Source organism: Cornus florida, unplaced genomic scaffold (genome assembly GCF_030987335.1).
Source record: "Cornus florida cultivar Cherokee Brave unplaced genomic scaffold, ASM3098733v1 CherokeeBrave_3.0.0_Hap2_Chr09, whole genome shotgun sequence".
NCBI lineage: Eukaryota > Viridiplantae > Streptophyta > Magnoliopsida > Cornales > Cornaceae > Cornus > Cornus florida.
The window spans coordinates 84,461,518-84,533,606 of NW_026775579.1; the positions used below are offsets into that span (position 1 = coordinate 84,461,518).

Sequence of the window (72,089 nt, forward strand, 5' to 3'; positions counted from 1 at the left end):
ATTCTAAAATCAATTTTTTTTTGGGTAAAGTATAATCACATCTTATGAGGTTTGGTAAAAGACTACCCAGAGGAAACTTATCTCTTTTTTGAATAAAAACACCCCTTGAAAGTTCAAAAATGAAAAATTGACCAAATTACTCTTTAACCATTCAGAAAACTTTTTTATTTTACCATTTAATAAATTGGACCAATCTACCCTCATAAACAATTTATGCATAAACAAAAAGTTAAAAATAAAATAATAATAAAAAAAAAAAAAAAAAAAAAGCCACCTTCTTAGTTCTTCCCCCACTCTCTCGGCGTTCACTGCCCCGCTGCAGCGCCCCACAACCACCCTCTTCCCCGCTCTCTCTCCCTCTCTCTCTCTCTCTATATACACACACACACACACGACGTTCATTGCGCCGCCACCACCACCCATCTTCCCCTCTCTCCACACACACACACACACATATATATATAGACGACATTCACTCTGCCACCACCACCACCACCCAACTTCCCCTACACCACCACCACCCATTTTCCCTCCACCACCACCAATCTAAAACTACCGATGGTGTACGAAGATGAGATCGAATCGCGAATCGATCGTGGCAAAATCCCACTGTGAGGGGCTGAATGGAGACGCATCCGACGTGATGCTCGAAGTCATCGAAGGCGTTGATGATGTGGTTGGACTGGGCTTAGGCAACTGGGCAGGTGGCCAGATTTACAAGTGCTGTGGACGATGAGCATGGCAGAGGCGCGATCGATGAGTTCGACGAGATCGAAGTGGAGGAAGTAGATGCAAATTGGAGATTTCTTGGTGGGGTGAGAGGCATCGATGAGGTTAATGATGGTGGGGACGTTTCGAGAGGCTTTAGTGAACTGAACGACAAGGTCCAAGCAACGGCGAGCTCTACAACGGAGACCGAACTCCAGTGAAGCACCCGTCAACACACGATGATGATCTGAACATGGATCGAAGCATGATTGTGTTGGTTCTTCAATCTCTTCCCTCTCATATTTGCCGGAGATGATGGGTAAGCTTATGGGTCGCGAGAACTGTTCGTGCTTCATGTTCATCGGTCTGAACTAGGCTTTGCCAGACTTGGGGCTCGCTGGACAGAACTGGGTCATGTAGTTGGTGGAATAGGCAGCGGGCAAGGTAACGGAGACGGAACTGATGGCGGTTCGTTACGGCGTGACTGGCGCAGCGGTGGGCGACAGGCTCGACTGCGGCGGCTCAGATGGTGGAGAGCTGAGAATTGTGTGTGTGAGAGAAAGAGGACTAATTTATTGTAAAATCCAAAAGGTCACCTCATTGGCCAATTTTGTTTTTAATTGATGTTTGATTGTACATGGCCCACGGATCTTCATGTAAAGTTCTAGTTGATGATATAATAATACTCGAACTTTGTGGGTAACCCACCTGTGCACTTATTTTTTTTTGTCATCATAATTGATGAGTGTAAATAATAACAATATTATTATTATTTTTGATGGGTAGAGTAAATACACATTCTTACTTATATTATATTAATTTTTTTTTTTTATGAACATGAATGTATAAAAACATATGCTTATAAGTATTTCTTGTCATGAACATCATTGAATTGAATGAAAAAGTATTGTTGTTATCATTACGGAGTGCATCCAAGCATAAATATGGTCACTTCTTTAATTTTGCTCTCGCTCTAGAATTTTAACAATTTGAACTGAAAAATTGTAATTTGATCGGAGTTGTTTTGACAACAAAATTAGTCAAATTACAAATTTATATTTTACAATTAACGTATTGCAACTTCTTTTGGGCTTCTCTCTTGTCGGCCTATTTTTGGGCTTTGTTTCACAGTCCAATGGACAGTTTGGCCGAAATGCCGCCATGTAATTATTCATTTATATATATATATATATATTTAGTTACTTAAATATTCAAAAAAAATAATAATAAAAAAATAATAATTTTCATTCTATAATTTAATGGTTATTGACCACATATCCGTACACATATCCTTACGGATTGCCTTTATATAGATAACAGACATGGTGCAAAACTTGCTTGGTCACCGACCGAGGGAACAAAAAAAAAAAAAATATTCCATGTATGAATACCTGTTTAACAAATATTCATGTGACTCATATGGGGTGGGGTCCACATTTAAGTAGTGGCACGTGCATGGGATTACATACATACCAACGCTAAAGCTTCGTTTCGACAACTTTTATATAATATATATATATCCAGTGTATTCCTTTTCAACGCCACTCACATGTCCTTTTGGAAACTTTTATTGTTGATTCACTTATTCTGTTATATATGTATGTATGAATCATGTATGGGCACGTACCAACTACTAAGTGCTATTGTTGATATGCAGATTAAAGTTCAAATAAACCTTAATAAGCACATACTAGTAAATAAAGGATTAATTTAAAATTCTAGACCTTATACAAAGTCTGATGATACTTGGATCAATAATTCAACTTAAAATGATAAGTTTAAGTTGTAGTTTGATAATTCAATTCAACGCTTAATTCTGATTTATTCAATTAAATGCATTTTCATAATGCAATTTGAATATCATTAAAAACGGTAAGTGATAAGTGCCACTTAAAATGAAGTAAATTTTAAGAAATTTAATCATCACTTATCACATTTATTTTTTATTTACCACTTAAAAATCTCAGCACATAAAATTCTACTCATACAATTTTCATTACTTATTTTTATCAAACAACCGCTAACATAATCTTAATTTGAGAGTCATACTACAAATAATAGATTCACAATAACTCGTTATTATTATCAAAATTGTTTATGAATCAATACTGTATAATTGAAAACCTTATAGTATAGATAATCGAGTGAGAAATACGTAAATGGGGATAGATGCAACAACTCTTATACCATTCCTATTGTATTGTGGAAACAACCAAGAAGGAAAAAACCAAAAAAAATCTCCAATAATTTTATATAATCTTATGTTATATACCACATAACATTAACACATGTACTAGCTAATAGACCAAGGATTGTTCAGAAATTGGAAGATCAAATAGATCAAGTATTGTGCAAAAATTGAAAAGCAACATGGGAGGTTGAATCTCATACTACCCTTGGCCAAACATCCCCCAAACTCGCACCAACTTGCTCTTACACTGACTTGAACCCTCATATTTTACTTGAAAGGTAGATATGAGATATTTGGCACTTCTATCAGATTTGAGAAAGAGACAGAGAGAACACTAGTAGGGTTGTAATATTGCACAAATAATTCATACTGTAAGTCTAATATAGTTCAATTGTTCTACCTTAGGCCTGCTAGTTTACAGAATCTGCATGGAGCTGTCACCAACTCAATCAAGTTCATGATTAAACTGAAAACGACACGTTTCAAACAAGGAAGTGGCCAGAAAAATGGGGATAGAAGGGTCAATGCTCAACAGAGTCTGTCTATCTGGTATGAGGATCAAAGGTTCCTGAGAGCTAAAAGCCTAAGAGAGAATAATGTGACAAGGAAGAAGAGCAATTGGGGCAGGTGAAGTACTAATGAACATGCCAAAAGCAAGCAAAAGATCAACAGTGTATCAGGCTTTGCAATGGAAAGAAACATGAGCTCTCAAACTATAATACCAGAAGCACTGTGTGTGTGTGTGAGAGAGAGACAATTTGAAACCTGCATATTTGGTCAGTATATAGCAATCAATCAAAAACACAAATACTCCGTATATAATTTCGGTTTTTAATTTTCATAAAATTTTTCTCAATCCATCGATCAAGCTGTAAACGGTAAACTGTCAGATCTAAACAAACACTAAACAGTAAAGGTGGGAGGAAAAAAGACCGATCGAAAACCTAAAAATGCAAGAAATAAACATAACATCCATCACGCACTCCTCTCTCTATACTCCTTACTCTCTTCTTCCTTCACTCCCCTGCAACCAGACTTTGTGGTGGAAGAAGAACATGTCAAAAGCAAGCAAAAGATCACCAGTGTATCATGGCTTTGCAATGGAAAGAAACACAAATACTTGTTGCCAAAATCTAATCACAGACATGAGCTCTCAAACTATAATACCAGAAGCAATTGGCGTAACAGAGTATTTAATTTCCTATTCGATTCACACCTTAGTGGTGTAATCGCCATCATATAGTAAAACCATACTCTCCACATATTCCAAACCTGCATTTTGGTCAGTATATATCAATCAATCAAAAAAACCCAATCATAATTTTTTTTTTTGTATTTTGATAAAATTTTCTCAATCCATCGATCAAACAGTAAGTAGTAACCTGTCAGATCTAAACAAACACTAAAAATGCAAAAAAGACCAATCGAAACCCTAAAAATGCAAGAAATGAACATAAAATCCATCACACACTCCTCTATACTCCTTACTCATCCTTCAGTCCGCTGCAACCGGACTTAATGGTGGGAGGAAATGAAAGGCCCTTCGCGGCCCTGTCCCAGAGCTTCTTGCAAGCATCCTCGCCATGCTTGTTGGCGAAGTCCATGGTGTACATATAGTACATATGCAGAGCCCTAACCTCGAACTTCTTCTCGGATTTTCCCCTCGTCACCGTTTCATACATCTCTCTCGCCGCCGAGAGGACCTGCATTCAGGCATCAAACTTATCTTTCCAGCCGTCGCATTTCTTCTCGTTCTCGGATTCCATCCTCACTCTCTCTCTCTCTCTCTCTCTCTCTCTGTCTTTGCGAACAAGAAAAAGCCTCAGTCTCTGTGTACCAATTCTAGCTGTCCTATCGGTTAATATACGCGTCTAAGGAAAGTGGAGGAAATTCCATCCACAAATGGGGGTTAATCCGTCTCAATTTACACATGAGCCCTTGTGGTTTTTTTTCTTTTTTTTTTTTTAACCATAAGTAAACATTTAGGTAACATAATATTTAATATAGGTAACATATTATTATATTATAGCAATAAGAGGGAAAACTACATTTAAGTAGAGTTAGGGGTTCTAAATTACATAGTGGTCTATTTTTAAAGTCTAGTTTTCACTTTGATCGAATTAGGAAAAATAATTACACTTAGATTAATTATTATTATTATTTAAGTCTAAAATGTCCTTAAACTCTTATTCTAAAATACTAATATGTCCTTCCAAAATAATATAATCTCTTCACTCAATTAATTGATTTAGAATATAATTCTGGCTTTCTTGCTAGGAGGAAAGGAGGGAAAATTCTATTCTTTTTTTGATGTCTAGCATCATAATTTGTAATAATTTATCTAGTGTGTCTATTGGCTTTTTGGCCTTCAGCATAATATACTGTAGATTAACCTTGATCTTCCACTTGTTGAACAACGCTCTTGTTTCTATGAATCCGTTTTCCCTAATGGAGAGGATCAGCCCCAATACTCGTCTTCCTCCTCTCTCTTCCTCCTCTCTCTTCCTCTCACAAGTTGAATTGCGGTCTGGTCGAGGTTGAGTTTTTTCAACTCTTTATTAAAATAGTTCCAAAATCTGATATATACTTTTTCCAAATTCCCCGTCCCGTGCATGAAACTTTCTATCATGTGGAATCTATCCAGTTTTTTGTCAATTACAGTATGCCTTAAGACTCCTTTCAATGCCGGTTTCAATTTCAGCTTTGATTTGGTTCTTAAGGGGTGTAGTATCAAGCACTGCACGTTCCTTCAGATCAGGGGCACTATGAGAGGATATGAGAGGATGATGCTTGGGCCTAAAATTCCCAGCAAACTCATTAATGAATTATTTGATTTGAGAAAAATATTTTAATATTTTGAAATGAAAGCTTAGAGGGCATTTTGGACATAAATAATAATTTTCAATGTATGCATAATTATTTTGCCTAATTCGATCAAAGTGAAAACTAGACTTTAAAAATAGACTAGTTTGTAATTTAGAACCCCTAACTCTACTTAAGTGTAGTTTTCCTAAAATTAATTTATTGAACCTTTTTTTTTTAGTTGCATGGCCATCCTAAGAGTGACAATAAGTCCATATATATATGTTGATGCCTGGAATATGTTATCGATACCAGAATTATATATATACACGCAATTGAAGAACTGCAGGAAAATAAACATCACCACAAAAAAGGAGATGGATGAATAGACGTGCAATGTGAGTATACTTAAAAGAGAATTAAAAACATATAACTATGAGTGAAGACATTGAAATTTTTTTTACATATATACATTGAATTTTTTTTCCCTTTCTGAAAGGTGGTCTAGCTCCAATTCTTACACATATATAAACCCCCCACTTCCATCCCATTTTCATACATGGCTTTCCCTTCATTTGTCAAACACAACCACTACCACAACCTTTTGCATTCTGTAATCCCATCAAATCTCTCTCACATTCACCATGGTGGATTGCCACATTCTCCTTGGTGGATTGCCACATTCTTCTCCTAACTTTTCCGTCGCAAAGTGCCATCAATCCGTCAAGAACCTCGTACAAATGGGTGTTAAGGTCACCATTATCATTAGTCTCTCTGCTCACTGTCGCATGACCAAATCCAACAGCACAATCCCAAATGGCTTATCCTTATCTGCCTTCTCCGGTGGCTATGATGACGGGTTCAAAGAAGGGGACAACCACGAACACTTCCTGTCTCAGTTCAAAATTCGCAGTTCCAATGCCATGGCGGAACTCAACAAGGCTGGTGATGAAGGCGGCTACACAGTAACTTGTTTGGTCCACACTATGGCTCAACCATGGGTTCCTGAAGTTGCTCATGCCCATCACATCCCATCCGCACTTCTATGGACTCAACCAGCCACAGTTTTTGATAACTTCCACTATTACCTCAATGGCTATGGTGATGCCATTAGAAAAATTGTCAATGACCCTTCAAGCTCCATTCAGTTGCCGTGGTTGCCATTGCTCCCTAGCCGCGACCTTCCATCCTTTCTACTCCCTCCACACAGACAAATACGGCATTCCTGACAATGAAAGAACAGTTAGACTTGCTTAGTACCAAAACCAACCCAAAAATACTCGTAAGCACTTTGATGCAATGGGATACTCCCTCTGTCCAAAACGATTTTATAAACGTCTAGACGCATAAAATCGTTTATTCTATACTTAAGTCCAAAACAAAAATTACAAAATAAAAATCACACATTGGAGCAGTGCTATATGGCACCCAAACATAATGGTCTACGTTAATAATCTTGCCCAAATCAATGATAACTCAACTCTATTTTCAGATTATTTCTGTGGTCAGGTTTTGAGCAAAAAAAAAAAAAAAAAAAAAAAAAAAAGTGGAGCAAACGTAGCTAAATCTACAGGCAGTTTGGGCTATAGTACATATCAGGCATACTTAGACATCTATGGGCTCCATTCTGTAACGACACACAGAGCTTATAAGTTAAGTGTGAAAGAACATACCTGTTTAAAAAGAACAACCTGTAGGGCATGAAAATAGGTCAGCAAAGCTCATGGAGTTGGAGAAAGCTGCTTCAACTGAGGCAATTAGCAAGGCCATTAGTCAAATTCAGAGTTGGTGATGATACAAGTTGCTACTTTTGGACTGACAGTTGGCTACCAAATGGAGCTTTACAGTAGAGTCCTCCCAGCCACACTACACAATACACGAGTTTGAACTAATGCCAAGGTCAACATGTTCATTTTAGGTTTGGAATGGACATTTCCTCTCGTCTCACCCAACTATTCCCTGAGCAACCATCATTTCCACCCCAGTGTTATTTTCAAAGGCCCAATGCACACTAAGGCGCTAGAGGTCCTACGGTAAGAAAAAAGAAAATCTTAGAACTGTGTCACAGCAGCTTCTTCATGTATATATTTGTTTATAAAAGATTTAGCAACCAAACACATTACGGAACAAATAGAGATCTATGCAAATGATTTCACATTACAATAAATCCCAATAGTAATGCAACCGAGTAAAATTAAAACAAGCAGAAATTTTTGGGAGTGATTTATGAGAATGAAAAATAATGATCATAGGCTCACATTCGGGCCATCTGCCAATAATATAACCATGAAGGAAAATTAGACCTTGATACCTCCTGAACATATATAATCTTCCTTACTTCATGAACCATGTCATTAGAAATGTGGTTAGCGAATCTAGAATACACTGTCAAACGACTCAAACCCTACAAGGCACCCACTGAGAATCCTTACTAGGATTTCGAAAAACCAAGTCGGTATGTGTCCCCCTCTTCAAAATAATGATTTTATTTACTTCAAGCCTTCATGTATATAGAACTTAATTGAGTTCTTGCATGGACCATCTCTCTTATAACATAAGATGCTGACGTTGATCTATCGGATTCCAGTGACTGGAGAGTTAATAAACTTGCAAGGCAAACTGATAGCCAATAATAAGGCACAATGGACTCCTGAATCTAGCTAATCAGATTCTATAATACCAGCTCCTTAATGATGTTATGATGTTATGTATGTATCCACTTAACTCTGCTATCTTTTAACACCCCCTCCCCAGTAAATTAGAAAAATAAAACGCACATCCATGATCTCTTTCAACTAAGTAGATTTCAGAAAAAGGGAAAAAGAAAATAAATAAATAAAATCATTCATATAAACATCTAGCCACAACAATAATAGCTCTCAATCAATCATTATTAACTAACCCTGCACTAGCATCATTAGCATCCTGAACAATCAAGCAATCCACGGGGTGACAGCAATTGATCATGTTAATTAGCAGACATTAAACTTCAAAAAAAAGTTTAACAAGTCCACATACTTTATCAAACAATAATGTGAAGCAGACCTAGGGCTTGGCATGGTAAGGGAGGATGAGCCCTAATAACATTGGGACAGCGGAAGCCTGCATGATCAAGTTTCAAACTAAAACAAAACTCTCTTTCCACTTCAAAATACATCAACAACAACAACAACAACAAAACAGCTAAATTTGGATAGGATTAGGGTCCACCACTGTCAATTTGGGAATTAAGGGAAAAACACACACACAAACACAAAATAAAAAAGCAAATAAATACAAATAATGCATTAGCAGATAAAAAGGAAAATGGAGAAATAAAAAACGAATTCCAAAAAATATAAAATACGAATGGCAAAATCAACCCATAAAATAAGAACAGATGCCAAAACAAGCATTGAAGCTTTTGAATTGAAACATAGAAGGAACAAACCCTTCCCCAAAACGCAAACAGAACCACTTGATTAAATAAGCCAAAGCAACCACTAGAGACGTCAATGCAAATTATCTTGAAAAGCTGCATTTCTTCCTCTCCATCCGTCAAATACCACTGGAGATGTCACAACCAAGCCATATCCCATCTTATTTTTGCTGATGACCTCCTCATTTTTTCTCATCCTAACATTGTTTCAGTGCAAGTTATTAAGCAAGCCTTTGATCTCTTCTCATTGCTTTCAGGTATCTCCATCAACCATTCAAAGAGCAATATTTTCCTCTCTGGAGTAAACACACAACTGGAAACTTCAATTCTTGCCACTCTTGGGATACAAAAAGGTTCTCTCCCCATTAGGTACTTTGGTGTTCCTCTCATTTCCACAAGGCTCAAGTCAACTGACTGCAAGGTCCTAATTGAAAAAGTCACAGGAAGAATCTCCAGTTGGACAAGTAGATTCCTATCCTATGCAGGTAGAGTGCAACTTATCAAATCTGTTCTTTGCTCCATGGTCAACTTCTGGGCAACAAAATTCATCCTACCTAACAGCAACTTGGAAGAAATTAGCTGCATTCTGAGGAAGTTCCTTTGGAGACGACAGAATCTTAAAAAAAGAGGAGCAAGAGTTACTTGGAACAATGTTTGTAGACCTGTCTCTGCTGGTGGTCTTGGCATTCCCCATCTACAAACTTGGAACAAAGCTGCAGTTATGAAAGAACTCTGGTTTATGCTCAACCCAAACTGCTCCTCCCTTTGGGTTCAATGGTCAAGATCACATTTGGTTAGGGATAAATGTATTTGGACACTGAAGACCCCTCAACCAAGTTCATGGAATTGGCGAAAGCTTTTGCAACTTAGATTTGCCATTAAACCCTTTGTCAAAATGAAAATTGGGAATGGTGTCAACAACAATTTCTGGTTTGACAATTGGTGTTCTCTTGGCCCCCTTCAGTGTCTAGTCACACAAGAACAACTTTTGAGCACTTCTGTTGATCCTAATGCTAAGGTCAATTCTTTCATAGTTAGCCCTTTTTCCAACCCCTAATGTCCCCTGGTATCCCCTTACCTGGTTCAAGCATGGAATCCCAAAGCACAATTTTATCCTCTGGTGTGCTATTCTGCATAAATTGCCAACGTATGAATGCAAACCAGTGGCACATTGGCACACCCCTAATCTATGTAGCCTCTGCTCATCCCACCCAGAATCGCATGACCACATCTTTTTTAGATGTTTTTTCTCCAATCCCTTGCGGAAATTTCTTCAAGCATGTTGTGCGTTTTAGACTCAGCCTCCATCATGGAGTAATCTTGTCACTTGGGCAATGCTAATTTGGGTGGATAGCAGTGATCTAAGAAGCATTGTCAAGAAAAATTTGCCTTGCTGCTTTAGTATATCACATTTGGATGGAGAGAAATCGAAGATACTTCAGAGGAGGGTCTCTCTCTGCGAATGCTCTAGTCAATAGGGTTCTTGTTGATGTCAGACAGAAATTGTCTTGCTTCTCCGTGAAAGACTACCCCAGTGCCAGACGCATTGTGGTTGAATGGGAGCTTCCTGGTGCTTTCATCCGTCCCCCTCCCATGCCTCCAGATTAACAGAGCTGTCCTCTTCTGTCGGTGCTTCTTCACCATTTGAGGTCTTACTGTTCACCAGAATATGCTCTGTAATTCAGTTACAATTCCAATGGTTGGGCCAATTGGGTCTTAGAGTTTTGGCTATTGGCTTTACTTTGCAAACCTTTTGCAAGTCGTTGGGCCAATTAGCCTATTACCTTTCTACTTTAGCCCATAATGGGTTCTTATTTTAATATTATTCTAATCTTACCATTCAATAAAAAAAAAGGAACTGGTAATTTATACCAATCTAACATAAAAATAAATCTCAAAAGTAATGCAAATGAGTAAAATTAAAACAAGCAGAATTTTATGAGTGAAAAATAATGAGCATGGACTCACATTCAGCATCTGGAATTTATATAATCATGAAGGAAAATTAGACCTTGATACCTTCTGAACATATGATCTCAATGTATCTTCCTTACATCATGAACCATGCCATTAGAATTGTGGTTAGCGAATCCAATATACAATGTCAAACCCTAAAGAGTATCCACTAAAAACCCTAACTATATGTTTTCAAAAAAACAACTTGGTGTGTGTCCCCTTCTTCAAGCTTTGACAATTTCCCAAGCATATTCCACCTAAATGCATAGAACAGAAAGCAAAGTGAAAGGAGGTTAAGTGAATGACAACATATCAGATAGAATCTCAGGAGTTCAATACCAAAATATTAAATTTCATCCAAGCAGTAGTTAGTTTGAGGTATGCAACCAGACAGAATTTTTATACTTAAGGCATTATCAGTAACTCAGTCGCATAGTCCTGACAATGCATTTTCGTAATTAAAAAAGAAAAGAAAAAAGAGAGGCTATAATTGAATGACATTTAAGCCACCCTTAACCCCACCCCCACCCCCCCCCCCCCCCCCCCCCCCCCCCCAAAAAAAAAAAAAAAAACACCAAACACACACACAACACCCTAAAATAGATAAATGGCCTAACATCTAGCATTAAGATGGATTTTCTTGATGTTTTCTCGTGTTACCAAATGATGGTTTGGGTACTTATGAAATACTTAAAACAAGGAAGAAAAATAATTAAATCGATTTAGTTTATAATCTAACAACATAAAAGAATAAGTAAAAGAGCTCCTCGTGAACTGCCCTAACAAAACCGCACAAAGTATAACTGTCAGCTACTAGTTGAATTTAATCCCAGGCAACTGCCATGCCAGGGCTGCAAAATTGAGCTGATTTGTTCACCAACAGTTCAGGCTCAGTCATCCTAAGGTTCACCTCGAGTTCATTCATTAAGTAGCTGAACCAAACACGAGGCTATACTATAGGTTTGTTTATTAAATGAAATGATGGTGGGGTTCGCTTAGGATGACTCTTGAAAATGTGATTAATTAGGTTTTTGTGTTATTTTCAAAAGTTTTATACCCATTGATTGATAGAGGATATATAACAAGAAATAAAAAATAAAAAATAAAAAATAGAGTAATTTGATGCTTGTAATGTATGTTATCAAAATAAAAGGGAAAGAGAAGGAGAAATACATGCAACAATGACCTAAATATAGTGTCTTACATATACAACACTACTTCAAGCTTCCATGTGTGTATATGTAACTTATTGAGTTCCAACTGATCTCAATCTCCTAACATCTGGACACAAAAATAGCTCATAATGACAATAATATAAGGAAAATATATAAATCAACTCCATCACACATCAATATTATTTCAGAGTTCAGAAAATAAGAGAACAAGAAGAAGTTTGGCTTTTAAGCATGGCAATATATTCCTGCTTGGACCATCTCTCTTATAACGTAAGATACTGACATTGTTTTATCGGACTGCAGTGACCAGAGAGTTAATAAACTTGCAACTTGCAAGGCAAACTGGTAGCCAATGATAAGGCGCAATGGACTCCTGAATGTAACACAATGCATGAGATTCTATAATACCAGCTCCAATTTCTTCTTTCACAATCCTTAATGATGTTAATGGTATGTATCCACTTGGACAAACAATGTGAAAAAACTTTTGAGAGTAGACCAAAATTCTATTGTACCGGGAAAAATGCAATAACAAGCGCTAGTAATGGAAAGACATTAATATGCAACAATTTGTATCAGACAAGCACTAGCCTTTTTCGAGCAAATCCTTTTCCAAGATCTGGAGGCTAAGTCAACCATTCATGTCAAGGAAGGTGTTCCCTTTCATTATAAATTATAATCACCATTCAACCCAACAACATTTTCGTATTGGTCATGCCCAAAGTTAGTTTTACCCTGATTGTCAAGCTACCTACTGTAACCCTCGTCCTTTATCCGGGCTTGGGACCGGCTGTTAAAAGAGCGATCGGCAGAGTTAATCACCGTGCAGCCCAATTAAGATAAAAAATAAAAATAAAGAACAAGAATTTTTTGTTGCAGCTCTTATTAGTGAGCAAGAAAAGTGGTACCCAATCCCCACCTTCCCCAAAAGTTTGAAATCATCAAGCAATTGATTTCTTTACACAAGTAAACAATTGGTGGTGATTAGCAACTACAACATAAAATATGATGATACATCAAACCTAAGCACCCATAGATCTTCGAAGGGATCAGATAGAAAAAAGAACAACATTCTCTTCCCACTTCAAAATACAAGAAAAAAATACGGGACACAGAAGGAAAGATGACCTGATAAAACACAATGTCATGTGAGAAAACAGCACTAATTAATTAATTGTTAGACATTGGGAAACATTGTTTTGACTGATTGGAAATGTGTTTGCAGCACAAAAATGTTTCTCTTAGTTTTAGTATCTAATTTTGGCCACTTCATAATACTACCACATAATGATGTTGCGTGCAACCCAATTGGAATAGTATTAGTGTCCACCATTCTGGATTTGGGAAATACTCTGAGCCAATTAAGGGATAAACCCATACAATTATACAAATAATCACGCACAAATACACTAATAAAAGGGATGGAAAAACAAAATGGATAGATAAATAAATAAATAATCAAAATACCATTTTTTTCGGTAAAGAAAGAAAAATCAAAATACAAATGAGAAAAGCAACCCATAAATAAGAGCGAGAAAACCCAGATAAGAACAAGAAGCATTCATAATGTCGTCATATACATAAACAGCAGTTATAGAGACAGAAATATAGAAAGAAACAGAGCTTACCTTACCAGAGTAATCGGTGAAGCTTCATACGGTTTTGGTTAGGTCAGGTCGTTATTTACACACACAAACACACACACTTGGATACATGGGTATGATTCGAAGTTGATGGCAGAAAGCCAAACGACGAATTAGGAGGAGTTGAAGAGAAAGCAGTCCATCGTAAGCTTGTGGTGCGTCTCAATATGACAGCCTGACGCGTGGAAAGATGCAGGGGTATGGTGGGAAAGTAACGAAGTACAAGGGTATTTTAGTAAAAACAGATGGTGGGTTCTAGGGGCAAAAAGGTCAAGAAAAAATTTTGGACCATTTCTCGATTTCCATGGTTTCAGTTTTATCGGATGTCCCCGAAGGGACACGTGTTACTTGCAACTTTCTCATATATTAACTTTAAAGACTTTGCTTCCAAAACCAACGTGGGACTATATCGATATGCACAATAGTCACATCAAGCCACTCCAAGCCACTCCAAGCCACTTTAGCTTACACCGCTGCACGTGTTGGTACAAGCATTCCACACTTGGATCTCTTAATTTACAATTCTAATGGAAGGCCTAAAGTCAAGATGGCGTACAGACACATAAAACTAAGTCAAAAAAGACATACAAATCTTGAAACAAAGTAAATAAATAAAGAACAGGCTTCAGATTTAAAGAGGAAATAGAGCCCAACGCTCTGCAAACGGAACCACCACGGGAAAAAGCAGCAAATCGGAGAGACTGAAAGGTCTAGCCATCAGCACGACAACCACTCCAAAGTTACAATCACAAAACGCTCCAACACATAAAACCCCGCACAAGATCCAATCAAGGAGAAAATGATCAAACTTAAGCGGGGAAAAATCCAAAACCTACCTAAATTAGAGGTCTAACCGGAAAGGAACAACAGATCTGCAATTGGTATTCATTAGTGCTTACCTCTCTTGATTTAAATAGAGCTCAGAGGTTTAAAACATTAATATTTATTTGAGCTTATTTTTTCTCATATGAAGTTATAGGAAAAAAAGAATAACAAATAAATTTTTTGCAGAAATTTAAAAACTCTAGATTCACATAGAATTTAACTTGTAATTAGTGGAGACATATTTTTTTAATATTATTCCATATAACTAGAAACCAATTTGACCACTTTGCTCGCAAACAAGTTGTCTTAACCCTAAAAAAAAAACCAAATTAGTTGGAAACAACTCCCTAAAAGTTCACAATTTAAAACAAATATCACTAATTATGTGTTTAAATTAAAAATTTTAAAAATTAAACTAATAATGATTATTAGATTCTTTTGATTCATTGGTCACAAATACAATCTTACCTTATGTAAGATGTATCTTTGTATAATTCAAATTATCTCGTGTCATTGTATCATGTGCCACATGTTGTGTCATTACATCATTTATGCAACAATTTACATTACTTATGTAATAACTAGTAAAATAACATTAAATTTTTTTATGTATTTGTTGCACTATGATATAGTGTGTTACATTAGCGATATACACACGACACAAGTTTCTACACAAGAGAAGTGAACATTTATGAACGGAAAAACAAAATATTTTAATAAAATATATAATGAAAATTCATTATATATGAATCTATTTAACCTTTAGATTAATAAAATGAAATCCCATTATTTTATATGAGTGAAATTCAAGTCTACAGATCAACTCATACGAGGCTTTATAATCATACTAAAAAAAGTTTTTTGTCGACTTTGCGTACCATCCATCCTTTCACTCAACCAAATTTCATTGTTTTAGCTACTTAACCCCACTAATTAAACCTTTTTTTTATTTTTTTATTTTTTTTTTATAGTAATAGGATTCATAAAAATAGATGAATTCTTATATATGTGACCATATACAATTAATTAAACGGTTTCATTCCCATGGGGCATCCTAATGCTCGGTAATAATTAGTAGTAATATGTTTCCACTCTACTAAAATTGAAATATTACACAAATGGAAACTGTGTGACATATCACAAAGATATACCTGAAGGGACATGAATCCAGTTGCATAATATGCAAATTAATATTGTCTAATCCAGATGCTTATCTTGTTTATGGGAATCCAAGGAGGGAAACCCTGGACGCAAACTTAAAATTCAACATTATTTTCATAAAGGCTTTGTTTGATTGGATGTAAAATATTTTTCAGGAAAATAATTTTTTATTTGCTAGTGTTTGGTTATCGTAAAATATTTACGAAGAAAAAATAAAATAAAATTTAACAGAAATAATTTATTCATTAATTTTCGATAAGTTATTTTACATGTCTCGCCCGATGGACTCGATCTCAACCTCAACTTCAACGTAGACTATTGTCAAACACCAACAAAGCAAAAATTAAAGAATATTTTACCTCAAAAAGAAAATATTTACGTCGAACCAAACGGAACCAAAGTGAGAAATTTCACACTTAGGAAGTACCAAAGTCCGCATATTAATCTTAAACAAATTGGTAATTTTCACCGATCTAATATTTTTATATTTATATATTTTTTTAGCAAAGTAAACATTCAAATTTTCATTTATAGCAAAAAAAAAATTGGGTTACAATCTATGGCGGCAAACGGCATATGGTATAACCATCGAGCCGCCCGAGTGCATTGCATTTGCTTTTTCCAAAACACCCTCGTAATTCTTCAGTATCCCACACTACCCCTCATTTCTTCCACGTGTCGTTTCATTTGCTTGAGTCTCACCAGAAGCTTATCGTGGACCTCCCTCTGAAACTCCAACTTTTACCCTTTCATGTCGGCCTTCTCCAATCAATTTGTACAGAGTCTCTCACAATTTCACTCTCTTTCTCTCTCTATAAATACAACTTTATCGACGTATATATATATATATATATTATACAGGAGAGTAGATGGAGAGAGTGAGGAGAATGAAGTCCGACTCTGACATGATCACCCTCATCCAACACCCCCATTAACTCCGCCGTCACCTTCCTACCTACGACGTCCACCGTCCTTTCATCAACGAATTCCTCATCGCCAACGTACATTTAACACTTTTCACATTCATACGCTCAGCTTACTGCAATTAACCCTAATTTTTCACCTAATTGATGAAATTAATTAGTGTTCGGTTGTAGCTTTTCCGACGACAAGATTCAAATTCGCGGTGATCCAGACCACCAACGAGGCCAGCTTAAAGCGGCTCGACACTAGCATCCCTATCGAAGATCACGGTACAGAACACTTGGGTTTCTCTTTTGTATTATTAATGCAATTTATGATAAAAGATTGATCATTTTCCATTTGGAATATGCAAATGAAAGTTAACAAATTGTCTGTTTTCTAAATGTATTATTAGCGTCCGCGCACTGCTTGATAAATGTCTCAGCCAAAAATTGCAACTGTTTTCAATATGTTCATCAAAACACAAGAAATAGGAAGGAAAAGTGCTACAAATTATTTTGAAACAAAAAGAGTAAAGTTTGGCGGGCTTTTTTACACTATTAAAAAGCACATCACACTTTGTAGAAGCATCAAAATATACAAATTGCAAAGTCACAAAGCTGATTTGTTAACATTTGTTTCTGCTGTATTCTGTAGTTTTTACTACAATACGTATACATACGTTTATTTACAAATATGTGCATATACATGAATAACCACACATATGTACATATATATTCTATTTATTCTATTCTTGAACACAAGCCAGGCACTTGTGGAAAATACACCTTTTCTGAAAACCATGAAATATAGAACCCAACAAGTTTTCAAACACTACAAAATCATTACAACATTGGTCCTCGAGGAACTAGAGGAGGTAGAGTCTTGTCCTTATTCACCTTTCCAGGAAGACAATGGGGGTTTGTTTATTCGCCTTTCCACGAGGACATTTCTAATATTTCCAAGTCTTCACAAAGAAAAAGTTAAATAGATAATTTCACAATTACACGTCATTTATGACACCTACAATTATTTTACATGTTAATTTATTACGTAGTATCACTGGAGTCGTTAGCTTAGATGATATGTCTCTTCTTAAATAATAACTATTGGAGTTAACCAAATTATAAGTGGAGTAATAATTTACAAGGGAGCTAGAGCCAAACAAGAAATTGGCACAAGCTAACCAAGCCGAAAGACAAACAAAGAGAAACCCATTACAGCCAGCCCAAAACTAGGCAGCCCAGCCCATATAACAAGACAGTATCAAATAGCCATTGCTAACACGTTGTCTATTTTCCAAGTGTGTTATGAATATCCATGCACTATTTGATGAATGATGTCTCAGCCAAAAATGCAACTGTTTTCAATATGTTCATGAAAACGCAAGAAATAGGAAGGAAAAATATTAGAAGTGTCTTAACATTTTAATGAAATATTAATCTCTCAAATTGTGATTTACTGATATTTATTTCACATTTTAGTGCTTTTTATAATTAGGGCTTTGTATATGCATTTTTTAATGAGAATACAGAAAATGGTCTCTGCTTATGTTAGTTAGCCTTGCAATTCTGTGTTAGGTGTCCCCTTCTGGGGAGATGGTATTCAAAACTCCAAGTTCATTCAGCTATAGAAGATTGCTACCGGTTCTTATGGATATTGCAAAAGAGAATTCTTGTAAGTCCTTTTGAATTTTTTATCTACCTCTTAATATTTTTTAACAAATTGAATATTATTGTGCTGATGAAAGTAACTTAACGCTAGTTGTTACTATAATGTATGTTTTTTCCTTCTTAGATGGTTCAAAAAATGTGAAATCTCTTTGAAGGTTTTCTTGCGAAGTTAGTAATTGAAATGATGATGGAAAGACAGAAGATATTGTCTTCAAAAGTGGATGATTGCATTTCTGGTAAGTAGAAGGATCTTGGTCAATATTGTGATGATGGAAAGACAAAAGATAGTGGCAAAATTAAGAAATTTTGTAGGGAATCGCCTTGCAAAGTTCGGGATTCAAATGTTACAATTCCTAATATAATTCAAACTAAAGGGAATGTTATATTGCATGAGGTGGAGCAAAGAAGTTGGGAGGATGGTGAGAATTCAAATGGAGTTGAATTGACAGAAGAACAAATTTAGATGACGCCACCAGATGCTGATATCTTCTTTAAACTTGAGGTGAATGATAACTTGGAAGACACACAGGAAAATTATTTGCAAACATAGGATGGCCGTTAATTTAGCGAAGCCAGCGAATGAGAGAGTCAGCATAAACTGTTTGTGTTGATCAGAGTCTGCATGCAGATGTTTATAGGAGGAATTACTCTACTTTGAAAAGTCAATTGGTGAGTAGATCAATCATCAAATCTTTCACGTGAAGCATACCATGAGATCAATTTATTTTCCATTAATTTTGGAAATGTTCCTTTCACATTCTATGAGAAGACTGAACATTATCTAGTACTAAAGTAAGTTGGCCATGTAAGTCTGTTCTAGGCTCTTAATCCTTGTTCAAGACTGAAGGTATTCAAATCTCCAGCCTCATTCAGCTACAGAAGATTGCTTCCATTTCTGATGGATATCACAAAAGACGATTCTTGTAGTTCTTTTGATATTCCTTATCTATGTTCCAGTTCCTTAATTTATTGTATTTAAGAACTGTTGATTACTCCCTGGATGGGCACCCAAAATGTTCAGAAGCTAACCTTTACTAAGTTCTTTCTTGTAGGTTCCTCGAAAGGTAGTCAATGCCCAAAAGTTGAAATTGTTGAGGAAAAGCCAAACCTATGTCAAGAAACCCCCATAGATGCATGTAAAATAGACAGTTTTTCCATGGGGAATCAAACCTGTGATAAGGGGCCAAATCTGTCACCTGCCATGTTGGCTCCCACTGTAAGTTCATCTATTAATGAGCTAAACTTATTTGCTAAAAGGACTACTGAGACGCAGAGTTCTGATTTTCAGATGGAACGGATATTGCAAGTTGAACAGGTTAAATCAGATGCACCCGAGAAATTGGAGCCTAACCATGATAAAGTGAGTTCGATTCATGAAAACAACAGCAACAACTATGTCGTTATGCTCTCCTTTCAGTCCTGTAACTTTGCCATGAGATGGTGTATCAGAAGCCTTTCATTGTTTATCAATTATTACTATAGAAAGTGCCAAAGTATCACAGGCAGATTTTTCTAAAGATGCAATGCCAATTGAAGCAGTCAGATTGGATCAAAATTCTTCCTGAGCATTTGTTCCTTCCGGAGTTCTGGTGAATTGTCCTCGAAGGGGGATTCTTAAGAGGAATCCACATGGATGCAGAGGGCTCTGCAACTGTCTGAACTGTGCTTCGTTTCATCTCCATGCTGACAGAGCATTTGAGTTCTCCAGAAATCAGATGCAAGATACTGAAGATGTAGTTTTGGAGTTGATTAAGGAATTATCATACCTTCGGAATATTTTGGAGAAATCTGATATTGATGGCAATGATCATATTGTACACGTCAATCAGGTTAGTAATGAATGAACTGAATTTGCATTTTTTAGTATTTATTGCTCTAGCTGTTATATTTGTATGATGTAATTATTACTATTGCCTGTTCACCCTCTGCAAACTCAATTTGATATTTATGTACATCTGTTGCTTTATGTTCTGCAATTTAGGAATTTACTTTATCTCATGACATGCTACTGACAAACTTTGATATGTATTGTGAAATAAGAATTAGAAATGTTAGTTAAGGAGTGGGCGATTTTATGGTTTTCTGATGATAATGTTCTCATGTGTTTTTGTTCTTTCCATCCTTGAGATACTTGTCAGAATCTACAGCCATCTTGTTCCAATTATTCTATATTTTCAATAGTGATTGGAATATGTCCTTCAAGCATGCATAACTTCTGTATATCTCAGATGATGTACATATTTGCATTAGTTATATTATGCAGCTTAATTTTTCAAACAGGCACTACAAACATATTGTAATCTGAATTCTACAATTGTAAAACTTTTTGAAGAAAATGTGCTGTATTATAGTGGCAGATGAATTACTGAATGTAAAAGAACTAAAAGATGTCTTGATGGCAAGACAAGTTAGTTGAATGCTATGGTTGTCGCTAAATTTGGCTAATAGGCGCACATCACTGTGGTGAGCCTAGGCCTTCAAGTTCATAAGTTGGGACTCACACACACTGCCTCCACTGAGGTTCGAACCTCTGACCTTCCTTTGGGAAGTAGGACCCTTGTACCGCTAGGCCACAGGCCTGTTGGTTTTTTTTTTCTTTTTGGCGAAGAACAACGAAATAATGTGCTAAATTAAAACTAATATTAACCTCCTGGAATGGCAAAAGTTCATCTTATCTTTGTAGGGGAAAAATTATCTTTTCTAATTGATCTGATTTTCACAAATGTTCATCCCGTGTTCAAGACAAAAATAAATATATTGATAAAGAAGCACAGTAAAAGTAATTTATTTATTTTATTTTATTTCATTTCATTTTTTTATTTGTTATTTTGAACTTCAGTCAAAAGAAGCTTGCATTAAAGCTTCCGAAGTAGAACAATTGGCAAAAGGTCGGCTCAGTGAAATGAATAGCGATCTGACTGTACACTGCTGACGCATGGTAAGTTATATTACATACTCTATGCCATAGCAAGTTTTGTGAGCATAGATTTGTTCTTTACATTTTAAGTTTTTCCCGGAGGCATTTAATATTATAATCCTACAAAAAGTATATACTACAATGTTCATATTATCTCCTAACAGTGTTTGCAGCGGTCAAAGGTCAGGTTTGCCGATTCTATTGAAGAAATAATCATTCCAAAAGTGGATTTTCAAACCAGATAGTCTCAAAGAATGATAAGAAGATAGCAGTTAAAGGTAGTTATTGATGATTATAGTAAATATGTAAATCTTCATGTTGTGTGTGGATTTAGATCTTCCTGACTGGTTCGAGATAAAAATCTGTTTTGGTTGCAGGGTGAGTTGCAGTATTGAAATATGCTTCGAAATGAGACTTACCACACACGTAGCAGCACATATGAATTATGAAGCTGCATTTATATCCTACTGAGAACAGTTGTAGCGGGAAATAACAAGATTTTAGACAGCTATCCATTGTTATTGAAGGATATGATAGTCCAAAACTAGGATGAGGGAAAATAATTTTTACAATGCCAGCCATATTTATCAGTTTTTATGGAATTGTTTATTTGTGTGAATATTTATGTTTTCATGGTGATTATATGTGGAATTCCTGCATCTGTTGAATCTGCTCTACTTTTTTTAACATGAATTCATAATTAAAGACATTGAATATATTCACAATATTGAGCATTTGAAAGAGAAAATACACGTGATTTGAAATAGTTTGCAGGAGGTATGGTTGCAGTGCAGCACCAAATTGCTTTCATTCTTTTTTTGCCCTTAGAGAGTAAACTTTGCTAGGAAACCTAACTGATGAAGATTGAGTTCGTCTGCGTCCTGATTTTTCTTCAGGTGAGAGCTGTTGTGAATACTTGTTTCTTCATAAACTTTTTTCCTCTTTAAATCAATGATCCAAATTTCACCATTGGCGTCATCATCAAGATCTTGACCATCATGGATTCTTTTTAATATTATTTTTAGGAGTGCAATCGCTCGCTCCTCCTGCTCTTCCAACTTCTTTTCCTTTTCCCTTTCATTTTCTCTTTCCTTTTCATAGTGATCTAAAAGCCTAGGGTCCGGGTCCAAGTTCCATCTTGCGCCTGATTGTATTAGGGTGGCTGAAATTTTAGGGTTTTTCACTAACACCATCACAGCAAAACACTTGCTGCAGTTGAAGGAGAACCAATATGTTTTGGCATTGTCGTCAAACACCGCTTCTTTGTGGGAATTCAACTTGGTGCCTCTATTGATGTAGTTGCCGCAGGTCCTGCAACGAATGCTAGTGGGCATCGTCATCGTCGCTGGTGAAGAATCTAATTCCATGTAGTACTTGTCCAAGCCCATTCTCTCTCCCAACATGATTCGATTTGTTGCGACAATGAACTAGGGTTGCAATGGAACAGAGGTACAATCAATCAAATATAAAGAAAAGAATAGAGTTGTGCGATGAAACAGAGGCGCAATCAAACAAATATAAAGAATTGAGTTGTTGGGAAGGAATTAGGATTCAAAATCCTTGCGAGCTCTGATACTTGTCTAACAAGAATTCCTTTTGTTCCAAAACTTAACTAACAATAAATTAATTACCATATATATAAAATACCCAAACATAATTATAATGGTAATTTGAGACTGACCTACTAAATAAGGGATAATTAAAAGACTAAACTACCCATCTACTAATATTTCCGGAATTTCTTTCTCCACTATTGCATTTAGTTGAAATACTTGATTAAGGCTATGGTTGTCACAAAAAATTGGCCTGCAGTGAGTGGGGGCCAATGCTTATTTATTTTTATTTATTTTTTTTTTATATTTTATTTTTTGCATTCTTGATCTATGGTAATCCTAACCAGAACATCGGGTTTAAGACGGATGAAAAAGTTCGTCTTATATTTGATCTGCATAAAAAGTTCATCTTATGTTTAACACAAGTTCAGGTGGAATGTTATTTTTAGTATGATTTTCTTAGGCTGATTGTAGAGACTACCGTAAGGAACCAATAAAATATGGTGGTTTTTGGGAATATAGGGTTGAAAAAAAGGGTAGCTCAAATGCAGTTTTTACAGAATGGCCAAAGTGGATTTTTTATACACAGAAATTATTACCTGAACGCAGACCAAAAATGATTAATCAACACATAAGCAAGTGTGTAAGTTTTATGTCTACTTTATTCCACTTTTTTGCTTACATGTCAATTGATGATTAGCCGGAACCATTACCCTCTGCAAGCTCAAGTTGATATTTATGTACATTTGTTGCTTTATGTTCTGCAGTTGAGGCATTTGCTTTATCTCATGACATGCTACTGACAACTTTTGATATGTATTGTGAAATAAGAAATAGAAATGTTGGTTAAGGAGAGAGCGATTTTATGGTTTTCTGGTGATAACATTCTCTTGTGTTTCTGTTCTTTCAATCCTTGAGACACTTGTAAGAATCTACAGCCATCTTGTTCCAATTATTCTTATATTTTCAATAGTGATTGGAATATACCCTTCAAACTTGCATAACTTCTGTATATCTCAGATGATGTACATATTTGCATTATTTATATTATGCAGCTTAGTTTTTCAGTCAGGCACTGCAAACATATTGTATCTGAATCCTACAATAGTAAAAAAATTTGAAGAAAATGTGCTGTATTGTAGTGGCAGATGAATTACTGAATGTAAAAGAACTATGTTGATATACGTGCCACGACGTCTGTTTGAGTGGCACCATCTTTGAAAATAAGCACACCTAGCAGTACTTATCTGGCGTGCTCCTAAAAGGACTAAGTACCCTCGAGCTACTCGTCCTATAACTGAACTCACTGGCCGAGGAAGGGGTCGCTACCCTTCCTCTCATGTGGACGAGCCCTGCTCCAGTCGGATGGGCCCTCCTCCCTTCTTTTCAGAGGTTGCTTCCTGCAGGCGTAACCTCGGGCATTTTTCTCTCGAACTCCCTTTAACTGTAAGGACCTCGAGACGCCGAGTTAGGTTAACTCATATTTATGAAGCTGATCTTTTTACTGAGCTCCCCTCTGATAGCTCACATTTATGAAGCTGACTTTTCTATTGAGCTCCCTCATTTAGCTCACATTTATGAAACTGAGATCCCTTCCGTTAATTTGTGATAAACCGGATTTTTAGAATTTTAATTTATATTTACTTCATGATTTTTATGTTGTCAAGATTTTGTATTTATTTAAATTGGAGATTTGCCCAATTGAGATTTGAGATTTAATGAGTTGATTTGATTATATATGATTTATATATATATATTTGCTTCAGATGGGCAGGTGGTGCCGAAGAGAGTAAGATAAATGGGATTTGTATTTAGTTTGTGCATTTGAATATATATATCTATATTTATATGGTGAATCAGTTTGTGGAATAGAGAGAGAAAAAATTATGAAGTTGTAATAGTTGGCGCAGGTCCCACTTGATTAGTGAGTAATGGTTTGGATTAGTTTTATATGTGTGTGTGTGTATATATATATATAATTTGATGGGGAAGCTTGTTGCCTACCGAAGTTGAAGGAAAAAGGAAATGGAAATGTGTACGCAGGGCCCACAAGGAATGATAATAAAGGCCTTTTGGTTTTGTGCATAGAGAATGTATTATATATATATATATATATTTTATGTAATGAGATGATGGAGAAGGAAAGATGGCAGGTCGGCGAAAGTGGTAAAAAAGAGAGAAAGGGTGTTGCAGCCGAGAAAATAAAGAAAAGATTGGAAAGGTCTGGGCGGGACCCACTTGGGTTTTTGTGCAAAAAGTCTTTTTGAATTTGGTTCCTTCACGTGATTGTCTGATGGAGTGTAAATGAGTTGAAAAGAATTGAAAAGATAATGTAAGCAATGGGCTTCACGTGGGTCTATTGGTTGGTTTCTATGCGAAGTGGGTGGATTTGCCTTTATGTATGGTGCATTGTCTTGTGAATTTAGTAAGCAAATAGAATAGAGAAAAATTAAAGAGTGAGAGCATAGATGGATAGTGAGGTCTGAGAGTTCACAAAGGGCCGAGATTGAGGAAAGACAGAAAGGTCCGAGAGTCTGCAGAGGAGGTATTGGAGCTTGGAGCTTTGATGATCCAGTGGGGAATTAATCTTTTTCAGTGTAGGGTTCTCTATATCTTGAATGGCATGGGGTGGTTTTGATTAAATTTTTTTATTAAATGTTTTGATTAAATGCATATTTATTTTGTTTATATACTGATCATATAAATATGTATGTTTTGTGAAGCTATTTTGTTAAATCTTCATGAAATTCTTGTTATGATTTTTCTTGCTGGGACTTTTTGTCTTATCACCCTTCAGTTTCAGGTACCGAAGATGAACATGGATTGCTAGATTTGGGCTTAGGTTGAAGAGTTGGCGTTGCCGGATTTAATTTATTTTATTGGAGATTTTTTTTTTTTTTTTTTTTTTTTTTTTTGTTTTGTATATTTGAGGAAATTGACTTTGTATAAAAGAGGGTATTTTTTTATGATCCTGGGTGTATTTTGATGTATTTGAGTTGAATGAATTGAGAATTTTATTGGAATTTTCGGGTCATGACATAACTCACATTTACAAAACTAGCTCTCTGGGGAGCTCCCTTCGATTAACCCATTCTTCATAAAGCTGACCACTTTATCGAGTTCTGTAATACCCTTAATTTCAAAAGGATAGTCCTGGTATTTAATTTATTATTTGTGTGGCATTTTTAATTGTTTAAGTGCATATTTATTTGTTTAATGGTTTAATTACTTGTTATTTTAATTAATTGGATTTTAATTATTTAATTGATTTAATTGTAATTGTGAATTTTGAATTAATTGTATTAATTAAATTCTTGGATTTAAACTGTTTCATTATGTTTAATAATTATGTAATTATTTTTATTTAATTAGCTCTTTACCTGGTTAATCGTGTATTTAAATTTCATTACTTGATGTGTTGTTTTAATTGAATTTAAATTTAAATATTTTAAGTATTAACGTGATAGGATTATTTGGTAACACGCATAGTTATAAATTAGGTTTTGCTCTATGGGCCGAGTAAGTCAGTTTAGGGTTTGATTGAACGTAGGATTAGTTTGGCCTATAAATATATGTATAAGGTTCTGCCAAGGGTTTTAGAACCCTACTCATGACGGTGGAGGCAGACGGAGAACAGAGGAGGATTTCAGTGAGGATTGCCGGAAACCTTATGATAACGGCGTTAAGATTTTGAACCAAAGTCTTACAGGCAAGTTCTAACCTCAACTCTTTCCCTTTTACTCGTGTTCTTTGCATGCCTAAGCAGTTTCAGGAATCATTGAACGTAAGAATTAATTGATTATGCATGCTTAAAACTTATTAAAACAGTATGTGTTGAAACGATTTGTAAACTGTTAGTCTTTGTGTTCGACTGTGTACGTACTTGGTTTAAATTGCTGTTAATCAATGCGTAAAGGAGTTGGATAAATCTTTTCTGGTTAAGTTTGAACCTAATTAAAACCATTAGAGGCTGTAACAGAGAGGGACGGAATCAATGGAATTCACCGGAGACGAAACAGATGAGGAAACAGGTGAGAGCCGGCTCTCAATTTAAGAGAGTAGGCTCTCCTTCACAAAAAGGTGGCTCCATGGAAGCATGGAGCTGGCTCTAAAGGCCTTGGAGGCGACTCCAACTTGTTTGGAGGTGGCTCCCTTTTTGAGGGAGCAGGCTTCTTCGTGGTTTTTCCAGTTTTTTGTTCTCTACGAGACTTGGACTGTCATGGTTGGATTTTTAAAGTCCGAGGTTGAAATAAGAGTTGATTTAGGGGTATTCAGTAATGTCTAAACCCTTATTAAAGTCTCAGAAGGCATGGTAATTCATAATATATCATAGGAAGCTAATATAGAAAACAGTAGGAAACTCTACAGAAAGTTTGATTGTTGGCTTAGATGCAAATGGTTCAAGTTGCTCATTTTTAAATTAGCAATGACTTAGGGAATTTATGGTTTAAATCATGTCGCAGTGTTATAAAAATAAGCATGCTAAATATGATAATTCTCTGTTATGTTTAATGGGAACTTAATTGCTAACTATACAGTATTGTATCTTATCAACTTACTGGATATCGTGGAATAGTTTTAAGTGAGCATGTTAATTCTAATATTGCTATTATTGTGCTCATAGTGGATTACAGGATGGATTATACCTATTCTCTGTATTTTAAACTTATTGGAGAATCATGTATCGGTAGTACAGAATAAGCATGTCAAATACATATTCCTGTTATACTTGTGATGGATTCTTGTTATTTTTGTTATGGACTAGTTGGTATTTACTTTTGTTCTTAGTATTATCAACCGCTGGATGGTATGGAATGTATGCACCGGTATGGGACGGTGACATACTAGGTTTGGATTAGCTTGAAACGCTAAGTCCTATCTATATTGGAATAAGGGAACAGATTATATAAATAAAATCCTACTTATATTTAAGTCAAAGAAGCTGCACAAGCTGAATAACTAATTGGACTACTTGCTAGTTTTGTTAAGTCAAAGAAGTTGCACAAGCTGAATGACTAACTGGACTTACTTTGGATGGAGAGGACGGACTTTAAATATATGTTATGGTATTACGATCTGAGCTTGAGCCTCAGAGTCGTCGGTTAGAAAGCGTATATGCAGTAGGATGCGTAGCTAGATATGAGAGGTTGAGTTATACCCTGTTAGGTCTAGGTACTCATGCCCATCTTTGGGTGCGTTTTCGCATATTGCCTTCTATGCAGGTTGAGACCCTCTCCATACTCCAGTGAGAGTCCTGTAGTGTGGATATACTTATGTACGGACTATTAGCTATTGTTGAATTGTTTAGAATGTATATGCGTATCGAGTCTCTGCTTGGATTGTAGTAGAATAGAACTTGTTCGTGGGCCTGACCCACTTCTATTTTTCAAGTACTCATCAATTCCAGACTTAGACTTGATCGTGCTGAGCAGAGACTACTACTCACTCTTCCGACGACGTAGGAAATCTCTCCATAGCTTAATTCTGGATGTTCTTTCAATTATTTGCATTTCAGTTGGTTTTTTATTAGGGGTCCACTAAAGATGGATTTTCGAGTTGTTTAAACTGTTGGAGGTTTTGGAAAGGATTTGGATTTTATTAATATTTAATATTTGTGTTCGTTTTAATATTAATTGTTTGATATTCCCTAGGGTTTGGGCCTGGGCCTGATCAATCCGTGTCTCGGATCCGAGGGGTATCACAAGTTTCATTTGTTTTACCTTATTTACAAAAATTGACTTCTTTACGAACTTCTTTCAATAAGTTCATTTCTTCATAAAGTTGAGTTCTCTAGCAAGCTCATCTTCATAAGGATAATTTATTAAGAACATTCTTCTTAGTCATCGCGCCCTCTACAAGACTCCTTTCTCTAGAGAGCTTCCCTTGATGAGCTCATTTTCATAAGGTTAATTTAGAGCGTTTCTTTCGATCAGCTCGCCCTTTGTGTAAATCTCCTCACTTTTATATGACTTGCTTTTGTAAAACGCCCATCTCTGACGAGCTCTCCTCGAGAAAGTTCATCTCCTTAAATTTAACTTCCTTGGCAAATTCATTTCTGTTAGATAAACTTGTCCCTCTAATGAGCTCTTGTGATACCCCTCGGATCCAAGACACGGGTTGATTAGGCTCAAGCCCGAACCCAAGGGATTATCAAACAATTAATATTTAAAACGAACACGGAATACAAAATGAAATAAGAAATAAATAAAAGCTGAATGAATTCTAAAAAATAAAATCCTTTAATCATAAAATACTTAAAATCTGAAACCTCCAACAATTTAACAACTTAGGAATCCATCCATTGGACCCCTAATACTAAAATCCAAATTGAAAAATAAATAGCTAAAAAAATCCAAAGTTAAACCATGGAGAGAAGTCTTACGTCGTCGGAAGAGTGAGTAGTAATCTCTGCTCAGCACGATCAGGTCTAAGTCTGGAACTGGCGAATACCTGAAAAATAGAAGTGGGTCAGGCCCACGAACAAGTTATATCCTACTACAATCCAAGCAGAGACTCGATACGCATATACATTCTAACCAACTCAACAATAGCTATATAATCCGTATATATATATCCACACTATAGGACACTGAACTATGATGAGGGTCTCAACCTGAGTAGAAGGCAACATGCAAGAAGCACCTGAGTGGGCATGACTACCTAAGCCTAACAGGGTATACCTCAACCAACATAGCCAGCTACGTATCTTATTACATATACGCTCCCTAACTGTCGACTCTGAGACTCAAGCTCATATCGCGGTACCATAAAAATATATTTAAAGTCCTATCCTATCCATCCATAAGAAATTCAGTTAGTCATTCAGCTTGTGCAGCTTCTTTGACTTAAGTATAAGTAGGATTTATTTTAGAATCCATTCCCTTATTCCGTATAGGTAGGATTTAGTATTTTGAAACTAATCCAAACCTAGGCATGCCACCGTCCCCTACCGGTGCATGTAATCCAATATCCAGTTGACAATTCAAATATATAAGTAAATACCAACTATTCCATAAGTCCACAATTGATAATATTATGTTAAATATAGGCATCAATTGTACCATATTAAGCATGATAAAATCTTATAATTTAACAGGCTTATACATATTACTTTCCAAGATCCAATAATTGACTATATAAAACATACATGTAAACCAATTTATTCCAAGTAAGCACAACAGAGTATATAACTTCACAGGCTTAGTTTTCAAGACACTGGAACCTAAATAATTACAGAACCATCAATGAGAATTGCTATACTAAGATTAAGCAATTTCAAATCCTTTCCTCTCAGAAACAGTAAACTAATTTATTAAAATTACTTACTGTTCAAGTATAGTCATCAAGACAAATAGAAACCTGTACATTTTCATACTTATATGAGATTACTGAAACATATTAACTGTAATCCATCACTGAGAATTGTTGTACTAAAATTTAGCAATTTAAACTCCTTTACATCCATGAACCGTAGTCTAGCTTATTTTAAATTTGTCTACGGTTTAAGCAAAACACCCATTTGGTTTAATTTTTCATTAGCCTATTCACTGAAGTTTTAATAAAGCTTAGAACCTCTCCCAACATAGCTTATACTGAACCTGTTACCTTCAAGAATTAAGACCCCAAGCAACAGAATCGCTGGAACACAAAAGAAAACTAAAAAGAAAACGAAAAAAAAAAAATGGATGGAGCAGGCTCCAAAAAAAAGTGGAGCAGCCTCCACAAGTGTGTGGAGCCACCTCCAAGTGCCTTAGAGCCTGCTCCACCCTTGTGGGGAGCCGCCTCTTTCCCCCTCTCTTCCTATCTGCTTGTTTCTTTCAACTGTGTCCTCTCCGGCGACATCCAGTTCATTCGTCCTAAATTGCTAAGGCTGCTACTAGTTTAAGTTATGTCCCAGTGTGATCCAGAAACAGTTTTATGCTTTAGTCATTTATCAGCAACAATCGAAACAAGAATTATGCAACAAGAAGTTAGAATAAGCAGTTTATCATTCAATAACATGCACTGTTCTAAGTAAATCAATCATGCGAACCAGAGTAATATTAAGGCTTCCCAGACTGTTATAAACTAATTCAACTCTTTATACACCAGTTTACATGACTTAGATTATGAGCTTCATAGGAAAGAATGTAAAACGAATAATACAAAACTCACGACCAGGTTCAGTTTAAAAACATCAAAGACATGAAAACCAGTTTAATTTTAATTCTTAATTATCCTTGGAGTTGCATTAGACATGCAAAGAACACGAGCCAAAGGAATAGAGTTAGGATTAGAACTAGCTTGTAAGACTTTGGTTCAAAATCTTAATGCCGTCGTCCTAAGGTTTCCGGCAATCCTTACTGAAATCCTCCTCTGTTCTCCCTCTGCCTCCACAGTCGTGAGTAGGGTTCTAAAATCCTTAGCAGAACCTTATACGTATATTTATAGGCCAAACTAATCCTAGGTTCAATTAAACCCTAAACTAACTTACTCGGCCCATAGAGCAAAACTTAATTTATAATTATGCGTGCTACCAATTAATCCAGTCACATTAAATAATTAAAAAAATTAAATTTAAATTCAATTAAAACAATGCATCAAGTAATGAAATTTAAATACACAATTGACTAGTTAAAGCACTAATTAAATAAAATAATTACATAATTATTTAAACACAATGAAACAGTTTAAATCCAAGAATTTAATTAATACAATTAATTCAAAATTCACAAATACAATTAAGTCAATTAAATAATTAAAACCCAATTAATTAAAATAACAAGCAATTAAACTATTAAACAAATAAATATGCACTTAATCAATAATTAAAATACTAGGACTATCCTTTTGAAATTAGGGGTATTACAGCTTTCCTTGAGGAGTTCATTTCCATACTTATTTAAAGAGTTCATTTAGCTTACCTTTGTAAACTCATCTATTTTATAAGCTTTCCTCGATGAGCTCATTCTTATACTCTCGTAAGGAACTTAGTTAGTTCACTTATATCTTTAAAGAATTCCCTTCTTTACCTCAGTCTTTTGCTCGAGCTCCTTCCTCGCAGCTTTGAGCTCTCTCCTCGCGATCTCGAGCAGGGGGCAAAATGTTGATATACGTGCCACGACGTCTGCTTGAGTGGCACCATCTCTAAAAATAAGCATACATGGCCAGTACTTATCTAGCGTGCTCCTGAAAGTATTATCGAGCTACTCGTCCTATAACTAAACTCACTGGCCGAGGAAGAGGTTACTACCCTTCCTCTTCTATAGACGCGCCCCGCTCCATTCGGATGGGCCCCTTCTCCCCTCTTTTCCGAGGTTGCTTCCTGCAGGCGTAACCTCGGGTATTTTTTTCTCTCGAGCTCCCTTTAACTGTAAGGACCTCGAGACACAAAGCTAGGATAGAGCCTGCAGGGCTGAGAAGGCAGAACCCCGAGAAAGGCTCTTTCCTTATCTTCAGTTGCGAGAATCTGAGTATCAGTGGTTAGGTGGCTGAGTTCCAAGGAATCGCCTCACTTCGATGTCTACACAAGGGGGAGAGAATGTTTAACACCCAATAGCTGAGCTCGAGTAATAAACCACATAATAATCTAAATGTATATCTCACATAATTACTATTGGATAAAGAAAGAGCTACCATCATAGCCAAAGGTCCTTACCTAGGTAAAACGACCATTGGATAAAGAGGAAGTTAGCTCTCATGACCAACGGTCCTTACCCAAATGAAGTAGTATAAATAGGGCTTAACCCTCAACATTTAAGGGGGCTAAAAATACATATCTACACCACCTTAACTATAACTATAAGTAATGGTCTCCTAGTACTCGCGCTACCATGGGTGTTAAGCAAATCTGCCTTCTCTCTCTTAATCTCCTTTATGGAGAATCCCTTGTGCTGGCTTGGAGCTCCACTCAGTCTCTGATCTCAGCATCCCCGACAGACGTGGAATGATTTCCTCATCCTATTCACGAACTACCATCAACAAACTAAAAAATGTCTTAATGGCTACACAAGTTAATATAAAATTAAAGATACTTATTTCATCCGAATTTTCTTTCGACAATGTTGCATTTAGTTGAATGCTATGGTTGTCCCTAAATTTGGCTAGACAGGTTAATATAAAATTAAAGATACTGAACAGGTGTAGCGGGAAATAACAAGATTTTAGACAGCTATCCAATGTTGTTGAAGGATATGATAAGTCCAAAACTAGGAGGAGGGAAAATAATTTTTACAATGCCAGCCATATTTACCAATTTTTATAGAATTGTTTGTTTGTGTGAATATTTATGTATTCATGGTGATTGTTTGTGAAATTTCTGCATCTGTTGAATCTGCTCTACTTTTTAAACATGCATTCATAATTTAAGACATTGAACATATTCATAGTATTGAGCATTTGAAAGAGAAAATATTAGCGAGACACGTGATTTGAAATAGTTTGCAGGATGTATGATCATTGATAAATTTGTGTAATTATAGCTAAAAGAATAATGACTCAAACGAAAAGAAGAAAAAAATCATCATAATTACATGACCAGACGTTTCAATTACATGCATGACTAGACGTTGCAGTGCAGCACCAAACTAAACTAATCGTCTTCATTGTTTTCATCTTTTCTTGCCCTTAAAGAGTAAACCTTGCTAGGAAACCTAACTGATGAAGATCGAGTTCGTCTTCGTCTTGGTTTTTCTTCAGGATAAGAGTTGTTGTGAATACTTGTTTATTCAGAAACCTTTTTCCTCTTTAAACAAATGATCCCAGTTTCACCATTGGCATCATCGTCAAGATCTTGACCATCATGGATTCTTTTTTGGGCATAATTTCATAATACTTCAAATATCATAATCTCAGCAGAGCAGTTGCTGCAGTTGAAGGAGAACCTAGCCCATATGTTTTGATACGGTCGTCAAACACCACTTCTTTGCGGGAATTCAACTTAGTGTCTCTGTTGATGCAGTTGTCGCAGGTCCTGCAACGAACGCTAAAGGGCATCGTCATCGTCATCAATGAAGAATCTAATTCCGGCTGTGACAATGAAGCTATGTCTAGGGTTACGATAAACAGAGGCGCAATCAATCAAATATAAAGAATTGAGTTATTGGGAAAGAATTAGGATTCAAAATCCTTGGGAGCTCTAATATTTGTCTAACAAGAAATCCTTTTGTTCCGAAACTTAACTAACAAGAAATTATCATATATATAAAATACCCAAACCTGACTATAATGGGAATTTGAGACTGACCTACTAAATAAGGGATAATTAAAAGACTAAACTACCCATTTACAAATATTTCCTACACAACCGAATTTCTTTCTCCACTATTGCATTTAGTTGAAATACTAGATTAATGCTATGTTTGTCACAAAAAATTAGCCTGCAGTGAGTGGGGGGGGGGGGGGGGGGGGGGGGCGGGTTACAAAAATCGTTTCGACACTTAATATACTTTTAATGCAACAGGCTCACACATCAACCACAAGTACTCAGTGATTTTACAAGGAAAATATTTCTCAACTAGAGATAAAAACCCATGGTTGTTGGCCACAACCAATATAAGCTCCATTAGTTGCTAGAGATAAAAACCCATGGTTGTTGGCCACAACCAATATAAGCTCCGTTAGTTGTAATGCAAGTAGATACACACTCAGTTGTCTCTCACTCTACACACACCCTATCTCATAATAATGCACACATGTAGTCCCTCTGTCCTAAACAACCATGTTTGGACCCTATGAGCTTTCATAGCTCACCAAATGCATATATAAAGATGTATTACAACAATACTCAGGCTACTGCATTGTTCATTTTTTTATTATTTTATTTTTTGCATACTTGATCTATGGTAATCCATAGGCAGATTGTAAAGACTACCATAAGGAACCAAGAAAATGTGGTGGTTTTTGGGAATATAGGATTGACAAAAAAGCTACCTCAAATTCAGTTTTTGCTAGTAAACAAAAAGGTCAAAGTAGATCTCTTATACACAAAAATTATTACATGCTTAGGGACCAAAAATGACCAATCAACACATAAGCAAGTGTACGTGTAAGCTTTATGTCAGATTATTCCACTTTTTTGCTTACATGTCCGTTGATGATTGGGATCATTACCATGTTATTGATGGGTAATGCATGTTTGATGAAATCTTCAAGGTGAAAATTTGGGTAGTATTATTAAATTTTTGACCACATTTACTCCTAAAATACTTAAGATGCATTATTATTTTTTTAAACGCACACACTCACAATCTCAACCTCCAAGGAGGGATGGGTAATGCCCATTGATTGATTGAATGTGTTATAACAAAAAAATAAAAATAGAAAGTGTCGTGGTTTTAAGATTAAATAAATATTTGACAATATGTATCGCCAAGAAGCCTTAGGCCTAACAATTTGTCTCCAATATTCTTGCTTTGTTTGGCCAATGAATTTTTTTTTTTTTTTTTTTTTTTTGATGACCAAAATGTTTGGGATATAAGAGGGGTTGACAATGGATAGTCAATGTGCTGTATAATAAGACTTGTTTGAATAGTCTGAAAATTTTGAGCACTCGCTTGAACGGAGAGAATAAAAACAGAGTCTAGATTGTGAATGTTACAAGATATTTGATTAAGCTCACAAGTTGAGTAAACAGATTTGGTACATTACTTTAAAAATTAACAAGATGAAAATAATTTAATTTAATTTATTTGACATGAACTTTCAGGCCAATTGAAGCTTGAATGCAAAGAGAAAAATAAAGAATCTTCACCCATTCACTATATTATACAAAACACCACTTGAAATTGTGTCTTTCTAGAGAAACCTTGGTCGTTTACACTCTGGAGGAACACCTTGAGGGAAGCGTTTTAAATCACTGCAGTAATTGTAGATCATGGAATTCTTCTGAACCCATCTCAATCTTCTCCGACCATAGTCGTCGAGTTCTTAAGTCTGCCACCCTCCATCCGAGAGTGCTGAACGAGAAGGGGTGCCATGAGTGCAAGATCCAGCACAGGTTTGGGCGTTGAAGTTCCGGTAGTATGCTGTAAAAGGTGCTTTCGACCAGTCAGTTTTCACTAACCCGCCACTCGTAGCCCAATCATCAGCATTCCACAAGCTAGAGTAAATCCTCATAGGTTGGTTCTTGGGGAAGGGAACACCAATTGATTCAGCATTCTTGAATAGTCTTATGGGAGTGTTGTCAACCAAGAAACTGATCGAACACAGAAGGCAAGTAGCAATATATTAGGTATTGTTAAGACATGACTAAAGGGGAGTCCTCATGTACACTCTCCGAGTGAGATTAATCTCCTCTGGGTGAGACAAATGTTAGGAGAGATGACAATAAACAAACACAGCGGAATAATTCTTCTCCCTATATGCAAGCAAATATAGTATATCTCTACTTTTATATGTGCTGAAAATAATAGAGAACAAATCAATCACACCAAGTCACAAGAACACAAGCAATTTTTTTCGTAGAATACTTCCCCATTGTGAGGAAGGAAAACCACGGGACCTAGTCCAGTTAAAATCTCCACTATCAACCAAATAATGGGTACACAAAGTCTTCTCTAATCGCAATTAGAGGCTACAAAACATCTCATCAAGATAGCAACAATCTTGGCAAAAAAACAAAGAGAATTGGAGAGAAAAAATACCAAAACCCGGTTACTGTTCACGGGCACAAATCACTATTTTTGAGCTCAAAATCCGATCTTCAGCATTCAGATTTTAACTCATTGAGTCATGAACCTCTCCTCCAAATTTTAGCTCGATCGGACCACGAACAAACCGGGATCGGACATTTGATGAAATCTGGGCAGAATAGAAAAACCTGCGTTTTTCTACCAAAACCCGGTTACTGTTCAGGACACGAATCACTATTCTCGAGCTCAAAATTTGATCTTAACCATTCAGATTGTGCGTCACTGAGTCATGAACCTCTCCTCCAAATTTTAGCTTGATCGGACCACGGACGAAGCGGGATCGGATGTTTGATCAAACCTGGGCAGAATGTAAAAACCTGTGTTTTTCTTCTTTTTTGTTCTTTCACTTGCGGCTAACCTCTCTCTCTTTTTATACTAACTTCCTTAGGGTTTTCTTTTCCCTAAAGGCTGGGCTTTGGGCTTTTAATAAAACCCACTTGGGCTTTCCTCCACATAGAAAGAAATAAACCCAACAAATCTCCCCCTTTCCGACTATGTGGAGGGAATCGCCATCCCGGCAATCAAACAACAAACTTCAAGCTTCTCTCTTGGTAATGTCTTTGTCAACATATCAGAGTCATTATCATTAGTGTGAACCTTCTCAAGTTCAAGTAACTTATTGTTCAACGCATCTCTGATCCAATGGTATCGTACATCAATGTGCTTATATCTTGCATGGAAACTGGAATTCTTAGCAAGATGAATAGCACTCTGGCTATCACAAAACAACACATACCTCTGCTGCTTGAAACCAAGTTCTCTCAAGAACTTCTTTGCCCATAGGAACTCTTTAGTCGCTTCCGTTGCTGCAATAAACTCTGCGTTTGTCGTAGAAAGAGCAATACACTTCTGAAGTCTCGATTACCAACCTACAGCCCCACCTGCAAAAGTGATCAAATAACCGAAGTAGACCTACGAGTATCCACCTCCCCTACCATATCTGCATTTGTGTAGCCAACTAACAATGGTTGTCCGTTTCCCAAACCGAGTCTCAAACTAGAAGTGCCTCGAAGATATCTCATGATCCACTTCACTGCATTCCAATGCTCTTTTCCCGGATTTGACAAGAATCGGCTAACTACACCAACTGCATGGGCTATATCTGGTCTTGTGCAAATCATTGCATACATCAAATTTTCTACTGCTGAGGCGTAAGGAACTCTTTCCATGTTTTCCTTTTCCTTATCTGTAGAAGGACATTCCTTTATACTCAGTCTTAAGTGGGTAGCAAGAAGAGAGCTAACCACTTTAGAGTTGTCCATATTGAACCTCTAAAGCACTTTTTCAATGTACTCCTCCTGTGACAAATATAACTTCTTGGCACTCCTGTCACGACTGATTCTTATGCCAAAAATTTTCTTTGCTGGCCCCAAATCCTTCATAACAAATGACTTACTCAATTGCTTCTTCAACTGCTCAATCCTTGAAGCATTCCTGCCAACAATCAACATGTCATCCACATAAAGTAGTAAAATAATAAAATCATCATCAGAGAATTTTTGAACAAATACACAGTGATCAGAAGTTGTCTTCTTGTAGCCTTACTTCCCCATAACAGACTCAAACTTCTTATACCACTGTCTCGGTGCTTGTTTCAAACCATATAGGCTTTTCTTCAGCTTGCACACATAATCCTCTTTCCCTTTCACTTTGAAACCCTCTGGCTGCTTCATATAAATCTCTTCCTCCAAATCACCATGAAGGAAGGCAGTTTTCACATCCATCTACTCAACTTCCAAGTCAAAACTAGCTGCTAGGCCGAGTGCTATACGGATTGATGACATCTTTACAACTGGAGAGAAAATCTCATCAAAGTCAATACATTTTCTCTTAACGAACCCTTTGACAACCAATCTAGCTTTGTACCGTGGCCGTGAAAATAACTCATTTTGCTTCTTCCTGTAAATCCACTTGTTTTCCAAAGCTCTTTTTCCTTTAGGTAGCTTCACTAACTCAAAGGTGTGGTTATCATGCAATGACTGCATCTCATCTTGCATTGGCTTCAACCCACTCTGTCTTTTGTTCATCTTTTATGGCTTCTGCAAAACACTGGGGCTCTCCCCCGTCAGTCAATAACACATACTACTCTACTGAATACCGAATGGAAGGACGTCGATCTCTGGCAAACTTCCTGGATGGAATCACTGGTGGAATCTCTGGCGCTGTCAACTGCTCATCAGTCTCAACATCTCCCTGAACCTGTAAGGGAACATCCACATCACCTATACACTGGTGGTCATCCTGACCATCATTCTCAACCTGAGATGGCAGATTCTTCAGAGGAGCTGGATCCATATCAGTCAAGATATCACCTTGTTGAGACATAGATTTCCCTGCTTTCTCAATATCCTGAATCGTCTGATCTTCTACAAACACGACATCTCTACTTCTCACAATTTTCTTCTCAATTGGATCATAAAGCTTGTACCCAAACTCATCTTGGCCATAGCCAAGGAATATACACTGTCGCGTTTTCACATTAAGTTTGGACCTTTCATCTTTTGGAATATGCACAAATGTTTTGCACCCAAAAACACGCAGATGATTATAGGAGACATCCTTACCTGTCTAAACTCGGTCTGGCACATCAAACTGTAGAGGAACACAGGGTGTAAGATTCAACACATGAACAACTGTGCTCAATGCCTCCCCTCAAAAAGATTTTGGCAATTGGGCTTGTGAAAGCAAACATCTTACTCTCTCAACCAGTGTCCTGTTTATCCTTTCTTTTACGCCATTTAACTGAGGAGTTTTAGGAGTTTTCTTTTGATGCCGGATACCCTTCTATTTACAATACTCATCAAAAGGACCAGAATACTCTCCGCTATTATCAGTACGAATGCATCTCAGTTGCTTCACAATCTGTCTCTCAACTAGGGCTTGGAATTGCTTGAACACTACCAACACTTGGTCTTTTGAATTCAAGGTATATACCCACAACTTCCTTAAATAGTCATCTATGAAGGTCACAAAGTATCTAGGCCCACCAAGTGTTCTCGTCTTCGTAGGGCCACACACATTCTAATGTACCAAATCCAATATCTCTGACTTTCTCGAATCAAGGGAATTCTTGAAAGAGACTCTGCTCTGCTTCCCTGACAAACAATGAGTACACCTTTTCAGAAATGTAATTTTCAATCCACATAGTAGACTTTTCTTCCCTAATAGAGCTAATCCTTTCTCACTCATGTGAGCCAGTCTCTTGTGCCATAATTCTGTTGTATCATTATCCTCCATCACATTAACAATGTCGTTGGACATCTTTCTTTGCAGAACGTACAGTGCAGAGTGCTTCATACCTCGAGCCATAACCATAGCACCCCTAGTGAGCTTCCACTGGCCATCACTGAAAGTGCTGCAATACCCTTCATCATCAAGTTTACCTGCAGAAATTAAATTCAAGCGAATGTCAGGAATATGCTTCACATCTCTGAGAACTAACCTCGTGCCATTATTCATCTTCAGATACACATCCCCAATTCCAATGACTTTAACCAAGCCATCGTTGCCCATCTTTATTGTTCCAAAATTACCAGATTTATAAGATGCAAAGAAATCCTTCTATGATGTAGCATGAATGGAGGCACCACTGTCAATCACCCAACTAGTCTCATGGTATGCAACATTTATCATCTCATCATCATAAACAATGAGGAAGTCTGCAGGAGTGGTGGTAGCAACTCTGTCATCACCATCTTTATCATCTTCATTCTTCGTTCCCTTCCCTTTCTCATTCTTGTTTTCTTTCTTCAATTGCTTGCAATATTTCTTGATGGGTCCCTTTTTCCCGCAATAATAACACTCAACATTTGCAAACTTGTTGGATTTGCTTCTGTTATTATCTCTGTTCTTCGGACCTCTACTCTTAGTTCTCCCCCTCATTTATGTAACTAAGATCTCTGACTGTGAAGAAGATCCCTGTGTTTTTCTTCTCATCTCTTCATTTAGCAAACAACTTTTGGCCATATCCATTGTGATTACACCTTCTGGAGCGGAGTTAGACAATGAAGTTCTGAGCGTCTCCCACGAGTCCGGTAATGAACCAAGCAACCATAACCCTTGTATCTCATCATCAAACTTAATACCCATTCCAGCCAGCTGATTAATAATTCCTTGGAATGTATTCAGGTGATCAGATAAAGGAATCCCATCTTGGTATCTCAAAGCCATCATCTGCTTAATCAGAAACAATTTATTATTTCCAGTCTGTCTAGCATATAGCTGTTCAAGCGTACTCCATAGAGAACGTGCATATGTCTCTCCACTAATATGGTTCAAAATATTATCATCTACCCACTACCTGATATACCCACACACCTGTCGATGTAACAAAGTCCATTCCACATCAGATTTGTTTTCTGGTTTTTCAGCACTAAACATCGGTAGGTAATAATCTTTCACATAAAGAAGATCCTCCATTTTTCCTTTCCATATGTGATAATTTGAACCATTTAAATTATTCATTCTACTCGTATTTGCTTCCATAACTCAAACTGCCAACCTGTCAATCTGTCAACCTAGAGCTCTGATACCACTTTGTTGGGAGAGATGACAATAAACAAACAAAGCGGAATAATTCTTCTCCCTATATGCAAGCAAATATAGTATATCTCTACTTTTATATGTGCTGAAAATAATAGAGAACAAATCAATCACACCAAGCTACAAGAACACAAGCAATTTTTTACGTGGAAAACTTCCCCAGTGTGAGGAAGAAAAACCACGGGACCTAGTTCAGTTAAAATCTCCACTATCAACCAAATAATGGGTACACAAAGTCTTCTCTAATCGCAATTAGAGGCTACAAAACATCTCATCAAGATAGCAACAATCTTGGCAAAAAAACAAAGAGAATTGGAGAAAAAAAATACCAAAACCCGGTTACTGTTCACGGGCACGAATCACTGTTTCTGAGCTCAAAATCCAATCTTTACCATTCAGATTTTAACTCATTGAGTCGTGAACCTCTCCTCCAAATTTCAGCTCGATCGGACCACAGACGAAGCAAGATCGGACGTTTGATGAAATCTGGGCAGAATAGAAAAACCTGCGTTTTTCTACCAAAATTCAGTTACTGTTTACGTGCACGAATCACTGTTACCGAGCTCAAAATCTGATCTCAACCGTTCAGATTGTGCGTCATTGAGTCGTAAACCTCTCCTCCAAATTTTAGCTTGATCGGACCACGGACAAAGCGGGATCGGACATTTGATTAAACCTGGGCAGAATGGAAAAACCTGCGTTTTTCTTCTCTTTTGTTCTTTCACTTGCGGCTAACCTTTCTCTCTTTTTATACTAACTTCCTTAGGGTTTTCTCTTTCCTAAAGGCTGGGCTTTGGGCTTTAATAAAACCCACTTGGGCTTTCCTCCATATAAAAGGAAATAAACCCAACAACAAATCCCTTCCGACACGTGAAAAGCTCGAATTCAAGCATTTAATGTATATATATATATATATATTGATCATACTAGCATTTCCCCATTCAAATTTTGGTTTATTTAGGTAATAGAGAGAATAGAAAGTGATGTGTGTGTGTGTGTACTGTCTTACATGATGTGTTGGGGGTTCCAGATGATGGAGTAGGTGTGGAAGTTTCTTGTGGGGTCAAACCAGAGGTAGAATTGTTGCTCCCTGCCCCCTTTCCCTTGAGTGAACGCATTGGTGTGGAGAATATAAGGATCTCCACTAAGGTTGCCCAAGAACTCAAAATCAATCTCATCATGAGTAGGTCCTTCAGAGGATAACTGCAACACACAAATAATACCAATTGTTTATGAGAAAGACAATTCTATTAGTTTTAAGGTCAATGATATATTGAAAGAAGTTTCAACAAAGAATCAAAGTCAATTTCAAAATAAACTCTATTTAAATGTTAACAGTAGACTTCTAAAGATGATTTCATGGTAAACTTTTATGTAAGATAAAAAGAAGTCTACTTTATGGTGAACAAGTCATAAATAGAAAGTAAAAGAGCTAGTAAGTGAAAGTTGGCACAAACCCTATATTTATCGGTGTCAGTCTTGAATATACCTAATATACAAGCAAAAATTTTTAAATGTACCGACAAGCATGATAAGTTAGGCGCAAATGAATGACGCTTATATTTTATGTAACTTAGTAGTTCTTTTGTCACATGAGCAATACGCGTATGTTCAGTCACATATTAGTTTTACTTATGAAAAAAAAATTCGGAATAGAAATTAATTATATCTTGTTACATAAATAAAAAATGTATTTATATATTTTAGTGAGTCATATCAGTACGTGTCAGTATTTAATTGGTAAGTAATACCTTGTATTCATTATTTTTCATCAGTTAAAGTTTTTTCCGCATTCACTTTTAAAAATGTAAAAGCTTCCACACTTCATGCATGAATATATAGTAGTATAATTCTTTCTTCTTCTTCTTTTTTTTTTTTTTTTCATTATGTCACTTTCACTTTCCTTTTTTCACCCATAAAAAGATGTCTAGAGTAGGCCATAAGGAATAATGCTAGTGCATAATAAAGACTAATTTGTACCCAACAAAGTTGATATTCAAACACACATTCAAAGTCGATCAATTACAATAATTTGAATTAATAAGTGTAGGCTAAAAAGACGAGAGTTTGAAATAAACGTACGTAGTAGGCAGTAACAGTGCCAGCAGAGTTTCCAGCAACAAGCTTGAGCTGCATATCGATCCTCCCAAACAGATACTCTCTCTTGGACTTGAATCCAGAGCCAGAGGTGTGGTCTAGAGAGAGAGACAGAAGCTGCCCTCCATTGAAAATTTTGGCGCGATCGTCACCCCATGTCAAGTCAAAATCTGGATAGAAGTTACCAGAGACAACCATCAAAGAGCTCACTACTATAGCAACAAACAAAACCATTGAAAATGCCATTTTAGAGAGAGAGAGAGAGATTGCTTGTGGTGAGTGGGTTATGGGTTTTAGAGAGGTATATGAGTGTATATATATATATAGGGAGAGAGGTGAGGGAGATGGGTGGTATTAAAGAAAGAGGAAAATGCTTGTGAAGGGGAGAGAGAGAGAGAGAGAGGGAGAGAGAGAGAGGTGGCGTGAGGAGTTGTGAGAGGCAAGGTAAAGGCTGGTGACAGCTGATCAATAGATGAAAGCTGTAAGGTTTTGTTTGGGCACTGGATTGTTTGGAATTTTTGGTTTTTTGTTTGCAATGATGATTCTATCTTAAAAGTATGGCTGCAACTCGAGTGAACTAACCCAGCCCAACGCGAAATTTTGAAATTTAGGTTTTAAGTACAAAAATTAGGCTCATGTTCGGGTTCGGTTTTGTCAAAACCAAGACATATTCGAGTTGGGCTCGGGCTCAACCCGAACCCAACCCAAAATCCAAAAAAAAAAAAAAAATTTCATTTTTTTTTTCACCTCTCTCTCTCTCTCTCTCTTCTTTCCCCTCTACTGTCGTCCCCATACATACAAGTTCGCAATTGTAGAGAGAGAGGGGGGCAAGCTTGAGAGTTGAGAGAGGGGGGCAAGCTTGCGAATGGCGAACCTGAACTAGAACAGCGGGCGATGGAAACTGAAAGATCTGGGTTTTGATTTTTTGAACAATCTGAAATGATATGCCGATATGGGTTTTGACCTTTTGATTCTTGCAGACAGATAGATAAAACTGAAATATATGGGTTTTGAACTTCTGATTCTTGTAGATTTTGTAGTTTGCAGTTGTAGAGAGATGGGGGGGGGGGGGGATGGAGGCGATTGGGGAGGCTAAAATGATTTGCCCTAAAAATAATCAAATATATAATATATATATATATATATATATATATTATATATTTGATTATTTTTAGGGCAAATCATTTTAGCCTCCCCAATCGCCTCCATTCCCCTATATAATATATATATATATATAATATAAATTTTTGAAAAATAAAAAATAAAAAAAAACCTTAACCCGTCAATCCGATCCAACTCATCCAAAAATATTCGGACTGGGTTATGACCATAACTCATATTGGGTACAATTCGGGCTGACCCAATCTAATTCGATTCGAATTAAGGTTGGGTTAGGACTGGACTGAGTTGGGCCAGCCCAACTTACAGCCCTACCTAAAAGGATGGAAGGCCTTGGGGAGGGGTTGGGTGGGTATGATTGATTGGGCCATTTCAGTGGATGACAGCCAGCTCATTTATGGACAAAATGTATTTAAGTGGGTTTGGTTCATGGGATCAAAGGATATGGATGGTGTTGCTTTTTAAGATGTGCCATCTGGCAACATTCATAGTCCAGGTTTTTAACCAAAAAAAAAACATTCATAGTCCAGGTCATCACCACTCATTAACTTGCTCTCATTCTTGAGCTTCATAATTTAGAACTATGTATTTTTTTTTTTGCACTCAAATATTTAAATTCTCATTCAGAGATAAGATTACATGCATCTAACATTCTTTTGCACATTAATCTAACTCTTATATGTTCTTCAAAGAGTAAAACTTTCAAAAGGGCTAGAAAATAAAGTCTATCAAGACAATCTTTAACCAGAGTCATGATATGTTTTCATTAATCATTAAATTGATATAATTTTTTTAATCTTTTAATAAATTTCTCAATCTAATAATTAACAAGGATAAATCATAACTTTGAAAGTGTCTCTTGATAGTATTAAAAATATTCTGAAAACTAGTTTTTTAAAGACTTTATTGAGTGGGTGTCATGTATCATTTTTGGTTTTTTTTTTTTTAAACCATGATTTTTTAAAATGATACAAAATATGCCCTTAAAATGAATGATGAGAGTTTACGCTCTTGGAGTTGGAGGAAGACGCTCCAGTTAAGGCACACAGCTAGATCCCTTATCAAATATTCAATTGGCAACGGGGCAGACACATCTTTATGGTGGGATAATTGGGCTCCAGGGGGCCCCCTCTGCACAAGGTTTCCAATCTCTATACTGACTGAAGGTGGTTTTCAAGAAGGAGTTACTCTCGACAATTTCATTCAAAACAACAACTGGTCTTTTCCCATGAGCTTCACTAATTCTATCCCTAAATTATCTAACCTACCTGCCCCAGCTCCTTCTACAAGGGACTCCAAGAAGTGGATAGCCTCTCCCAATGGTTCTTACTCATTCAGTCACACTGTCTCTCATTTGAGGGGGGATCTTCCTACTGTTTCATGGTATAATCTAGTTTGGAATTCTCCCTCCATTCCTAGAATGAAGTTCATTTTTTGGTTAGCAGTTCAGTCCAAATTGCCAACTTATGATAGCAAGTCAATGTCCAAGCACATTAATATCTGCCCACTATGCAGTGCATCCACAGAGTCTCATGATCATATTTTCCTAAATTGCTCCTTTGTCTCCCCATTGTGGCGTTTTATCAAATACAAGTGCAGCATCTCTACATCCTTAAGAAGTTGGGAAGCTCTTGTTCAGTGGGCAAGTATCAAATGGAAAGCTAAAAACTCAGTTAATCTTTACAGGAAATTGGGGCTTTCAGCTTTTGTGTACCATACCTGGGAGGAGAGGAACGCCAGGATTTTCAGCGGAAAAAAGGCATCTCCGAGAGTTGTACGTGCCAAGGTCTACTCCATCGTTTCTGCGATTTTGAAATTGGGATGCCTCTCAGACTGTGCCTCATCTAGAGCCATTCTCAAGTCTTGGAACATTTCTCCGTCCTGTTGCAGACCTCCACCGTGGTAGCCGGATTGAGATCTCGACGGCATAGCCGCCTCTCCTTGCTACTGACTGGAAGTTCTTCTTGTTAATGGCAGTTGCCGTTATTGGTAGTTTCCATTTGGTTTCAATGTTTCATTGCTGGGCCTACCCTTTGGGCTTGTTTTTATCTTGTCTGCCTTTTGCGCTTCTTTTTCTCTCCTTTGGGCCGATGGTCCTTTGTAAATATATCATTTAATTAATGAAAATTACTTTAATTTTCGGAAGAAAAAAAAACGATTACCAATGACCCACTAGTCCAAGGTTTTGTATTTTTTTTTGACAATTGTTCAAAGTATAAAATAATATGTATGCGAGTATACTTACCTAAACCAAAATAAATAAATCGTTCACAAGACTACTAATATTAACTCTCTCTTTTTTCTTTTGAAAAAGTTCTAATATTTACTAGTTTGAATATCTTTGAAATTCAAGATATTTCTTCTATCTGATTTTTATTTATTTTATTTTGATTTGTCTTATATAATTTACGGTTAAATTATTGTACTAATGACACTGATTTAAGGCAATGGAAGTAGGAAAAGGAGGGCCCATAAAGGCATTTTAAGTGGGTGAGAATGGGCCGAGCTACCAACCCAAAGTTGGGAGCGCGGTGCCATAACTTTTTATTTAAGTGGGCCTACTACTACTTGATTCATGAATGTATGTTTTAAAGATTCCCTTTATTAATTGGGCTCACTTAGGACGCGTGACATCAATCATTATATACTATATAACACCTCAAATAATGCCATCATCCTACACACACATATCTGTGTGTGTTTTTATGTCTGCTTTATACCATAAAAATCTGTATTCGCACTTCAAAACTGCCATACATTGCATGTAATGGTAAAAGACTATAAGGTCTGGAGGGCCTAGTATGAGTAGTTTGTTTGGAACGCAAAAAAACATCTCTACAGTGCCATTCTGTACCCCTCTTAACGTCCTTTCATTTTTTGTGTAACCTTTTCTTTAATTCCCTTTGGCATGTGGTGTTATCTATCGTGTTTAACCGGAGTATTCAGGGCTTTGCCAGACTAAGTGGTACGGATGCGTGTATTACACGAATCATCCAAATGTGTTCATTGTACGGTGCAGCAAGCGTAAGGAAGTTTTTCTTGCAAAATACCAAATATGGATAAAAAAAAAGTTCACGATATGTGTGTGTTTCTATGCAATGTCATCATGGTCTGAACATTATAATAAAAGGATAGGGTCACAGGGTGTACTATAAGTTGTCTATGTTTGCAGTGCGAAAAAAACATCTCTTTCGGTGCCATTCTGTAGCCCTTTGTGTCATTTCATATTTTGTTTTTTTTCTATTCAATTCCCTGGTGTGGAGGGTTTTCATCTACTATTTTTGGACTATGATTTTTTTTCCCCCCAACTCTTGATAAATAACATTCTCAATTTAGAAGAAAGTCACAACCCGGATACGCTACAAGGTGGCGTAGATAAACGACGACTCGTACGGATATATCTTCCAATTCGTGATAAAGAATACAAAGACACTACTACCGTTATGTCACGGGCTTAGAGTAGCGTGTCGCCTACATGGCGTAACCTTCGTAAGCGGGGCATGACAACTAGCTCAATCTTCATAGGCGAGGCGTGACAACTAGCTCTCTTATATCTTTAATACACAACTTGAATATTGAAATATACCGGCTGGCACTATACCAGTGCCAGCCTCGATCATCTCTTCTATTGCAACAATGATTTTGCATCATCTTGAAAGTTAGAGATGTAAAAGATATACCGTACACTTTTAGTAAAAAGATTACATATTGAGACTCCAAAAATGACTATATCTTTGTACTACTTCAATCGAACTTTTCTAGAGTACAACTGAATATAATTTCACTATTCGAACTAAAACCAATTTTAAAACATTAACTCAAATAAAAAAGCTACATAGATTATTCACACTCAATTTGTGCAGTGCAAAGATAAATTATTTTGTAATCAGAAATAATTGCTGAACCAATGGATATAACATGAAAAGACACAAAACACAAAATGAAAAAACATGAAAACATGAAAAAACAAAGAAACAAATGACTAAATATTGAGACTCCAAAAATGACTAAATCTTTCTACTACTTCAATCGAACTTTTCTAGACTACAAAACTGAAAATAATTTCACTATTCGAACTAAAACCAATTTTAAAACATTAACTCAAATAAAAAAGCTAAATAGATTATTCACACTCAATTTGTGTAGTGCAAAGATAAATTATTTTGTGATCAGAAATAATTGCTGAACCAATGGATATAACATGAAAAGACACAAAACACAAAATGAAAAAACATGAAAAAACAAAGAAACAAATGAGACCATATGAAACATCCAAAAAGAGGGAAAAAATAACAAGTAACAAGAAATCATGTAGCAAACCTCAAATTCGAAGAGATTGAATTGAATACAAGTAACATGCAAAACATGATTGGATGCCCTAAATGCCAGGTAACAAATACCTCTATCCCATCTTCAACAAAACCTGTCCTGAGCTATTCATGAAGCTCACATGAAATCATGTCTTGCCATTATGCTCTATTCAGGTACACAAACACAAGTTATGTAGGTACATTTCACGTTTTTAAATTTTCGCTTCGGTGCGAAATGAAGACAAAAACAAAACAAGAAAACAAAAACAAAATGTTGCAAATCCAATTTTTGGCTACCCAAGGTTCATGGTCATAATACAATTAACTAAGCTCTTCCATGAATATTTCTTCCAAACCATAAACACATACAAAATGCAGTTCAAAATCACACAGTTGTGTTCCTACAAATTTTCTCCTCCACTTTCTAAGCAAAATTATAAATTGATAAACATTTCTTATCCAAGTATACAATTACATATTAAACTACGATGACTATGTACTGTAATTTTTTGATAAGTAATAATAAATTAAAAAGGCGTTCAATATGGGAACGCGTCCCGTAGACATAAAAGAAGCCGGGGTCTTAAGCCTTTTCTCTAACTTTCTATATTGGGTGGAAGGGGGAGGAAAACTAACTTGTTGGTTAGAAAAGATACTTGACCCATAATTTGTTGATTACAACAAACACTCATCCCATTTATATAGACATTCCGTTTATATAGATATTTTAACTAGATAGTATGATAAACATTCTAAAATATTCTACCACTCTATAATGTTAAGTGTGGAAGATTATAAGTAACCCAACTTTTCACGTGGACCAAGAATGGAGATGAGAACATCTATTTGCAATATGATCCAAAATATGTCCTTATGTATTTAATTTCAAGACATTTAAGAATTTTTCACTTTAAGTCTCTCAAAAAATGGTATCAAATATGATCAACAAACTCATCGCATCAAACACATCGTATTCATAATCAACAAACACATTAGGAATTAATACATACATGAGGTTCACTTTATCGCATTCTTTATATTTTACTCTCTATTCATGAGAACTCTATCATTAGATGATTTACAAGATTCATTGGTCCAATCAATATCTCGATGGAAGAAAAGTGATTATTAACAACAAAAGCATTCATAACGCTAAAGAAATAAAATATTGCTATTTACTATTACACAAATGTAAATAATTAATTTAATCAAAGTTTAACCTTAAAAATTCCGTGCATTGTTATACTCTCCCTCTCCTTTGGTTGAAAATATAACATGCAACAAAACTAATTTATAAAATGTAAAATTATTAAAAACCTTAACATCTTTGGGTAAAGATGTATTTAAAATTTTACATTTTATAAATTATTTTTTGTCATTTTTTAATTGAACCAAAGAAAAATCTCCTTTGAGTGGATAATTATTATGTTGTAATCCAAAAATGCAATTTTGATCAAAATACCAGAACTAAGAAAATCCATGAATAAACCACTTTGGTAGCAAACCCAATCAATCCATTAGAATTTTCTTAGAACGTGATCAAATATTAAATTACATGTTAACATAAGCATAAACAAATAATGACAATTTTTTGTTATAGTTTGACATACTTCAATGACTTAAATAATCACATAAAAATGTTACAGTATCAAAATATTTAAGTTGAAAAATACAGTATGGCAATTTATATTAAGAAACTATGAATATTAAAAACACAACTTAATTGTGCCACACTTAATGTCATTATATTCAATCTTGATGTCACGCCCCTCCTATATAATTGGAGAATTCTAAAAATGTGTATTAACATGTAAATTGGACCAATTCTAATGGGCATAGAGTTATATTAAGTTGTAAGTATCTTAAATCATTTTCGAAGATTTTCTAAAGAATAGATTTAAGCCATAATCAAGGAAGATAATTTTTATATAAAGGGTAAGAAAGACATAGCTAAAATTAAAAGTTTGTCAATCTTGATGTCACACCTCTCATGTATAATTAGAGAATTCTTAAAATGTGTTTTAACATGTAAATTGGACAAATTCTAATGGGCATAAAGTTATATTAAGTTGTAAGTATCTTAAATCATTTTTGAATATTTTCTAAAGAACAGATTTTAGCCATAATCAAGATAAGATAATTTTTATATAAAGGGTAAGAAAGATTTGAGTAGCTAAAATTAAAAGTGACTAGCCTTATAAAATACAAACACAACTTCATGTATGTTACTAATATTTGACTATATTTAACCTTAGTAAATAAGGTTAGTAAATATCAAGGGCGGATCCAGCCTTTGTAAATGGGGTGGGCTAATTTATGGACGGCTAACATTGGACTAGGCTACCATTATTATTATTTTTTTTTTTCCCCCTTGGACTGTGCTTAAAGTAGTATGGTATTTTTATTTTATTTTTTATTTTATTTTTTTTTTTTTTTTAGGGTGGTGGGCTAAAGCCCAACTTTACCCACCCTTGAATCCACCATTGGTAAATATACCAAACCAATGGTATATATTTTGTCCATTAACAATAACTCTAGTTGATAGTTTACTAATCCAGGGAATGATGGGTTGGAATGTATAATTGAGATAAACGTTATAAAAAATTATCGTATAATAATATAATAAAAAAAATAGAAACAAATAAAAAATAGGAAAACACAATACCAAAATCTGGGCAAAATAAAAATACACAAATATTCCATTAAATATTAATTATCATATGATAATATAATAGAAAAAATAGAAACGTATACAAAATAGAAAAACACACTACCAAAATCTGGGTAAAATAAAAATACACATGCAAATATTCCATTAAATATCTAGGCCGGTTATGCTACATCTTTACGATAAATCAAGTCATGAAATTGGAATATGATAAACAAAATAAAATATTTTACAAAATCCTATATAAAAGTACTTCTTGAATTTTAGTGATAGGGTATATATCAAATTACATACATTAATAATAACCAATCCCTAATAATCAACACCTTACGGGTGTGATGTTATTTTCTGATTTAATCCCAATAGATTTAATCCTATACAGTGATTAATTTAATCACAGTAGATTTAATCCTATACAGTGATTGATTTAATCACAGCAGTCACAATATATACTTTATTACAATATATACTTTGTTACTAAAATCAAAATAGGTAATGTGTATGGACAGCTCTGATACTACATGTAAATATATTTAGGAAACCATACACATGCTTAAAACACAACAATAATAATTGACAGCATGTAAAGATAAATACCTACGGAAGCAATTACGCAACGTGTAACAAGAAAGTAGAACAACCAGTGAGAAGTAAAACAACATGCAAGATCTGCAAAAGAACCAGTGAGAAGTAAAACAACATGCAAGATCTGCAAAAGAAACGTTTTGCTTGATCTTCCACGCTCTACACTAAACTCACGGGTCTTTTCAATGGGGCAAGACTAACCAATTGTAGGCACACTGTATGAGACCAAACAATATATATATAATATCTGATAAAGATCCCTTAAAAAATTCCTCCCATTAAGGAATCTTTATCAGATCACAACAAACCCAACTTAACCCCTCCCATTAAGGGATCTTTAACAAATCCAATGTAACGTGAGTTATGTTTAACGCATTATAGGTACAGCATATAATATTAATATATATTATATATATATTTATGTCCTTATCCATATCTCATAACACATTATTACGTGACTAAGATAGGTAACGGTATATAATGCTAATATATGTTATATATATATTTATATCCTTATCCATATCTCATAACACATTATTACATGTGACTAAGGTACACCATAACCCATATATTCAACAATCCCAACTGTATTGGTATCCAACAATTTTTATTTGGTTTCAATCATCAATCCGAGTTTTTATATTATTAAATGATAATCAATTTTTAATTCTAAATTTTAATTATTTGAATATTTAATAGAAAGAGGTCTTCGAAACTAAAACTATCAAAATTGAATTCAAGTTATTAAGTTATACTAAGATTTAAATTTTATAATCATAACTTTTGGGTTTTTTTTTTTTTTTTCTATATTAATATATTGTCTATATTAAAAAAAATTACTGATCCCACTTTAAGAATCATACCAGTGACCTTGCTACCTTGGCTGGTCATAGTGTGTATCATGGAATGAGCTTTGGAGATCCCTGCTGCCTTTTCCACTTTAGATAAATGTTTATGTGCCCTACGCATATGGAAAGGATGTTCTAGCACGTCTTCCAACATATATGATTAAAATTGTTGCATTGTGACTTTTTTTTATGGTATGCTTACATGATTCTCTTTGCAAAATGCTTTCTATCAGTTTGCAGGTTATAAAGACCTACCTAAAAAGGGTGATATGGTTTCAAAGGGGCAGTGTGAACATTTGAAAGATTCTATCGTCACAAATGACAAACACCATGCGATGATGCGGGGATCTTACCCTGCTTTACAAAGAGGTATATTTGATTTTTATTTACAACAACTAAACTTTTTATATGAGTTCTGTGTTTTTTCATTGTTATGCCTTAAATTTGTTAATCATAATTCAATTTTCTATTTAAATGAAAATTTTGTGTCAAGGTTCTGAACAGAAGTTTAATTTTTTTGTTTTTTGATAGGTGAACGAAAATTTTGTGTCAGGTTCTGAAAAAATGGTTTTGCAATTGTAACATACAAGATGTGCTTTAATGAGACACTTTAATGAATAAATATATATATATATATATATAATGTTTGGAAATAGATAAGATAGTATGTGCTTTAATGAAAAAAAAAAAAAAAAAAAAAAAAAAAAAAAAAAAAGTGGTCCATCTCTTTGTGTTGAATGATTATCCTTTCTCCCAACTCTGCATGTATAATAATGGTTCGTGTCTATCACAAAAGGAAACATTTAAAAATATAATTATTATATAAGAACAAGATGCCAAACGTTTGTATCCTTTGGTCCATCGTCTAAGGAAATTTTTTAAAAAATAATTATTATATATGAATAAGAATATATAATTACAAGTTCATCAAAATATTTGACACACAAACATCTATTCTAAGCAGCTATTTACTTCATTTGGCAATAGTTTTGGTTAGAGGTAGTTTTGGTTAGAGGTTGCATAGGCTGCCTCTTTGGTTTGGTTGGTTGCTTTTCTCTCTGTGTTCTTCCCCATCTGGGGCCATGTACATTCTTTCCTCTTTTATATACAGGCTTACCCTTTAACCGAAAAAAAAAAAAGAAAAAATGGAAGGAAATGTTTGTCTTTTGGGTGGTCTTCACCCAAAATATATTATAAAGTTAATAATAACCATAATTTAATTTAAAATTTCTTATTTGATTTAAAATATTTGAGAATATAATTATTAATATGGTAATATGATGCATGCGAAGTAAACGTTTGTGTCTTTTGGGTGGTCTTCACACGCAAAAAAATAAAATTAAATTAAAAGTATAAAATTAAAAATAACCATAATTTATCTAAAAGCTATTAACTAATATAAAAAATAATAAAAATGTCTGAAAACTAATTTGGTGCTTTTTAGAATTCCAAACTGAATAGGAGTTAACAATTATTCTAACTGTTAGTAAAAAAAATATTTAATGAAAATTATTTTGTATAATATTTATATAGATTATAGAAAACTTTTCCCTTTCAATTATTCTTTGGACACAAGTATTGTCCAAAAAAAAATATCTTTCCAAAAAAAAGTATTGTCCAAATTTTTTATCACAAGTAATAAACTTTCCTATAAAAAACTTTTTTCTACCATACTGGAGTAGTATATTTCTAAGTGCCGCAGAGGTTCTTGTTTCCTATACCTCGAAACAAGAATTAGTGCATCTGAAATCATGTTTCTCGAAAACCACTCCAATTGTAAGTAATGTGTTAATTGTTAAGTGAATTTTTGTCAAATTTTATCTATGCATGTGTTAACCAATATCAGTTGAATTAGTGCATTATATCATCCATCATCATCGTTGCCTTATAAATTCTCTTTTTACAATCATCTATATATGTTTTATTGATACCAATTGATTTTTCATTTATTTTCCTTTGATTCTAATGTTATTTGGAATATCTGTTGCAGACGAACGTTGGAGTGTAATAATCGACTCACTAGTTAAAATAGCAACCCCTGGATATACCAGTAAGGGCAACCCTCTTTATTCTTATATGTATCGTCGATATACTAATATATATATATATGCTTTATAGTTTGTTTTTGTTAGCACCCCACCGAGTTGTCCATAGATTTGTTGTGACTCTCGTTTTTCCAGTGACAAAGTCAGAAGAGATAAGAGTGTATAAATTTTCAATATTAAATTAATATTGTGAATTAGTAGTTATGTTGTGATTTACTTAGGAAAAATATATGTATACTCTCTCATTCACCTAATTTCTTTTGTAGTTGTGGAGGAAATTTATAATTATTGGAATGGCACTACTCCCAGCCAAATCAGGGCTCGTAACCGGAAGACTGAAACAGATATGTGCTCATGCACTAAACCTAAAGTTGCCATGCTCTATGAAAAGGTATATTTACTTTATCAAAATTTGTAATCTATATACATGTCATAAACTTAAATTCCAACATTATTTGCCAATTCTTTATATATATATATAGTAAATAGTCTAATAATATAAAGTGATTAAGGCTATGGTCTGATTTCTTAAGTAGGGCAAATTAGGTGATGAAATCAAGCCGCTCGAAATAACTAGAGAATTTCGAGTGGTAATTTCCTCACCAACCTCGTAAACCTTATTTCTTTCCCACTCAACTAATCATATAAGTTTCAGGAGTTTGACTTTTTCATTTTTTTTTTTTTTTTGTTATTTCTTTTCCTTTTAAGATGTTTTTAGAAACCATTAGAGTGACATAAATAAACTATTTTTAATTGATTATTTATATCAAATTCAACTACGTGAGAGAGCTCTACTTCCTTATTTATTGCATAATTAACCAACTCAATACAAGAATCATTTTCCAAATTTAAATGAACCATCTATTGTGTTTTTCTCAATTTTTGTGTATGTAGTTCAAAATTATCATTCCACCCCAATAATAAAAAAAATAAATAAATTGGTGTTTGAGTATATAAATCATACCCGTCTTACTATCATTATATAAATTCGGAGTCCCTGAATTTATTGAACTATCACTGAATTTATTGAACTACGACATTATTTGCCAATTCTTTTTTAAATCAATAAAGTATAATATTTGTCTTTATTTTCAATTTTATCCTCTTATATTAATCTTTTAGTGTAGTTTATTTGGTAGTAAATAATACTCCGTATGAATAAGGTTTTCTTTGTAAATATTAATTAAAAATGAAAGCGAGATTATAAAAGTATGTGTACAACAATATCGCGCGGTTTATAACTATTGCTTGGTTTTCTTTGTTATGATGCAGTGTCTAAGCTATTCTGGGAGCAATGCTACAAAATATTGTGGATCATTACGCAAATTATTGTACTTATACACTAATGGTAAGGAATAATCTGTTCCAATTATTGCCCCCCATCCCTCTCTCTTTGTTGTCTCTTCTATTTTCATTCTCAATGCATGGTTTTTATGGAACTTAATTCTTATGTTTGTGGTAATATATATGTTGTATCTCTTGTTTTTGTTTACTTCTTTTTCTTGTTCTTGCCGTTCATCTAATGGATTGTTAGTTCTACTGAATGCTTGTATTTTCTGTATTTTCTTTTTGATTTTTCAATGTTTCCTCTTAATTTGTTCATGCCAAGTAGATTCAAATTCTCTGGATTTTAATTCTCAATTTTGCAGTTACGTCTTTTGGTTTTTCCCTGTGTATCTGTCAAGTTGAACAAATGCATTTTATGCGATCAAGAAAAGAGTAGTGCTACACATCTTGAATTAAAATTCGAGATTTTGATCTTGTAATTAGTGTGGCGATGTTTATATCCTTTATTTTATTACAAATTGTTAATTGAAGAAAAAAGAAAGAACCGAACAATTACATTAGGTTTCTCTCTATCTTTATTTTGTTTTTCTACTAATATTTTTTATTATATATACAAGTGTGTGTATATATATAACTTCACTATGTGAAGGTTTCTAGACTGTTCCTTTGATGGGTATTATGAACTTCATGGGGACTGAGTTACATCTATATTATATTGATGCAAGTTTTTTTCTTCTCATATATTTTGACAAAAAGTAAGTGCTGATATGCGATTTCATACGTGATTTAGTGGGGATTTGTGATCAAATGTGGCCTCCGAATTGTTTAATGTTGACTTAGAATCCTAATATATATACTTCTGGTAAAGGAAGTGTGGACATAGTTAAGCAATGAAAAAAAAGATATAAATTGTTGCATTGCGACTTTTTCTATGGTATGCTTACATGATTCCCTTTGCAAAATGCTTTCTCATGACGCGCACGTATATATCCTTCTAATACTCTCGTTTGCAGATTATAAAGACCTACTTAAAAAGGGTGATATGGTTCCGGAGGGGCAGTGTGAACATTTGAAAGATTCTATGGTCACGAATGACAAACCACCATGTGGGGATCTTACCAAACTTTACAAAGAGGTATATTTGATTTTTATTTACAAACAACTAAACTTTCTATATGAGTTCTTTGTTTATTTCATTGTTATGCCTTAAATTTGTTAATCATAATTCAATTTTCTGTTTAAATGGAACTTTTGTGTCTTTAATATATATATATTTTTGATAAGTGAACGAAATTATAAAAAAATATTATTATTATTTTATCGCTTGTGTCTTGAAGGATAAGGATGTGTTATTCTTTGTTTAATTTTGTGGACACAAGTGAATGAATGTGCTTATTCCCATTATATCCTCATATAAGTATCTTCATCTATGAACTGCTATACATAAATTGAGATGCCATATCACTTCCACTTTGATGATGTCTCACTCCTTAGACGTTGACACTTCATTGACTGCTACATGGTTACGGTCACATAACAACATTGTACTTGTGAATAAGTTTCAGTTAGATCTATATCGACTTTGTTCTGTTTTCAAAGCCATTGTAGTGACCTAATTCTTCCTTTTTTTCTTTTTTGCTTTATTGTTCTTCTTAATCTTTATTTGCTATGCAATAATGATTTACAATTATTATTTGGCTTAAAACAGTGCAAAAACGAGATTTGGAAAGAACATGCAGCTTGTAAGTACTTCAAAAAAGACTTGGACCAATATTGTCGTGGTAAGACTGATGTTTTTCTGCATGTTGTGAGTAATTTTTGATTAATGTGACGTGTTGTGCTATGCTAGGGTTTTTTATTTTCATTTTTATCCTCTTTACCTTTTTCCCTAGCTCTACAATATTTATCTTATTTTATATCTATTATTTTGCCCTTCTCTCTCTTTGATTCTCTCTCTTTTCATTCATAGAGGTCTTTATGGACTTCTTTATTCTTTTTGGCACTTCACTTGAATGCCAGCTCACTTTCTCATCAAGACACATTTGCTTTATTTGGAAATAAATATGTTGATATATAGTTCTGGCATGTCGACCTTTTATCTTAGCGTTATAGAAATATTTATTCGTCTTACAAGAGAACCGATAAAATGTTTATATCCGATGCTCAATACATCAATATTGGACTTCTATTAAAGTTTTTCGTTTTGAGTTGATTTCAAGTACTCTTATTTACCTTTTTTTTTTTTTTTTGGTTGATGTTGAAGTTCAAGTACATGCTTTTTGTTGTGTTTGACGGGTCATTTTTCTTTTATGTGAAATTAATAAATTATAGAAATCATAGCGTGCATGATTGTCCAATTTTAAAAATATTGGATAATTAGGTCATCTTCCTTGTGGTTTGTTTGTAATTACACTAATCTTTCTTCTAGTACTTGTTATCTCCGTTAAGAGAGTATATATATGCATATAATATGATGTTTTACAACTTTGCTCATCAAAATCTAGATATAATTTTTAACCGAATAAACTAGTTATTGTGAAAAGACATGTTAACCCTTCACTCCAACAATGGATTCACTCGACTTCTCTCCCCTGCAGTAGTGTAGGAGATAGACTTTCTCCCTTTTTCCCAAACCCTACCTTCAAGTGTCTCTCTGTACCTATCCAGTCTCAAAAAAAATTGACCCAAGTTAGATTTATCACCTCCAGTGTGGGCTCTCTCAATTCGAGAGAATCAAAACATGGTTAGTCCAGTGTTTTGCGGATCAACTTTTAGCAATATATAGTTCTGGCATATTAGCCCTTGATCTTAGCGCTATAGAAATATTTACTTCTCACTTCATTCTTATTCCATCTCATTGTCCATTTCCTTCTTCCAACCAATTTTTTGACCTTTTGCAATGCAATCAATTTATTGTCTGGTCCTTCTTTATCCACGTGTCATAGAGAAAATCAATGGCACATATACTAGAAAAATAACTTTCAATAGAGGTTTTCCTCTAATAATGAGTCGAGAATTCCTATTTTTGAAAAAAATATGGCACAAAATACTTAATTGATTGGCTCAAATGATGTATGATAGATAACCCAATCGCTATTTTGTCCATTTGACAATTGAACTTGCCCATGAGCTTCCACCTTATAGATATATACTGTGTGTGTCAGGTTACAAACTATACTATATTTATATATATATAACCAAGGGTACAGTTGACATTATGAAAGTTTATCTTGCTGACAAAACGTGTTGAGAGAAAGAATTTGTGACAACTACTATGTTTGATAAGATCACACGAGAGATTTTTGTAATTATAACAAATTTTAAAAGATGTAATTTACTAAAAATGAATTATGAAATTGTTATCTAGTATTTTTTTTTTTTTTTTTTTTTTTTTTTTTTTTTTCCCTCTCCTGAAATGTTTTCTCATACTATTTTTCTCATAATATTCTTTGCAGATGGAAAACCCATTCCACCATCAGGTAATTATGAAATCATGTTTTTGTTAATTTTTAAAATGATGTTTTAGATGATATATGTTTCTTTTTATGAAGTTTTTGTGGGCAATAAATGTTTTCTTTGTTGTGGATGCAGTGTGGAAACGAATCTTCAATCCTCCTGACACTAGTGCCTAGTTGGTTTCACAGTTCTTGGCACTACCGCAAAGATTTAGCTTTCGAATTATTACTTTGATTAGTTTTTGATAGGTTGAATGTTTAGGATGTTATTTAATTATGGAACTTGAGAAATGGGCTACAATATTTTTGCAGTCCCTGTTGTTTTTCTTGATCACCATCATCTTTTTCTCTATTTTTATTTTTGGTAAATAGTTTCTCTCATTTTGCTTTAAGAACTTGTGAATACTTAGAGCCCCTGACTGGGTAATTTTTTGTTACCATCATCTTTTTCTCTATTTCTATTTTTGGTAAATAGTTTTTCTCATTTTGCTTTAAGAACTTGTGAATACTTAGAGCGGGGCTGGGTAATTTTTTGTTGTAAGAGTGATTGGTTGGAGAGGGATATTGGATTTTGAGTATGGAATAGTTCAGGCACCACTTTCAGGTCCTGAGCTTGTAGCTGCTGTTGCGAATGCTGGTGGACTCGGCATACTTAGAGCCCCCTGACTGGGTAATTTTTTGTTTTTCTATATCTTCTTTAATTAAATCTGATCATTAGTGAAACCCAGCTGTTAATTAATTTTCGTTTTTGATATCTGTGAATGATCTATTATTATGTTCGGTATGTGTGTATATATTATATTTACATTTTCCTTTAATAATACACTTCATAACTGCTCTTAAACTGTCACGGGACCACCTCATTATTTTTTTATTTTTATTTTTTTCATGTTTTCCCTTAATAGGGTGGATTGTGTAAAAAGCTAAATAAAATTGTTACAAATGAGAAATTCTACCGCATCCCTAAGATATTTTAAAATTTTATCAGCTATCGATTGAACGGGATCATGATTGATTGATAGGTTATTTATTTATTTATTTTTTATTTATTTATTTTCATTTTGCCTACAGAAAATAAAGGGTAAATTACACTAACTTGAAATTTCCTTAAAATACACTGACCTCCCAATGAAAAGCCTTAGTGCTCTGGCCGAATAGCATTGTACCACTTGAATGAAAGCATAGTGATTCTCTTGTTTTTTTATTCTCCATTATTATTATTATTATTTTTTATTTATTTATTTATTTATCTTTCTACTAAATTATTGGACACTCACTCTCTCTCTCTCACACTCTCACATGGAGAGGAAGAAAATATACACCCAAGCCACTCAATCGTTGAAGTTCACAATAGTTCAGTTGTTAGAGATTCGTCCCACGTCAGATTCAGATGTGCAATAAAACATATTACCTTTTTTATTGCTTGATTTTAAATTTTTAATATTTGGGCTCTGTTTCAATTATTTGCTCTGATACATTTGAGAAACTTTTAGATGGTTTTTGTTTAATTTCACATTTGTATATGTACTTATGTTTTCTATAATTGTTTATTTTAAAGATTTCAAATATATATATATATATATATATATATATATATATATATATATATATTTTGGTCTTGAATACGAAATGGGTTGGATTTGGCCATTTGGATTGTTGTTAGTTGACTTTGTAGGATCGAAAAGACTAATCTTGCTACCAAATAAAGCAAAAATAAACATTTTTGCATATTAAATATGTTTAACTACCGTGTTTTCTATAATTGTTGATTTTAGAGATTACATATTTGATTTTGTATTGAATTGGAATCTTGCTTATAAATAAAGCAAAATAAAGGCATATTAAAAATGAATCAAACTCATTTTAAACATCAAGTTAGAGTCGGATGTGATCAAAATTTAAATAATGTGAAAAGTTATATCTATGTTGTATGTATACAAAATTTCGGATCGAACATGAGATCAGAAGAATTTCATGCTGAAACACTCGTTGAAAATATAACCTATAAAAATAGAAAGAAGAAAGAAAAAAAAATCAAGGAAGAACAAAGGCTAGCGGTGTTGAGAAGTGTCTTTTCATTTGGGTCTAGCCTTTATATTTATATCTGTACAATGAGCTCTTTTTGGAGTCGTTTACTCTCTCTCAATGTCACATATCTCTGAATTAAACGCTCAATTCACAAGGAATCAGGAGAAAGTTATTGAGCGGTTCATATGTGGAAGATGTGGTGACCAAGGCTTAGGATTGGGCTTTCTTATGCTCTTCTGCCCGACTTGGTATTGGGTATATTGGCAACTTTGGACGCCTGGCCCAATATGTTTTAGCTGGCCTTTTTGTCTGGTTTGTTGACATGTGGCGTCTTTTAAGGCAACTTTCAAAACACTCAAGCATGTGAATGGCACTCAATTGTGGAACAAGAACATACAACATGCTAAATTGTGCATGCACCCAAACAACGCTGATCGAAGAGATCCAAAATATCCCGTCGGTTTGTTAATAGAAATCGTCACCAAATATGTTAATAAAAATTTAACACATAAAATATTTATGTAAATGTAAATGTGTATTGTTCCTTGCACTAATCAATATACATCATCCTTCGGACTATATTTCATCTAGTTGTTTTCATATTATATTTCTAACGTTAATTTCAACTCTTATTGTGGGCTTTTTGAATTGCGTTTTGGGTTTGGCCTATGTTGTTTTGCTGTGTTCTTTGGTATTGCCGGGTATTGCCTTGTGGTCATTTATTGGTTCCTATGTTGGGCTTGATTTGGGCCCAAGGCCCTTACTTGTACATTTTTTTTAATATAAAATTATCAATATATTTGCTTCAAATTTATTTATTTATTTATTATTATTATTATTATTTAAAATTAAGCTTCAAACATCAATTCAATGGCAGTGGAGTAGGATGGGTAGGCAATAGGCAACTGACGCTTCTTGTACCAATTGTTGCATCCACAAACACGAAAACAACAATTGTATAAAAAAAAAATGGTTATTTCACATCAACTAGAAATTGAAATGTTCTTCTTTGTCTATTTTTCATAAGATCTAATACATGTGTTTATTTGCTTAAAAATGTGATGTTCCACATCATTTGAGTGAATATTTCTCAATTATGTAAATATATTTTGAAGAAAATCATAAGTAATGAAATAAAAGAGTGCAAAATAGATTATATCCACTGTCAATAAAGTAACAAAACATTTATGTAACACAATGGTGATTTTAACCACTAATAACTCCTAAAGACAACCACTGATTGTTTTCTATAACACTTCATTTCTGTTTGGCATCAACAAAGAATTCACTCCTAGTAGATTATGTCCAATTTTCTATAATGTTTGCCAAATCTACCTACCCAAACAAAACAGTTGTCAATTCTATCCTTGGTTTGGTAGTTTGGTAGTATATGTTTTTATATCTGAAACTAAATTGGTACGGCGTTCAAATGTTTGTATTCAAATGGCTTTACCGAGGTATGAATTCACTGATCATAATTTTGATGAGTGAAAATAATAATATTAGTTTGAATGGTAATGTAAATACACACATTATAGTTTGGTCCCGCCTAATAGCAGTGTGATCCCAAGGCTCTTTTGAAGAAAAGTATAAAAGGGTTGTGATAACTCTGAAAAATTTTGTCAAAAAAATATTAGCAGCTGACAGAGAGTACATATTGAAGAAAAATATAAAAGGGTTGTAATAACTCTAAAAGATTCCATCAAATTTTGGTCAAAGTCCATGAATTTGAAAAGTGTTGACTTTGATTCCATGCCTAGGTAATAAAACCTCCCAAAATCTACTTTTTTATTATTTTTTTATTTTTTTAATTTTCCCTTATTTTGCTTCCAATACATTTTACAAAATTCAAATGATGGCGAGCATTACTCCCAGACCCAATTGTGTGGACCAAGGCTTTGGATTGGGTTTGCTGGGCTTTGTTATGCTCTTTGAGCCGACTTGGTATTGGGTATATTCCTTCTAGACTTTTAGTTTTGGTGCAACTTTGGACTCTTGGCCCAATATATTTTAGCTGGCGTTTTTGTCTGATTTGTTAACATGTGGCGTCTTGTGAGTGGTGAGAAAATTTCCCTCCACAAATGTTTAAATCAACCTTTTCGGATGCGGCTGAAAACACACATTGATCTATTATTATCAAATGTTTAAATCTACCTTTTCGGATGCGGCTGAAAACACACATTGATCTATTATTATTTTGGGAGGAAAAATGGTGCTAGGATCTAATATATATAATGTATATACTATTATGTTGAACATTTGCTTAGTTTTATTATTATTATTATTATCTACCATTTTCACGGACTACTTTTAAGTTTTAACTAGCATTGTCAAAAGAATATATGAGGACCCTTATGCTCTATGCCTACCCAACATTTTTTTTCCATTTTCGATTTTGTTGTGCACCTTTAATTGAGAGATATGTGACATCATCTTGCTGTGCAGCTTGAACGAAATGGACCCAAGGGAGACCTTTTTGTTCCCTTGTCTGAAAGGATCTGATCTATGGGCAACTGCTTAGTGCCTCCTGCATGGCGCAAGGGGGCGACTTCACAAATGAGGAGGAGTCCACAGAGAACACTGCCAGGCTGCCTGCAAAGCACATTGTTGCCGGGGCGATCGAGGGGAGTATGCTCGGAGAAACCTTTGTTTCTGTAGACACATACGGGACTGGCACCAGGAGATTCTCAGGAATTTGACTTTGGACCTGGATCATGAGAGGGGTGGTGTCAATGGCAGCTTCTTGAAGACTATAGTTTGCTTGTATTACCTAGTATTGTTGAATCATTTTTCCTATGATCAAAACAATATCTATCTATAGCTTGCTTGTATGAGCCATAATAGTATTGTTGAATCATTTTCCCTCTGTTGAAAACAACATCCTATGTTTATAGATTGTTTGTCTCTGTTGAAAACATCTATGCACTCTTACAGTTTCTAATTTCGGCCAAACAGTCCACTGGACTGTGAAACAAAGCCCAAAAAAAGATTACCAATGACCCACTAGTCCAAGGTTTTGTATTTTTTTTGACAATAGTTCAAAGTATAAAATAATATGTATGCGAGTACACTTACCTAAACCAAAATAAATAAATCGTTCGCAAGACTACTAGTATTAACTCTCTCTTTTTTCTTTTGAAAAATTACTACTATTTACTAGTTTGAATATCTTTGAAATTCAAGATATTTCTTCTATCTGATTTTTATTTATTTTATTTTGATTTGTCTTATATAATTTACGGTTAAATTATTGTACTAATGACACTGATTTAAGGCAATGGAAGTAGGAAAAGGAGGGCCCACAAAGGCATTTTAAGTGGGTGAGAATGGGCCGAGTTACCAACCCAAAGTTGGGAGCGCGGTGCCATAACTTTTTATTTAAGTGGGCCTACTACTACTTGATTCATGAATGTGTGTTTTAAAGATTCCCTTTATTAATTGGGCTCACTTAGGACGCGTGACATCAATCATTATATACTATATAACACCTCAAATAATGCCATCGTCCTACACACACATATCTGTGTGTGTTTTTATGGCTACTTTATACCATAAAAATCTGTATTCGCACTTCAAAACTGCCATACACTGCACGTAATGGTAAAAGACTATAAGGTCAGGAGGGCCTAGTATGAGTAGTTTGTTTGGAACGCAAAAAAACATCTCTACGGTGCCATTCTGTACCCCTCTTTATGTCCTTTCATTTTCTGTGTAACCTTTTCTTTAATTCCCTTCGGCATGTGGTGTTATCTATCGTGTTTAACCGGAGTATTTAGGGCTTTACCCGACTAAGTGGCACGGATGCGTGTATTACACGAATCATCCAAATGCGTTCATTATACGGTGCAGCAAGCGTAAGGAAGTTTTTCTTGCAAAATACCAAATAAGGATAAAAAAAAAGTTCACGGTATGTGTGTGTTTCTATGCAATGTCATCATGGTCTGAACATTATAATAAAAGGTCAGGGTCACAGTGTACTATAAGTTGTCTGTGTTTGCAGTGCGGGAAAAACATCTCTTTCGGTGCCATTCTGTAGCCCTTTGTGTCATTTCATATTTTGTTTTTTTCTATTCAATTCCCTGGTGTGGAGGGTTTTCATCTACTATTATTGGACTATGATTTTTTTTCCCCCCAACTCTTGACAAATAACGTTCTCAATTTAGAAGAAAGTCACAACCCGAATACGCTGCAAGGTGGCGTAGATAAACGACGACTCGTACTGATATATCTTCTAATTCGTGATAGAGAATATAAAGACACTACTACCATTATGTCATGGGCTTAGAGTAGTGTGTCGCCTACGTGGCATAACCTTCATAAGCGGGGCGTGACAACTAGCTCAATCTTCATAGGCGGGGCGTGACAACTAGCTCTCTTATATCTTTAATACACAACTTGAACATTGAAGTATACCGGCTGGCACTATACCAGTGCCAGCCTCAATCATCTCTTCTATTGCAACAATGATTTTGCATCATCTTGAAAGTTAGAGATGTAAAAGAGATACCATACACTTTTAGTAAAAAGATTACATATTGAGACTCCAAAAATGACTAAATCTTTCTACTACTTCAATCGAACTTTTCTAGAGTACAACTGAATATAATTTCACTATTCGAACTAAAACCAATTTTAAAACATTAACTCAAATAAAAAGGCTAAATAGATTATTCACCGCGGGGTTACCAAAGGGTCGGTGTGTTAATATAGTCTAGAGGGAATTAGGGAGATTGTCCTAGCGTGGTTGAGCTAGCTGGGCCCAAAATGACGCCGCGGGGGTATCAAGGGTCAGAGACACTAGCCAATCCTTCTCTCGTGTCGTTGCGGGGTCAACAAAAGGCGGGTAATATTAACAGTTTGAAAGTGATGGATTTGAATGTTGAAAATAGGAAGCAACATTGATATGCATTGCATATCATAACATCATATTGTGTATGCTGAGATTGGATTTAATGTTGTACTTTCCCGACATAGTATGACCCCGATTCCTATTGTCCTATTCCTTGTTTGGATTCACGGGGACACAAGAGGTGTGTCTTAGGCATCACCTACTGAGCAATTTTGTCCATCCCTGTAATTTAATATTTTTTTTCAGGAAATGGGAAAGAAGTGGCGGATGATGTTCCACCACAGGCCTAAATTGGATTAGAAGATCGTTTTACTATTTTTGTATTTAAGTCCCACATTTTTTTGTAAAATCTTAGTTTGTTATATATGATATAGAGATTTGTGAACCCTTGTTGTTGTAATTATAATTATGGACTGTAATTTTATTATAAATTGTCTTAAGACATGGACTTTAGATCTTAACCATGTATTGTTGGGACTGTAATTACGATATGTGGAGTAAATAGTATGTGAGTGTTCCACCATGAGATGACTTATGTTGAGGCATGATGAATCGATGAAAGGGATGCTGAAATGTATTATATGTTTATTGTGTTGGGACAAGTTAAAAATGCACTTAAACAGGTTGTTGTAGGACTATTTTTAATAGAGGTCATACCAAAAATTTCTTTTTTTTTTTTAAATGGTTTCAGTTTTGGGGTCGTTACACAACAGAACAATGTCATGTAATGTCAATGAGAAAAATAAGTTCAAGAAATTAAAGTCTATTACTGGCAAAACATGATGAAAAACATCTGTGTTTAAGGGACTAATAGTAGAATGCGCACATTGTCATCCGAGTTACACAACAATGTTCTCTTTATCTCTACATTTGAAATCTCTATATTTTTACATATGTAAATATGGAAATGAAGGCAATTCATGTAACAAACACACCCTTCTATTTTAATTCATTCTAAGGAATACCAAATATATCACCTTTTAGAATTACAAAATGTGACAATGAAGCAACAAAAAAACCAAAAGTGAACAACATGAAGGAAGATTCAATCAGGAACAAATTTCATGCTACCAAACAAGCTTTTAATTTCAGACCTCACTCACAAAAGCTTTGAGATTTATGTCCGAAGACCCACCTTCTTTCACAGCTTCCCTAGCCAATTCCTTCCATTTCTTGGCATTTCCTCTCATTTCTTTCCTTTTCTCTCCATCCCCCATCACCATTTCTATGCACCTCTTAAACTCTTCCCACTCAGCTACTCCTCCTCCATTTATCGTCACCCTCACCCCCGTCTTCCAAACATCTGTGATCAGCTTTGCGTTAGTCTCCTGATCCATATCCGTCCCGAAAACGCCACCATTGGAACCCCAAAAACCAAACTTTCCAATGTAGAATTCCACCCGCAATGTGTCACAAAACATCCCAATGAAGGGTGTGACAAAACCTCCACTTTAGAACACCATGGCACTATCATCCCCTACTTTTCCAACACTTCCATGCAACTTATTTCGTTTTCAACATTCTCACCAAAGTTTTTCTTACCACCCACGAGAATGGTCTTCGCCTTTCCAATAACCCATGTGCCATCTCTTCCCTTTGTTTCTTTGATAACACCGAAATGCTTCCGAATGATAGATAAACAACAGAGGACTCTGGCTTTGAGTTTAACCAATCTACATACTCGGACGAGGACTTTCTAAACATATCACCTTCATTTGAAGTATCAGGTGGATCTTCTCCATCTAAAAAAACTGATGGGATTAACGGCCCAATTGGAATCATGTTGAGCTTCTTGATAGCTCGTAGAGTATTGGATTCCAGAGTGTCGATTGTGTTTACTAATACTTGTGGATTTGCTTGGGCATCAAGTATCTCTACGTGCTTTTTGAATTCTAGGAGTGCAAAATTGTAGGAGTCTGAATGGAGTAGAAAGGAAGGAAAGTCACGGCTAGTGAGCAATGAAAGTCCTGGCAATTCAATGGGAGAAAAAGGGTCACGCCTACTTTTTCTAATAACATCAGCATACCATTGAAATAATAGTAGAAGATGTCCATGCTGGTTGGATCCAAAGAAGTGTGGATGGTATGTGAAGGTCATGTGTCACTTCTGCTACCCATGGGATGTATGTGGTGTAGACCACACGTGTGATGGGACGGCCTTTGTCTGCGCTGGCATAGATGAGATTCGCAACTGCTCGAGAACCGTGAAAACGGATCGCGGACGTGACTTCTTTGATTTCCTCACCTCTGAAGCCGTTATCATAGCCATCGGAGAAAGGGACGAGGGTAAAACCATGTGGGGTTGGAGTGGTTTTGTTCATTCGCCAGATGGCGGAGAGGCTGGTGGCAAACGTAACTTTGACATCCCTTGCCACCAGGCGTTTGGCAAATTGGAGGGACGGATTGATGTGGCCTTGTCCCGGAAAAGTTACAAGAAGGATGTGGCCTTTATCCATACCGGTGGTGGTGGTGGTGGTGGTGGTGGTGGTGTGTTATAATAATGGTGGTGAGGCAGGGGTATGACTAAGGAATGCAAATTGCAAATGTCTTACTTGTGAGCGGGCAACAAACAATTGGAGGTTGCGATGTTTGTTGTGACGCATTGGAAGACATCTTTTGGAGTTTTTCAAGTAAACTTGTTTTGTCTACATGCAAGAAATGCAGATGATCAATTAATAAATAAATAAATTAGGGCAATATTTTAGGGATGTTACCGACAACACACGAGCTGTTTTCAGCCCGTAGCCGCCTTTAGGTTATTTATTTATTTATTTATATCCATGGTGATAATGGTTAGTAGTTAGTTGAGGAGAAGGAATCGTATTTGGAGGGCAAATAGTTGTCTTTAAAATACAAGTAGATGTTAAGCTCTCATTTCTAAATGCGAAGGTTGAGTATTGTAGCCTAAGTGAAGACGTATTAATATATATTATAATTTAGCTTGTTTTTTCTTGAATTTCACATAATAAAAAAATTATAAAAATGTCCCAGTTGAATATTGAGTACTGTTTGCTTGAACTTCCTAAATACACACACAAACACACACACACATATATATATTTAGGCAAAACTTATTGAAAGGTTAAATAATAGGATTGCAAACTAGCTTAGACACGGCACGATCTTGTAACAATTATGTTTGACCTCCACTCGACCTTCAACATAATGTCCGAACCCGGCTTAATGATGATCGAAAACGCTTGAGCTCGGGCTCGTGGATTAGATATTTAGATGAATACAAACTGCAAAGAGATCAGTCTTATTCACTACGTAGTATCTCTTAGACGCGCGACGATTTTGACAGTGACTTCTTACATTCAACTGATAACCGGCCAAACAGAGCCTAATATGCGTGTAGAGAGACAGAAGGGGAAATAGAGGTAACCAGAAGTCATCGCCGGCGTTTGAACAGCAATTTACGGCAGTGCTGTAGAAGCTTCTTAGGTATTCATAAAAAAAATAAAAAAAAATAAAAAGGGAAGCTTCTTTACGGCTAGAGTTGGGGATGTAGATGGGTGAGAGTGAGGTTTAGGGTTTATATGGATTGGATTAGGTTTACTTGGACAGGGTATATATTTGTATTAAAAGTTTAAAACACACCCGTATTAATATTTTTAGAAAGTAATAATAATTATAATAATTACTTAGGTCATGAAACTATATATTACTGAGAAAAATTTAATTATACTGATTGTATTAGTGATTTGGTATCACCAATTGATTAAATGATATGACCCACTAAAATAAAACATTTTTATTTATGTGACATATTAAATGTGCAAGTTTTAGAGATTTTTACTGTATATAATTGTGAGGAACATTTCTGTATTTATTGTATCATGAACCAATAATGGAGTTGAACTCCTTTATAAGAATTGTGTAATAGCCCAGTAATTGTAGAGGAACCCCAAAACTCTTTAAAAATTGTATTTAAATCCCAAAGTCTATCTTTATTTGTTTTATCTTTTGTTTTGTGTTTATTCTATGCAGTATCAGAGCCAAGCTACGAAAAATTGAGACCAACCAATTTATAAATTTTGCATGAACCCCACGAATAATAATAGAGAATCAACTCAGGATTCTCAACCAGGTTAACCAAAAATTAGAACAAATGTATGTAAAAGGAGAAGTTCAAGAAAACTAGATTCTATTAAACTAGATCTAGAAGACAAATTAGATTTAAGAAGAGAAATTTTAAATCTAAATAAGAAATTTGACTACATAAATCAAGAAAAAAATAATTCTAGGCAGGGCGGAGCCAGGATTTTAATTCAGATGGGGCACAGTGTAAAAAATAAAAAATAAATAAAAATAAAATAAAATAAAATAAAAATAAAATTAACTAACATTGATATCACATGCAAAAAGAAGAATTTAAAGAAGAAAAAAGAAAGAAAATTGAGATATATTTGAAAGGAAAAAAAAAAAATTAGAGTATGATTCAAAAAGGGAAATTTGACTTTTTTTAAAGAAATTTAAGGAATTTAAATAACAAAAGAAAGAAAAAGTTAAAATTTTAACCCAAAAAAAAAAAGTTAATAATTTTAGAAATTAAAAATTTAGGAGGAGCACGATATGTAATTTTTCATATATACTAAAAAAAATTACAAATTAATTATATATATTCTAGGACGAATTGTAAATAACCCCCTCAACTTTCATCCTTTAGCAAAAAACCCCTCTTATGAATTTTTGTAGCAAAAAAAAAAAAAAAAAAAAAACCCATCAACTATCACAAGGGGCCTGGTCATTTTAACTAACCTCCGTCCAAGTGATTTTCTAGCCAAATTTTTAGACGAAATTACCCCTCAACATCTTCAAGGATCCACAGCCAGAAAATGCAGAGGGATAGAGAGAGTGTGGAGATGAAGAGGGAGGAAGGTTGGGTCGAGAATTGAAATGGAAATGAAATGGTTTTGGTTGCAAGTCGCTCTGTGATTGTTTGCGTGTTATTGTACATACTAAAGTATTCTTTTACGGTGTGCTTGAATTCACAATGTCCGTTTGATTGAAATTAAACGATACGAGAAGAATTAGGAGGAATAGGGACATTTTCATCTAAAAATATTTTTCATTTCTATCCACTTTGTTACCTCCTCAGATAGTTTGGAAAAAAGTATTTTTGGTTCGATTCCTTTTAAGAGCTATCTTAATGAAATTTTACCAAGGTTGATTAGAACCTATGATATGAATAATCTTAATTGCAGAAGAATTATATGCAAATAGCTTCAATGGGAGTGAAGTTTTTTTAGAATTAATTTTTCAGTGTCATTCAATTTTTATTTATTTATATAATAATATATAGTGATAAATGTAGTTGATTAAAAAATATTATTTCGTTCTTTACAAGTTATCCAACTTTCTTATACAGTACTCCGGAAAAGTTTTATTTTATGTATAAATATTGTAATTGTCAGCGGAGAGGTTGTGTCGTCGTTCCTGGTTTTCATTGTGCCATTATCTTTTTCCAAGTTTTATGTGTAAGTTAACCATTAGTTCAGGCGATTAGGATTAACCATTAGTTCAGGCGATTAGGAACTTTATATCAATTAGTCATCTATATATGTATATCTTGATTTTCATTTTTTCATAAATTTTCCTTTGATCCTGATATTATTTGTAATATCTCTTGCAGGCAGGAAGAAAGAATGTCTGGTAAACC

General features: G+C 34.9%; 4 protein-coding genes and 1 pseudogene across 4 annotated transcripts; 2 read left to right on the forward strand and 3 right to left on the reverse strand.

Annotated features, from left to right (window-relative positions):
• The first annotated feature begins 6,345 nt into the window (after positions 1 to 6,345).
• Positions 6,346 to 6,930, forward strand: LOC132273029 (UDP-glycosyltransferase 75C1-like). Its single transcript, XM_059774064.1, has one exon. It carries the CDS (start codon positions 6,346 to 6,348, stop codon positions 6,928 to 6,930), a length of 585 nt encoding a protein of 194 aa, XP_059630047.1.
• A 15,266-nt stretch (positions 6,931 to 22,196) lies between these two features.
• On the reverse strand, positions 22,197 to 22,712 carry LOC132273030 (uncharacterized). Its single transcript, XM_059774065.1, has one exon. It carries the CDS (start codon positions 22,710 to 22,712, stop codon positions 22,197 to 22,199), a length of 516 nt encoding a protein of 171 aa, XP_059630048.1.
• Positions 22,713 to 35,831: 13,119 nt separating this feature from the next.
• LOC132273408 (xyloglucan endotransglucosylase protein 1-like) lies at positions 35,832 to 43,480 on the reverse strand. Its single transcript, XM_059774363.1, has 3 exons — positions 43,220 to 43,480; positions 42,147 to 42,340; positions 35,832 to 36,099 (listed from the first exon to the last, which is right to left on the reverse strand). Exons 1-3 carry the CDS (start codon positions 43,478 to 43,480, stop codon positions 35,832 to 35,834), a joined length of 723 nt encoding a protein of 240 aa, XP_059630346.1.
• A 1,861-nt stretch (positions 43,481 to 45,341) lies between these two features.
• LOC132273031 (uncharacterized) lies at positions 45,342 to 59,786 on the forward strand. Its single transcript, XM_059774066.1, has 8 exons — positions 45,342 to 46,139; positions 52,998 to 53,133; positions 54,755 to 54,814; positions 55,076 to 55,200; positions 56,082 to 56,157; positions 57,110 to 57,231; positions 59,552 to 59,575; positions 59,688 to 59,786. Exons 1-8 carry the CDS (start codon positions 45,342 to 45,344, stop codon positions 59,784 to 59,786), a joined length of 1,440 nt encoding a protein of 479 aa, XP_059630049.1.
• A 7,672-nt stretch (positions 59,787 to 67,458) lies between these two features.
• LOC132273409 (UDP-glycosyltransferase 75C1-like) lies at positions 67,459 to 68,896 on the reverse strand (annotated as a pseudogene).
• Positions 68,897 to 72,089: the final 3,193 nt, after the last annotated feature.

What these genes read in the sequence shown, in the direction of transcription:
- LOC132273030 (XM_059774065.1), bottom strand. Translation starts at nt 22,712, where the DNA reads ATGACGATGCCCACTAGCATTCGTTGCAGGACCTGCGGCAACTACATC.
- LOC132273029 (XM_059774064.1), top strand. Translation starts at nt 6,346, where the DNA reads ATGGTGGATTGCCACATTCTCCTTGGTGGATTGCCACATTCTTCTCCT.
- LOC132273408 (XM_059774363.1), bottom strand. Translation starts at nt 43,480, where the DNA reads ATGGCATTTTCAATGGTTTTGTTTGTTGCTATAGTAGTGAGCTCTTTG. An exon ending in GCACTGTTACTGCCTACTAC is followed by an intron (nt 42,341 to 43,219) that starts GTACGTTTATTT and finishes TGTGTGTTGCAG; the next exon opens with TTATCCTCTGAAGGACCTAC. An exon ending in TGGAACCCCCAACACATCAT is followed by an intron (nt 36,100 to 42,146) that starts GTAAGACAGTAC and finishes GTGTTCGATCAG; the next exon opens with TTTCTTGGTTGACAACACTC.
- LOC132273031 (XM_059774066.1), top strand. Translation starts at nt 45,342, where the DNA reads ATGAATGATGAGAGTTTACGCTCTTGGAGTTGGAGGAAGACGCTCCAG. An exon ending in AGCAACCCCTGGATATACCA is followed by an intron (nt 54,815 to 55,075) that starts GTAAGGGCAACC and finishes TTTCTTTTGTAG; the next exon opens with TTGTGGAGGAAATTTATAAT. An exon ending in AAAACCCATTCCACCATCAG is followed by an intron (nt 59,576 to 59,687) that starts GTAATTATGAAA and finishes TTGTGGATGCAG; the next exon opens with TGTGGAAACGAATCTTCAAT.